The sequence below is a fragment of the Glycine max genome, chromosome 3 (genome assembly GCF_000004515.6).
Source record: "Glycine max cultivar Williams 82 chromosome 3, Glycine_max_v4.0, whole genome shotgun sequence".
Classification (NCBI taxonomy): domain Eukaryota; kingdom Viridiplantae; phylum Streptophyta; class Magnoliopsida; order Fabales; family Fabaceae; genus Glycine; species Glycine max.
The window spans coordinates 8,781,804-8,853,892 of record NC_016090.4 but is presented as its reverse complement, the minus strand read 5'-3'; the positions used below and the strand labels follow the sequence as shown (position 1 = coordinate 8,853,892).

The window sequence follows — 72,089 nt, the reverse complement described above, 5'->3', positions numbered from 1 at the left end:
ATTTGCAGAAATTCTGAGAATCTTTGGGTGATGTGGGTTCATACATATTATCTGAAGGGCAATGATGCTATTACTGCTTTTGTCAGGCCTAATAGTTCTTGGATCCTTAAGAACATTATGAATCAAAGAGATAAACTGGGTCAGATACAACAACATTGGGACCAAGCGCTCAGTAGACAGAAGTTTCCTATGAGTGCTATGTATCATGGGCTGACAGAGGATCACCAAAGAGTGCCGTGGAGGTCTGTGATGTGTGGGAACAAGGCTAGACTGCGAGCTGTCATTTGCTTGTGGCTTGCTTGTCACAAAAAGCTCTCTACTAAAGATAGATTAAGAAGATTTGGAATGATCAAAAGTAGTGATTGCAGTATTTGTAACTGTGCTGATGAGTCTATAAATCATCTTTTCTTCAACTGCAGTGGCACTAGAGAAATTTGGGGGAACATTTTGGATTGGCTGGGTAGAAGACATGATCCGAGGGAGTAGGATATGGAGCTTGCTTGGATTATTGAGAACACCAAAGGTAAAGGTTGGAAAAGTGCTCTGCTGAAAATGGCAACAGCGGAGACAGTTTATAATGTGTGGCACTATAGAAATAGCATGTGCTTTGGCACAGTTGTGGATAAACAAGTTATAGAAAGGAATATCATTGACAACATAGTGTATAGAAGTTGGCAATATCCAACTCTTAGAAGTCATGTTGCAAAGCTAATGATGTAGGCTATTAGGTTTTTGCTTTGGTCCTGTTTGTTTGGTTGGATCGTTTCGATCACCTTGTATCAATCTGTTTTTTGAATTAATATTCTTCCTTTTGATTCAAAAAAATAACATGAATTTTTTAATATAGATAAAATATGTTGTCACTAAATCAGATACATTATTTTAAAAGATAAATATAATATATAAAATAAAAAAACTTATATAAATATACATATTCTAATTTATGTGATAATAGAATTTAATCTTATATGTTATATTTTAAATGATAATATATAAGATTATAAAAATATAATAAATAAAAAAAATCGAATTTCAACTATTTTTGCATAAATTTTTTATTAATATTATATTTTGCACCAAATATTCAAATGAGCACTTAGATGTCGTCATAAAGGAGTGTGTTTCTCATTCTAAACATCATGGTTCTTGTCCTTCCTCAAGCATCTTTAAAAGTTTTTATTTTTTTAAGAAAAATGTTAATCAAATTTTTATTATAATCAATGTTTGAAATTTTACCATCAACGGTTAAAATTAGGAGTGGGTAAGCGGGCCGACTCGCCCCACATAAGCCCACATTGATAGCAGACGGACCAGTCTGTCCTGCACTCTTACACAAACTTAATACATTGATCCGTACTCGCCTCGCGGGCCTAATTTTTAAATAAACACTTAAATTTGAAAATAAAAATAGTTTTTTCTATTAAAAAAATAGGAGGACTAATTAGGTGAAATAGGTAAAATAGGGGGACGTATTTTGCAATTAAGCCTTAAATTAAAGTAAATTTGGGATTTTAGTGAATGCATATGTTACACATTGCATCTTATCGGGCCTTGCTCAATGCACATGTTGTACTAAAGTCAAATTGGATCTTCATCAATGCATAAATTTTACTTATGTCATATTTAAACTTATTGAATAATTGGTATTACACTTATACCTTATATTTTGAATTACTTAATTTTATAAATTTTGATTATCATATATTTTCATAATATAAAGGGTATTTATTTTCATTTTTAAATATTTATTTTATCAAAAACACAAATTAAAACACCAATGATAAGCATGGCTTATTGATCTTAATCAAATAATCTAAATATTATTTTCTTAATTGAAAAATATTACTAATATACTAATTTCAATATTTTTATAGTATAAAATATATTTAAGTATATTATACATTTATTACGATTTATAATAAATAAAATGACATTTCAGTCGCTAATTTGGTCACTAATCTCAAAACAGAAATACGTATAACGACCAAATTATGTTCGGTCACTATAATCTTGACATTGCGACCGAAATCTCTTCGGTTGCTATCTTTAACTACATATCGGTCGCTACTTCGGTGGCTAAAGTACTTTTGTTTTTTTACATGTACATCAACTGAAATAGGTTCTAAAGCCTTGAGCGACCTTCAACTTTGGTCGCTAATTCTGTCGCTGACACAAGTTAGCCATCATTATCAAATTCGGTCGCAAATTCAGTCGCGAATTGCACCATTAACAGTTTGGTCGCTACTTCGGTCGCTGCTAGAGACCAAATTTTCGGTTGCTAAATAGCACTTTTCTAGTAGTAAGGATTGAAACTTTGAACTTATTAAAATATTACTTTTAAGTACATTGTTATTTGTTTTACCTTTTTTATTTATGTTTATGATATTAATGATCACATTATAGGAAATAGTGTGATTCAAATTATTATAGTAAATATCATATTTTTTAATTTATATTAGTCAATTTTAAAATATTATATTGATGATATTAAATGAATCAATTTTATTATTTTAAAATATTTGATAATATTGTTTTAACCATGTTAAATATTTGGATGAATTATGATATAAAATAATAATTTTAAAAAATTAAATTTAAATAAATATGACTTGAATTTCAACTATACGAAATTTCATCATAACACCAATCAGAATTTCAACTATAAGAAATTTCACTACACATATATATATTTTGTTGTATATGCTCATCGTGGGTCTCAATTATCTTACATAATAATTTAATATTCTTTTTTGAAGGAAATGCATAATATAATATATAATGCCCATAGTTTCTAACTTCAAATTAGATAAGAGGCTAATTTTGTCAAATATATAAAAAAAAATAACAAAAAAATGTGTCATGTTCTTAAATTCATTTTAATTTTTTTTATCTAAAAAATTAATAATTTTTGTTGTCATTATTAATTCTTTTTTTAAGCTCCTGTAAAATAAATTATTTTTGCTCCCTCTATCTTGAAATCATTAGGTCGTGCGTTTACTGTCTCTTCTTTTTTCTATTTTAGTTGATTTTTGAATAACTATAAAAAATTCTCATTATTATAACTTTATTTCATATTTTAAAGAAAATAACAAAAGATATTATCACTGTTTCTTAAAATTCTTAATTAAAAGCATGAAATATGTCAAAAAAATATTTTCTAATTATTAATAAATATATTAATCAATTGAAAATAGAAATAGATAAGATAATTATAAACCTCATGCTATCTTTACATCTTTTATATATCCAAGACTATGGGTAGATCGACTTGCATTTCTTTAGAACTAGATGTATCATAATGAGTAGGACGACCATCGAAGTCTGGAGAAGGAGAATGGAGAACACATAAAGTTTTCTTAGGTATACACAGCTAATTTTTTTTCATTCTTTTGTCTGTATGGATATGATTTAGAGGCCGATTAATTTCAAGCATAATTCAATAATTTTAATTTCCAGGGTTTGATAAAGAACGTCGTGGACATGGATTCAAGCATCTCTCCAGCAGGTAAGCATATAATAAAAACTTTCTGATATTAAATTGTGTGAAAGAATGTGTGTTACATAAACTAAATGTGCGTAATTGTTTTGTTCTAAAATCAAGAATTAATCTTTTTTTTTCATAGATCGAGAATCTTTGTAATTAAAACACATTGTTCAATTTCATGATTATCTATTTTTTTTATCAGAATTCCAAGATAAACTATTAATTTTTCTTTCATTGAAACAGAATCACACATAAAAAACAAAAGACTGGCCTCCACAAAAACTCTATTTTCGTTGAATAATACATACCTGAATTTTGGCTTCCCACCATTCATCACTAGCAGCAATGGTTTTCTTCTCCCCATCCCAGCCAAGACCTGTGTCCTTCCCAATAAGCTTAGCCCATAATTATCATTCTTGTTTCAAAGAATCTCACCTATTTTTAAATTGTTTATATTCGTATCTCAAATTTGTTGCCTTATTGAACTTTTCTGCAATATTTGCCTAACCAAGCTTAGTGAAGTGGTTGTGAGGTTTATTTCCAGCATTCACCTCTTCTATGCACACTTTCAACATAATCTCAGTATTTTTATCACACCATTCTGCTTTCTTTCTTTTCACAAGAACTTGATTGAGAGACATCTCACAAGCTTAATGAAACAAACAAAAGCATAACCCTAATCCGTAACAATTCAAAATTTAATGAGAAGAAAAAGAAATTAATGAAGAGATGACAAAGGATGATTGGAAAGAATGACGAAGGATGATCGGAAGCACGAGAGAGAAATTTTGAGGGTTTAGAAAATGAGGTGCCGCTTTGTCATTTTGAAATTTTTGAGGACATAATTGTCCAAGCATTATTTAGGGAACAGATTCCCGAAAAGAAAAATTCACAAACTGGAAATTTGAGCTTCAAAAAAAGATCTGCTGAAAAGCTTTTACTTTTATAAAAGCTAAAAAAAATTAATAACCAAACACTCTTAAAAAAAATAAAAGATCTTTTTCTAGTAGATAAGATGGTAAAGGATCTTTTGGGCTGAATCCAAATGGACCCGTATACCATTTGTAGATGTGCATTCCTCTACATAGGTAAAAAATTGTCTGCACACACAACTACACATTTGATCATTTTTTTATGACCTTAGTAACAAACTACCTTGTATAGTGAATGTCTAATAGTTATCATAGTAATAAATCTGGATAGAGTAAATGGTAAATCATAGAGCTGTATAGTTTAGCTCTAGGGATTCGTTTCTTAGTTTGTTCAGACAACATATTACTAATTTGTTGCATTCTCTCGATTTTCTCTCATAGTGATGACATTTACCGTGAAAATGTCTTTATTTTTTTGTTGCTTGGTGTAAATATTTTCTTCTAATTTTCTATCATTTTTTTTTTACTTTTACTCAAATTTCCTAACAGTTCTCTCTCTAACTATGGTATTCTCAACACAATTAATTATATGGTGGTATGAGAAAAGAAAGATCAAACTTATTGTCCACCCTCCTCTCTTACCCCATCACCTTACGCTTGTAAATGAATGCAATCGCAACTAACCCCAGTTATCATTTGTTTAGTGCAAGAAAAATAGAGTGAAAAAGACAAATGATAGCCAAAAAATAGAAAGATAAATACAATGTATCCAAACTATATTTTTTTACATTTAAATAAATCTATGCAATGAATGAGTTATAATATATCATCTTTGTACTCCACTCCATCTCTATATATTAATATCATTTCATTTTGCTTCTTACAAAAATCTATAATGTATCTTTAATTATATTCAATTGCTTTTTTACATTTAAGAAAATCTATCCATGACAGTTCATAAATAAATCTTGGAGATGATCTCTTATATTTAATTTTTCCATTAAATATCAAGAAGTCATAAGTATCAATGATAATGAATTAAAATTGATTTCCTTAAACTTTTAGTAAGATTTCAAGCTCAAATTTTATAAATAAAAAAGTATGTTTGAAAAAAATGATCCTGACGATTAAAATTTAATCATTAATAAAATTAATAAATATTTTACGCTAGTGTTCTGGTCAAAAAAACCTTTCCCGTTAAATTTACCTTGTATTGTATGATATATAGGCTAAGCACAATGGTTGTTGACATGCTATAGGGGTGTTTATGTAAAATAAAGTTCACTTGAAATATTCATGTACGCTGCTAGAATAGGGATGGACAAAAAAAGTGAATTGAATTGTGTGAGAATTAAGCCGAACTGAAAAACAATTTGTTCAAACCAAACTTAATTGAAAAAAAGTTGTAAAAGTTTGAATCGAAATGCTCTATGAATTGAGCTAAACTATTTCTTTTTTAACTGAATTGTATTCTAAAAAATTAGTTTTTTAGTTTCAAATCAACATTTTTCTTACTTTGTTTTAGATTAAACTGTGCTCCAAACAGTTCATTACACTATTTACACTTGTAATTTGTTACTAACTTGTTACTATTTAACTTCAAATATTGTTGGTGTAGTCAATCTAATAATAAATTATTAAATCCAATCTGTAATCTCCAACTGTACGTCTTGATTTCCTTATGGAATGAAAAAACAGAGGGTTGCACAATAAAGAGATATTAAAGCTTACCCTTCATCTTCTTATGCAATATATGTATAAGTGGTCTAAACGACTTTATCCAATAGATAAAAAACCTATCTTTTAGGTTCGTATGTTCAATTAGCATGAGTACGTGTGCCACCTTACAATGAATGTGAACTCAAAGATACCAATAAACCAATAGTATTTTATTATTCTAATCTCAAAAGTGGTTTCATTTGGATTTCAATCATGCTAACAATTAGATTTGTGGTTCACATTATGCACATTTGAAGGCATAACAAAATTATAGGCTTAACTAACATTTTACTACCAGATAAATATTTCATTTTGATTTTATTACTTAAAATTATCTTTCCTTTTTATTTTTGTATTTTACATTTTTATGTTAGATATATTTTAGTATATATGATAAGTAAAATTTCATTAAATGATGTCGTAATAAATTAATAAAGTATCATATCATCAATTACATATCATTTAATAAGGATAAAGTATCACATCATTAATTATAAATCATTTATGAATCTTTCAATAAAAGTGAGTATTAAAATATAAAAAGTATGGGGTACTAAAATAGAAACAATATTAGTTTAAGTAGTAAAATCAAGACGATGTATTTTACTGACTAAAATTATTTAAGTCAAAATTGTATGTTGAAACAAATTCCTTAGTTTAGTTATAGACCAATTTACTATTATACAAAACACATATTTTTCGTATAATGTTAGCTTCTTAAGTTACATTATGTGAGGGAGAAACAAAGGCACGATGTCTTGTTTTTTTGTTTCCAACTCTGAAGTATTATAACTCATAAGTAATACATATTTTAAAATTGATAACATGTATATTAAAGGAAGATTAATAGAGAGAGTAGCTGGTTTGAACAAACATACTTTAAAAAGGCTGCCATTACATTATTTACCTCAATATATCGTTCTATTGAATGATAATTCGGATAAATGAATTTAATTTTTTTTATAACTAAAATTATTTAATAACTTCCTAAATCATTACACCACTACAACTTTAAAAAAAAATAATAAAGGAAAACAATTAATGTGTTCAGTAATACATTATTCACCAGAGAAATATATGAACATTATTTAATATTGAATGTAATATTTTTTTACATTAAAGTTGTTTTTATTTCAATTTATTCCACATACCAAAATTTAGGTGTGACAATCAAGTGTTTCTTACAATCTTAACAAAAAAAATGTAATCCTTCTATGTCAGTCTTCGAGCACCATGACTGTGGAAATGTCACCTACAAGAATTCCTACTCTCAAATCAATTCAAGTTTGAACTTATAGGCATAGATAAGGAGTAGAGAAATAACATACCCTTTTCTTTGCATGATCAAGTTTATACGGAAGCTCCTTTCTTGTTCCTCGATAAATATTATATATATATATATATATATATATTCCTAACTCTATCCCGTACGTCAAAGTGTCCCCTCACTACCTCTATTAATCACCCTCACACGATATCCAAAAAAACTCAGAAAATGAAGATATATAACTGTGCACAGCTAGAGAGAAAGAAACAAAAAAAAAAACTCACTCACACACGGTCACACACCATGAAGCTCGTTTGGTGTCCAGAATCAACATTGAAAGCCTACATCGACACTGTTAAATCAGTAAGGACCCTTTAATTCAAGAGAAGCATCAATCACATAATAATGTATAACTTTCTTTCTTTAGCTGCTTCATTTTCTTTTCTTGTTCTTTATCCCTTTCTGGCACAGTTACAACTTTGGTTGTATATGATGTATGTAAATTTGGTTATGCATGCAACAAAGTAATTGATATTTTATAAACTTAAAGATTCTGTAGTAATTAAACACATACCAAATGGATGGATATATCTTCCGGTTGAATTTCAATATGATGAATTGATATTCTTGGCCTTTGATTGTTGTTTTTGCAGTGTGAGAAATTAAAGGAATTGGGGGTACCAGAGTTACTATCAGCCATGGCTGCAGGATGGAACACGAAATTCATAGTAGAATCATGGTCCTACGAGGGTAGATTTCGCTAGGGTTATGAGGATGGCCAAAGTGGGTCCAAAAGGAGCAGTTTTGCATGCAAGAATGCATCACCTTAATTAATTGCACCTTAATGTGGGTCTATATGCACACTTACCTTTCACACGTGTTATGAATAGGGCCACCTAGCAGACTTTGAACTCACTATGAATTTCGAGTTCCTTCGCACAGTCATGATGAAACTCAGGTGCTCCAAATTCCTTAAATTTCTCACCCTGCAATTATCACAACACAAACCCAAATTAATCATATAAAAATTCGACCCAGAGATCCATTAGCAATTAGTGCAAATCTTTTTCCAAGAATTTACAAAATTAATTAATCGGTGAAATTGAAAGGGGATTCATAATCTTGGAACGTAATTTAGTTACAAACATTCTTGTTCCATGAAAGAAATTAAGGTTCTTGATTTAGAATAAACGCATAATTAATTAGTGTAACACCCACGTTGGTTATTTTCACACAATTTAATATTAGAAAGGTTTTATAATATATGCATACCTGCTGGAGATCGAGATGCTTGAATCCATGTCCACGACGATCTTTGCCTAATCCTGGAAACAATCTTGCAATCTTCATCTAAATCATATGCAAAGAAGAAAAGAACGAAACAATTAAAATAGAATGAGTTTGTGTACCTGACAAATGTACCTCTCTTCCCCTCTCCTCCCTCGTCCTTACACCGCTTTCTCAGTTTCCAAAAGTCCCCTAAACTGATTACACTTTACAGTTATTCCTATTTATAGGCAGTTGTTGGATTGCTGACATAAGCACACCCTTAATGGGCTTAATCAGTTGCACGCCTGGCCCACTTCTTGACTAACAAAACTAAAACCCAAAAATAGGAATGATACCTGAAATAAGTACGGCCATGAATGGAAACTGCAAATCTTTCTCAATTAACCTATAACAAAAAGATAATTATGACTCAACCAAAAAATAATTTCTTATGGAACACTAAAGGGTGCACAGAAATTGTAGAAGAAAACAACATATAGAAACTAAAGGTGTGTTTGATACTTTGATTGAGTTTTGTTTTTTTGTTTTAAAATCTATTCTATAAATAATTTTCAAAAACTGATTTTCAAAAAGTAGAAGTTAAAGTATAAGAGAACACTTGAGTAATAGAAAACTAAAAATACAAAACAAAAACAACTTAAGAGATATATTTTGATTTTCTGGTTTTAAAAACTAAGATATTAGTTTTGAAAACAGTTTTTTAAATCAACTATTATCAAACAAGTTTTTATTGCTTTTCTGTTTTTAAAAATAGGAAATAACAGACTATACATACACATTTCAACTGTTGATAGCATGCCTCCGCATCCATCTATTAGTAGAAGATTAACATATTCAGTAAAGAACTATAACTTTACCTGGCAACCAGAGCATGAGCTTCCATGTGATGTATGCCAATAATTGGTAAATTAAATCAGCCAGCAATTCTTCAAAAGCAGAAGAACGACAAAGACGGAAGATATACATGATTAACACCAATAATTCCTCAAAAGCAGAAGAATGACAAGAAAAGTAAATGAAGTCATGGATAATTATGACTGTAATATTTATCTTTTATTATTATTCTTGTAAATACAAAATGTAATTATGTATTCTTCTAAATATAACGATCAAAGATGATCAGTGTTCTCACTCAAACAATTTGCAAATTTATTCTTAAAGTTTCTTGACTTCATGCATTATGATAGCATCACAAGTGCCACAATACTGAATCACAAGGAACGTCCACGAAGACAAGTCTCGTGCCCTAAACACCTTGAGGATTACATATAAGCTTGTATCATGCAACGTAATGCATGTAGGGTCACCTGTTAGTTACAACGGCTTAGGACTGTTATTCTGTTCTCCCAGTTAGTTACAGGCCATAACGGTGCAATACCATTGTATAAAAGGAGATCATATTCATGAATAAAGCAGAGAAAACCATTTTCCAATAATAGTTTAGCGTAGGTACTTTTCTCTTTCCTCTCGCTCATATCACTTTGGTCCGACCTGCTATTACGGCAGAGCACGGTACCCGCCGTACCACCACTGATCGACTCGAAGAAGCCATCTCCGCCCTCGCCGAGAAGCACTCCGAGTTGGCCACTAAGGTTGATGCCATGTGTGAACATTTTTCTAACATGGCTCCGCATCAACCTCCATCTCCCTCTCTTCGCATGCACCAGCTGTTGATAAATATTTGTGTTTTAATTTAAAATTTGTAAATATATATTAATTCTATTTTATAAAATAAAATATTTATTTTAGATTTTCTTAAGATTTTGTTTTAATGAGTCAACTAGTTTGTTAGATTTGTTTTGACAATTGTAGGCTAGTTTCCAACGGTCATATTTTGTTTGTTGTTTAAGGTGACCTGTGCCTATATATTCTCTTTCCTCATTTCTAAAAAGATGACAAAATTACAGTCTCATCTTTTTCTCCCAAAATTTTCTATATCTTCTCTTATAAAATAATTTATTTCTTGAGAGTAAGAGCATTGGTGTTCATAAGGTTCGGGGATCCTTTCACTGCACACGATCGGAACCAACGGGTTGTCGTATCTTGGGAGAGGAGCGCAATCAGAATTTCTTACCCGTGCAGTGGGGGCGTTTTCTCTCTAAGGATAACGTTTATGCACTTCAACCCAGGCTATATCTTTCTTCCCCTAATTTTTTTTTCTTGTGTTTATTGTATATTATAATGCATTATTCATGTGTTGTCAATTAAATTTATTTTGCTACTGTTATTTTGTTATTTAATTCAAGATTGTGCATCTTCTTCGTATTTATTTTCTTTCATTTTTATTTTATTTTCTAACAGTCTTAGAGAGAAAAATTTTATTTTTTCACTTTCTTCTTGCATAGTCTTTTTTGCAGTAGCATCCTATTTTATCAAAATGTCCGCCATGGATATGATTAAGTCCCTTTCCAGTAAGCCTGAAAAATTTATGGGTGAAAATTTTTTCTGTTGGCAACAACAAATGAAATTCAGGCTTACTGAATTGGATTTATACTCTGTGATTTCTAAAAGAGAAATAAAAACTTCAACTTCCTCTACTGATATAGTTCAAACTAATGCAACCATTAAGCATGATGTTTCTGATAAAGATATTTTATGTCATGGACGCATTTTAAGTGCTTTGGCTGATAACATATATAAGATTTTTTTCCATACCAAAACTTCTGTTGAGTTATGGGAAGCACTTGAATTGAAATATGGATCTGCTGAAAAAGGTTTTAGTCGTTACTCTTGTGAAAAAATGATTGAGTTTCAAATGGTTGATGGAAAATCTATTTCAGATCAGATTCATGAATTTGAAAACATTGTTTATGACATGAAATTGAAAGGAATCGTTTTGCCTGACATTATGTTCGTGGCTTTCATGATATCAAAATTGCCTCCTTCGTGGACTGATTTTGCTCGAAGCTTGAAACATAAACATGAAAGTTTTACCTTTGATGATTTGCTTGTCTGTCTCCGCATTGAGGATAAACATCGTTCATCTCAAAAACACTTGCAAAAATCTGATTCTCACTCTAAGGCCTATCTTGTTGAGAGCTCTAGCAAACCTTTCTCTAAGTCCTTCAAAAGGCATGGGTTTAACAAAAATAAATTTGGTAGAAAGCCTTCCTTTTCTAAAAATAAGAACAATGCTTTTAATAACAACAATAAGCCTAAGGATAAAAATTCGGGGAATGAAATTTTTTGCTTTGTTTGTGGGCGAGCTAATCATTTGGCTAAGAATTGTTTTCAACATCATCGCCAGGCCACGTCTTTCCCTAAACCGCAGGCTAATGTTGTTACCACCAGTGCTGCCTCTGATTCCCCATCTAACAAGTACCATGTCACTAGCCCTGAGTTAAATTGTGTTTTTAACTCAAATGATTGGTTTATAGACTCCGGGGCTAATGTTCATGTGTGTGCTGATAAAAAATTATTTTATTTATATCAGGAATCAAGCACACGTACTGTGAGCATGGGGAATGGGAGTATGGCACATGTGTTAGGAGAAGGTCAAGTGAAACTAGAGCTATCTTCGGAAAACTTTATTGTTTTAGATGGTGTCTATCATATTTCTGATATTAGAAAAAAATTTAATAAGTACTTCTTTGTTAGTCCAACAAGGGTACAAGGTTGTTTTTGAATCCAATAGAGTTGTTATTACGAGACATGGTAATTTTATTGGTAAAGGCTACATTTGTGATGGTTTGTTTAAGTTAAATCTTATGTCTCATTCTATTAATAAAATATCCAATATTTCTTCTTTTGTTGCAAATGTTGAATGTTCTAATATGTGGCATGCTAGACTTGGACATGTGAATTTGAATTCTATCAAAAGAATGATGTATCTTAATCTTATTCCTAAGGCTTCCATTGATTTAAAACAAAAATCTGAAACATGTATTCAAGCAAAGCAACCTAGAAAGAGTTTTACTACATGTATTGAAAGAGAAACTAACTTGCTTGAATTGGTTAATAGTGATGTATGTGATAGTAATGATGTGTTAACACGTGATGGTAAGAGATATTTTATTACTTTTATTGATTATTTCTCCAAATATTGTTATGTGTATTTAGTTAATCACAAAAGTGAATTGTTTGATAAGTTCAAAGTATATAAAACAGAAGTAGAAAATCAATTAGAAAGAAAAATTAAAATTTTATGTTCCGATAGAGGTGGAGAATACACATTTTTAGACATGAGTAATTTTTGTGAAATGCATGGTATTGTAACATCCCAATTTTTCGTAAATAAATTTAAAAAGCTTTTTAGTAAAAAATAAATAAATAAATAAATATAGAGCAAATAATAGGCTGAGTACCCTAGGTATAAATAGTTATGTTAAGTCAGCTGCCTCCTTTTGACCTCATTTTCGTTTTTCCCCTTCTCCTCTCAAAACCCTTTCTTTTTCCCGCAGCCCACCAAACCAGTCTCAGAAAAACGACGATCTCGAACCCGTTCACCGTTGGATCGTTGTGAAATTTGAGTATCATGTTCGCAACACAATTCCGAGCATTTTCACCGCTGGGAATTTCGATATCATCTGAATTGAGAGAAACACCCTTCGCATTGTAGCCTTTTTCTTTCCCGCAGAAACCCAGAGCTGTCTTGGTAAAACTATGATCCCGGTTTCGTTAACCGTTGGATTATTGTGAAATTTGGATATGTTGTTCGAAATTCAATTCCGCAAGCTTCCACCGTTGTGATTTGCGAGATAATATTCGTGGAGGGAGAAAAAGGAATCGTATGAAGACAGTACAAGTGGAGGTTTCAATCTCTTCTCCGTCTCTCTGACTTTTGGGAATTCTATCGGAGTAGTCGGATGAATAATTGAAAGAATTTCTGGGAACCGCTAGAGATGTTGTTATCGCTGGCTGAAGACACGTGAGCCCGCTTAGAGGTAAGGGATGAGTTTATCGCAATTGGGGATTAGAATGAACATGTGTAGGGATCCTTAGAGAACTAAATTTGGGTTTATTTTGGGATGTTTATTGAATTATAATTTTCTCTTTATGATTATAAATATAATATTATTGTGTTCTATGTACCAATTGATGTCCTGATGAGAATTGATTGATAAACTTGAGTGCTCTTGATGTCTTTGTGTTTAACCCATGAATTTGATTAATTGATTGTGATATAATTGTGAGAAACTATTTCAGGGATTTTACACCCCATGTTGTGATGAAATCTTTTGTATAAATTGTTATGTTGAGGTTATGAAATGATGATTCAAACTGTGAGTATGTGATAAATTGAACATGTGACGGATGATGAAATACATGTGTATTGAGATGAGATGTGTGTATTGAGTTGTGAACTATGAACTGTGCAATCACACAATTATAAGACCCTTTAAGGGCGACGGGTATTGTGATGGGATCCACTGTGGGAACCCGACGAGTTAAGATGATTTTGAAAACCATTGAGTAGATGTGTGTATTGCATAGTTCATAGGTAAAGTGTATATGATTCATGAGGTGTGATAACATGTTAAATTGAGATTATACCATTGTGATTGGGATTAAGTGTATGTGATAAATTGAGTATGTATATGATTGAGATATATATGCGCATTGAGTTGTGAACTATGAATTGTACAATCACACGATCATAAGTCCCTTCAAGGGCGACGAGTTGATGCTAAGTCCCTTTTTGGGCGACGAGTTAATGTTAAGTCCCTTTAAGGGCGACGAGTTAATGATAAGACCCTTAAAGGGCGACGAGTTAAAATTATTTTGAGAACAATTGAGGAGTCGTGTGTTTTGTACAGTTCATAGATAGAGTCTGTGTGCTAAAATGTTTTCTGGGTTGGACCTGAATCAGAAGGGAGAGGCCCTGACGGACTCTTCGGAGTGTAGGCCTTGGGGGTGACACGGTTTGAGTGCTCCTTTAAGCCTATGTTGATCCCATATGGTTGGAGTATTCTCGCAAAACACTGTGACCCTGACTGGTCTCCCTATGATATTACCTAGTGAGAGTGACTTGACTTACTATTGTGCGGTTTGTCTTGTCATGTACTCCTAGGCGCCCGACGAGGTTTTTCACTGACATGGTACCACATTGCATATAGGCTTGAGTTTTAGCATAACTGTTGCATAAGCTTGCTAATTGTTTATTATGAAATTGATGTGTTATTATGTCTTGATCGGAGTGTGTGATTCCTGTGTATTGTGATTGATGATTGAAAAGTGTGATTGATGAATGACAAAGTGATGAAATAGTGTGAGATATGCTAAGTAAATTGTATTTGGCTACTATATGTTGTGTTGTTTCTCTCTAGTAGTTAGAAATGTGATAACTCACTCCCGGTTTGCTGTTTGTGTTTGGATCCTGTGATGATCTTGAACTTTGTGTTCGGGGGAGCAGACGACTAGGTGAATTGCCTTAAGGAACATTATGCTGAAGGACGTCGAGACACAACACTCTGATAGAATGTGACAGTGGGACATAAGTTTTTATATTAGTTGCATGATGTTAGTCTATTTTATTTTATTTCACTGATTTAATAAAATATCTATGTAAATTTTGATGGCCTTATTTTGAGCCAAATATGTTTTAATAAGTTTAATTGATAATAGTGAAGTGAATGTGAACCTTTTACCCGTGTGAATTTGGTTACCAATATTTTTATATATTTTGTTTATTTATATATATGTCGGGGTAGAGGGTGTCACAGGTATTATTCATGAAGTGACACCTCCGTATGCTCCTCAATCTAATGGTATTGCGGAAAGAAAGAATCGTACATTGCTTGATATGGTGAATGCTATGCTTGTAAGTTCTGGTTTACCAAGTAATATGTGGGGTGAAACTTTGTATTCTGCATGTCATATTCTTAATAGAGTGCCTTATAAAAATTTTGAAAAAACCCCTTATGAGCTATGGAGAAAAAGAGAACCAAACCTGAAATATCTTAAAGTGTAGGGGTGTCTAGCAAAGGTAAACATTCCCATTAATAAGAAAAGGAAAATTGGACCAAAAACTGTTGATTGTATTTTTGTTGGATACTCTATGCATAGTACTACTTATAGATTTTTGGTAGTTAATTCAGAAGTGTCTGAAATTTCTAATGGTACTATTATGGAATCTAGAGATGCTACTTTCTTTGAAAATATTTTTCCTTTGAAAAATAAATTGTCTAAATCTGTTTGTGATACTTCTTGTTCTAATTTGTCTACTTGTAGTAATACTAATAAGGACATTGTGTTTGAACCTAGGAGGAGTAAAAGATCTAAAAAAGTTAAGGATTTTGGTTCTGAATTTTGCTCTTTTTTGCTTGAAGATGATCCTAAAACTTATGGTGAGGCCATGAGGTCTATTGATGCACCTTTTTGGAAAGAAGCTATTAATGATGAAATGAGTTCTCTTAAAAATAATAAAACTTGGTTTCTTACTGATCTTCCCCCTGGTTGTAAAAGTATAGGTTGTAAGTGGATTTTTCGAAAGAAATTAAGAACTGATGGATCTATAGAAAAATTTAAGGCAAGACTTGTTGTGATTGGGTGTAAACAAATAGAAGGTGTAGATTTCTTTGATACATATTCTCCTGTTTCTAAAGTTACTACCATTAGGGTTTTAATTGTACTTGCTTGTGTTTTTAATTTAGAAATTCATCAAATGGATGTAAAAACTGCCTTTTTAAATGGTGCATTAGAAGAAGAAATTTATATGAGCCAACCTGAAGGCTCTGTAGAACAGGGGAAGGAAAAGAAAGTTTGCAAACTTGTTAAATCTTTATATGGTTTGAAACAAGCTCCAAAGCAATGGCACGAAAAATTTGATCAAGTTGTTCTTTCGTATGGTTTTCAAATCAATAATACTGATAAATGTGTGTATGTGAAACAATTTGATGATAATGGATGTGTCATTTTATGTTTGTATATGGATGACATATTGATATTTGGTAGTAATATGCAATTCATAAATGATGTGAAGTCTTTCTTGTCTAGAAATTTTGATATGAAGCACCTTGGTCCTGTAGATGTGATTTTGGGTATTAAGCTTATAAAGAAAAATGATGGCATGATTTTAACCCAATCACACTATGTTGAAAAGCTGTTGAAGAAGTTTAATTATTTTGATATGAAACCTGTTTCTACTCCTTATGACTCATCCATCAAGCTAAAGAAAAATTTGGGTAAAGGAATTTCTTCACATAAATATTCTCAAATTATCGGTTCTTTGTTGCATTTGACAAACTTCTCTAGGCCTGACATTGCATATGCAGTTGGTAGATTAGGAAGGTATACTAATAATCCTGATCATTCTCATTGGATTGCATTAGAAAGAGTTTTTAGATACTTAAAAGGAACCATCAATTATGGCATTCATTATACATGTTTTCCTGCAGTAATTGAGGGGTTTAGTGATGCAAATTGGATTTCTGATTCTGATGAAACAAAATCAACAAGTGGTTATGTTTTTACTTTAGCTGGTGGTTCAGTATCATGGAAATCTGCTAAACAAACTATTATTTCACGTTCTACTATGGAAGCAGAAATTATTGCTTTAGATACTGCTACTAGTGAGGCTGAGTTTCTTAAAAATTTGTTATGTGATCTACCATTGTTGAATATGCCTATACCTCCAATTCCAATGCATTGTGATAGTCAAGTTGCTATATCTAAAGTTACTAGCAAAAATTTTAATGAAAAAACAAGACACTTAAGAGTGAGACATAAGTCTATTAGAAATTTGATTTCTCATGGTGTCATTTCTCTTGACTTTGTCAGGTCAGAAAATAATACTGCGGATCCACTTACAAAAGGGTTGACGTGTCAACAAGTACTTGAGTCGTCGAGGGGAATAGGACTAAAGCCCATTATTTAGTTACAACAATGGACACCCGTCTCCGTGTGATTGGTGATCCCATGAATGGAGTTCAACAGGTAAGAACGAAATTGTTTGTTGACTAAAGTACACCAAAATGAAATTTGGCGGAGCTGTTCCGTTTCTCATTCTTATGATGAGGTGTATTATAAATTGTGGCAATATTAAGGTTGAGGAATTTATATATGTGTATTTTTGGTATAAAAAAATACCTCTTAATGAATCTGATGACAATTATTATAGGGGTAGGGGTCACAACCCACTCTTTGAGGATTCACCTAGTGAGTGTGGTGGTGGGGCCGCCACTGTGAGATATGGGCTAATCTCTAAGTGACACTCACGAAACATGATACAAGCGCAAGGCCGTGTAACGCGCTACCACTGATTAGAACCTAATTGAACGCCAATATTGTAGGGGTTGTGTACTAAAGTCCGATTAAAGAATATGTAGTTCAAGACAATCAAGTCACTACATTTTTCTCGGGTGGAAGTTCATAAACACTAGGTATAAGGCTCAAACCCAGAAGGTTCCTTATACCGAAATACAATATCACATGCTCTTTCTCTTATGTTTTTATACAAATTATCTTTTAGAAAATATATTTTAAAATTTTAAATTATGTGGGGGAATGTTGGTAAATATTTGTGTTTTAATTTAAAATTTATAAATATATATTAATTCTATTTTATAAAATAAAATATTTATTTTAGATTTTTTTAAGATTTTGTTTTAATGAGTCAACTAGTTTGATAGATTTGTTTTGACAACTGTAGGTTAGTTTCCAACGGTCATATTTTATTTGTTGCTTAAGGTGACCTGTGCCTATATATTCTCTTTCCCCATTTCTAAAAAGATGACAGAACTACAGTCTCATCTTTTTCTCCCAAAATTTTTTACATCTTCTCTTATAAAATAATTTATTTCTTGAGAGTAAAAGCATTGGTGTTCATAAGGTTCGGGGATCCTTTCGCTGCACACGATCGGAACCAACGGGTTGTCGTATCTTGGGAGAGGAGCGCAATCAGAATTTCTTACCCATGCAGTGGGGGCGTTTTCTCTCTAAGGATAGCGTTTACGCGCTTCAACCCAAGCTATATCTTCCCCTAATTTTTTTTTCTTGTGTTTATTGTATATTATAATGCATTATTCATGTGTTGTCAATTAAATTTATTTTGCTACTGTTATTTTGTTATTTAATTCAAGACTATGCATCTTCTTCGTATTTATTTTCTTTCATTTTTTATTTTATTTTCTAACACCAGCGTCCCCCAATCAAGCTTGACGTACCACGATTTGACGGTCACAATCCACTGGGGTGGATCTTCAAAATCTCTCAGTTCTTTGATTATCAAGGAACACCAGAGGAAAACTGCATCATCGTCGCATCCTTTTATCTTGACGGCGTGGCGCTTAGCTGGTTCCAATGGATGTATCGAAATGGCTTCATCATGTCATGGACGGCATTGCTTCAAGCAATTGAAACTCGCATTGCTCCATCATTCTACGATGATCCCCATGGCACATTGTTCTTTTGTTCATTGCAGATTCTGACGAATCCTCCACTTCTAACACCATATTCATAGAGGCCCCAAGCCAATCTATTGAAGAGACCATATCACCTTTTGACCCCACCCCACTTCACCCTCATATTAGCCTCCATGCCATGGCTGGTGTTCCAGCTACCGATACATTTCGTCTCTATGGTGTTATTAATCATGCTCGTGTCACTATCTTGGTGGATAGCAGCAGTATGCACAACTTCATCCAGCCGCGAGTTGCGAAGTTTCTGGGCTTATCAATGGAGGAGACCATGCCCCTTCAAGTGATGGTAGGAAACGGTTCAGTCCTGGAATGCCGGCAACTGTGCCCCGCCACCACCTTGCTTATACAGGATCACTCGTTCATGGTGACGCTGCGTGTTTTGCCGTTAAGTGGAGCCGACATCATTTTTGGCATTGAGTGGTTACACACTTTGGGCCCCATTATTACCAATTACACCTCCTTTACCATGCAATTCACCCATTTAGGACAGCCCATTAGTCTCCACGCAGATGTTCACACAAACACTGACCCAACCTCAGCCCACCAACATAAACACATCATCCACACTCATTCAGTCTCAGGTCTGTTCCACCTGTCCCTCCTACCCGTCAACTTACCTGAACCAAACACTGACCCGCCCCACCCCATTCCATCCATTAACGAGCTTTTGCTCAAGTTCCAAACTATTTTTCAGCAGCCTACCACCTTACCCTCCCCTCAACAACATGACCACCATATCAACCTCATCCCCTCAGCCCACCCAGTCAACGTTAGGCCCTATAGGTACCCCCATTTTCAGAAGACCGAGATTGAAAAGCAGGTAGCAGCGTTACTCGATTCTGGCCTGATCCAGCCAAGTCGTAGCCCATTCTCCTCACCGGTGTTATTGGTGAAGAAGAAGGATGGCATGTGCACGGCGTATGTGCGTTGACTATCGAGAACTTAACTCTATCAAGGTGCGAGATCGTTTCCCGATTCCAACAATCGAAGAACTTCTTGATGAGCTTGGTCGTGCTTCATGGTTTTCGAAGATTGACTTACGACAAGGCTTTCGTTATATTTTAATGACGGATGACGACATTTCGAAAACCGCATTTCATACCCATCACGGTCACTACGAATATAGGGTCATGCCCTTCGGCTTGTGCAACGCACCCTCGACCTTTCAGGCGGCCATGAACTCCCTGCTCAGTCTTTTCTTGCAGAAATTTGTAGCAGTTTTCTTTGATGACATATTGATCTATAGTGGGTCCCTTCCTGATCATCTTCATCATCTGGAGTGCATTTTTCATGCTTTATCGTAGGCCTGATATTACCTCAAGCGTTTGAAATGCTTAATTGGTCAGCGCCAACTTGATTACTTGGGCCACGTTATGTCCGGCAGTGGGGTGCAACTTGATCCCTCTAAGGTTCAGGCCGTCGTCGACTGGCCTACCCCTCATTCCCCGAAGGACCTTCGAGCTTTCCTTGGCCTCACGGGGTTTTATCAGAAATTTGTTAAGGGGTACGCAAGCATGTCAGCGCCACTAACTAAGCTACTATGCAGGGATGCCTTCCATTGGGTCCCAGAGTCTCAGGCCGCGTTCGACACCTTGAAAAACGCCATGACCGCAACCCCAATCCTTACTCTACCCAATTTCGCACTTCCTTTCGTCCTCGAGATGGACGCATCAGGCATCGCCATGGGAGCGGTCCTACAGCAGAAAGGCCATCCCATAGCATTTTTTAGTAAGCCTTTTTGCCTTCGTCTTCAGCATGCATCTGCATATGTTCGTGAATTGCATGCGATCATTGCCGTAGTCCGAAGGTGGCGGCAATATCTACTTGGCCACAAGTTCACGATATTCACAGACCACCGGAGCCTCCAGGAGCTTATGTCTCAGGTGGTTCAGAACCCGAACAATAGTTCTATTTAGCCAAGCTCTTAGGATTCGATTATGATATCCAGTATAAGGCTGGGTCCTTGAACGTAGTTGCGGATTCCCTTTCCCACATTGATAGCTCAACCTCAGGACAGTGCCTCATCCTTTCTGTTCCTCACCATGATTTTATGCTCCAGTTAAAGGAATCATTGGAAGCTAGCCCAGAGTTCCAACAGGAACGCGCTGCCATACACTCTCATCCTTAGAAATATCGGGATTTTTCAATCTCTGACGACCTCATACTTTTCAAGGGTGCCATTTGGATAGATTCGAGGAACCTTTTTATACCGGCACTGCTATATGAGTACCACGCCGCACCCATTGGAGGTCATTTTGGGGTGAAGAAGACACTGCATCGCCTGCATTCAAACTTTCAGTGGACCTCTATGGCAGAGGATGTTTGGACGTTCATTCGTAAGTGCAGCGTCTGTCAACAGGTCAAGCACATAACACGCAGACCCGCGAGATTGCTACAACCAATTCCAATACCTAATGGCGTGTGGGAAGACCTTTCCATGGATTTCATTACGCACCTTCAGGGTTCGCATGGTTTCACGGTGATCCTTGTGGTGGTTGACCGGTTTTCCAAAGGAGTCCACCTCGGAGCCTTGCCCACTCAGTTCATGGCATTCAAGGTGGCCACTTTGTTCATTGATATAGTGTGTAAGCTCCACGGGTTCCCTCACAGTATTATTTCCGATCGAGACCCAATCTTCATAAGCTCCTTTTGGCGGGAGTTGTTCAGATTGAATGGCACGATGTTGCGTATGAGCACCGCCTACCATCCTCAGTCGGATGGATAGATGGAGGTCATGAATCGCACCATTGAGCAGTACCTCCGCTCATTCGTCCATCACCAGCTGGCGGAGTGGTACAAGTTCCTTGCCCTAGCAGAATGGTCCTATAATACTTTGCAGCACTTCGGCACCGAGATCACCCATTACAAAGTTATTTACGGCAAACCGCCACCCTCCGTCCCTAGTTACCTCCTGGGCTCTTCTCACAATGACGTAGCTGCGATAGTACTACGTACGAGGGCAGAGATTCACGCAGACCTCAAACGCAGGCTGACCAAAGCCCAGGATACCATGAAGTGCTTCGCGGATAAGCAGCGACGAGAAGTCCAGTATGAAGTCAGAAAATTGGTGTATGTTAAGCTTCGGCCCCATCGCCATCTCTCGATACCTACAGACAAGCCCAATAAGCTCACTAAACGTTACTTTGGCCCATTTTGCATTTTAGAGCGTATCGCGAAGGTTGCTTATCGTCTGCAGCTTCCTTCGGGGTCCAGGATACACCCCGTGTTCCATTGTTCAATGCTTCGTCCGCATCACGGACCCTTTGAGTTACCAACTTCATTCCTTCCACCAGAGGCCCTTCACAATCAACCCCTCTTAGAACCTCTAGCCATCCTTGGTTCATGAATGGACTCGTCTACCTCTCCGCCCACTTGTCTGGTGCTTATGCAGTGGGCTGGCTTACCTCCAGAGGACTCTACTTGGGAGAAGTGGGAGGGCGTTCGTGGTGCCCATCACCTTGAGGACAAGGTGAGTTTTCCAGGGGAGGATAACGATAGCATCACAAGTGCCGCAACGCTGAATCACGAGGAACGTCCATGAAGACAAGTTTCACGCCCTAAACACCTTGAGGATTACGTATAAGCTTGTATCATGCATCGTAATGCATGCAGGGTCACTAGTTAGTTACAACGGCTTAGGACTGTTATTCTGTTATCCCAGTTAGTTACAGGCCATAACGGTGCAATACCATTGTATAAAAGGAGATCATATTCATGAATAAAGCAGAGAAAACAACTTTCCAGTAATAGTTTAGCGTAGGTACTTTTCTCTTTCCTCTCGCTCATATCACATTACCACAAAGGCAGAGACTCAAACCAAGACCAATAGTAATAGCAACAGCAATAAGATCCTTCTCGGTCAGATAAGCTTTATCAAGGGCATCTTGCACAACCTATAATGAATAAGAAAAAAGGTTAAGCCCAAACCAATAATACTCTAGAAAGGGATATATATATATATATATATATATATATATATATATATATAGAGAGAGAGAGAGAGAGAGAGAGAGACAAAAAAAGTATAAGAAGCCATATTAGAAATCTATTTGAGAATCTGGTGGCACCCTCCAAACATCATTCCATGGCACCCAATGTAACTCAGAAGTTACTTACATTCCACCAGGGTTATGTTTAAAGGAATATTCCACCAGCAACCTAGACAAGCACTAGGAACTATGAAGATTTATAGCATTGAAGTGAATTATATGCAATGCAATATTTACAAATAAATAGTTGAATGCAGATAAATAAATAAAGTTTACAGAAGGGAACTACAATGGATGTATGCAGTCACTTTGTGGAAAGGTTCCAAAAACTAGTATGTGAACAAAGAATACTCAAGACATACCTTGTGTGCCCTGACCTACCTATACAAAATGTGTTCTAGCTGGGATATACAAAGAAAAGGACAGGAATGATGTACCTAAGCTAAAAAATTTGAGTGAGCTTCTTTTGCCATTTTTGGAGCAACACCTCCATGTTTTGCAAGCAGGTCTGCCTTAATTTGGAGAAGTTACATAGAAAGAAAAAAGAGGTATATTAGGTAGCTGAAAAATGACGAATATAAAATCAAGTGGCTAATAAGAATAAAGCTTATAATTTTTTAGGATAAAGGGAAATAAGCCACCAATGGGTTGTGATCTGTCCATTATTAGTAGCAGAAATCATTACCACTACCTAATTATAGATGCATGAACAAATTAACACTAAAGACATCTAATTATTTTTTTATTTAAATTTCAAAATTTTCATTTTATGGAAAATATAAGGTGATATTCTTTCCTGATGAGCACATGTACAACAGTAAAAGATAACATCAAATGTTTGGAAGATCATTTTTATGCATTACACCCATTGTAAAGATTTTATAAGATTAAATGTTGTAGTTTTCAATTCCAATACAAAAGTGATCAAACATTTAACATTATTGAGTTCATCAAGAAACAAGTGAAAACAACAATATTTCTAAAGGCATCCAATAGAACATAAGCATTTTCACATTCAATGAAATCAGGTGCTTAATAAAAAATACGTGACTCTGATCATTAGTGATTAATCATTACACAGAAAGTGTAATCACAATTCACAACAGATTGACACTCTCTTCCCATACATCTCAAAATGATCAATAAAACTTTTCAAAAGCATCAAAATCATTTTAACTAAACAACAAAGAAAATTACCTCTTCAATTTGCTTACTAGGTTTTTGTTTTTACTCTGTCACATTATTATATCTTATTATGCTTCCCAAGAATGCCCCTTCTATGTTCTTTTTCTGGCCTGGGATATGCATATAGCATTACCACATTCAAAGAAAGTCTCACCCACCCATCTGATATCTAAGCTGATGCACCACCAAAAATGCTCTAGAGCAAAATTTTCAAATACAGGCAGTAAGCATGACCAACCTTTCTAATACCAAAAGTTCAAAGCAATCTAAACCCCCCCCCCCCCCCCAAAAAAAAAAAAAAAAACCTTCTCTATCTATCTATCTATCTCTTACCAACTGCCACTTTGAAATTTCCTTAGGAAAAAAATTCTAATTTTAAAACCCTTTGTTTTGAGGAACCCATTGCAAAAGGCTTCACTATCTATCTTTATATTTTTTCGACATCATCAAAAACAATGCATGATCCACATTCTCCCCCCTTTTTTATGATGACGCTCATTATCGAGCAAATTCTTTTTTACATCATCAAAACCCGCATGATTCATATTCTCTCCTTTTTTTATGATGACAACCACCTGTAGGTTAGGAGCAACAACAACAAAAAAATATTCATTTGTATATTGTTTTACTCCCCCTTGCAATGATTGTTTATATGATATAACTGAAGATTTCATATTTTTCATATATAAAATGTTATCTCATAAAGAATAGATAATTTTTCCTTAGTATTTTATCTTTTATCTTTCTCTCAATATTAATCAAGCAAAAATAAGTACAATAACACATCAATCAAAAACACAATCAATCAAACATACAATCAAAAGCAATCAACAAAACACAATCAAAAACAATTATCAAAGACAATCAAAACTGAATCAAAAACACAATTAATCAAATATAAAATATAATCAATCAATCAAACTAACAAACATTGAATATCAATCAAGCAAGAACAAACACATCAATCAAATTCAATCACAACCATCAAGGACAATCTAAACTCAAGTAGAAAACAAGCATAAAAAGTAATCAATTAAAGACAAGTGACTTGTTGGTATCATTTGATATCACTTTTCTTGGGGAGAAATGTGGTCTTTGTTTGTTGTCTTCATAAATCACATATTCACTTATCTTAGGCAGAAATATGAATAAACTTTGATACATGCCATGTGTTTGGAGAAATTGCTATCAATGTATCGACTTTGCTCTTCTCCATTTTCATAGTCTTTCATAATGATACCCAGACTTATGATTTTATTCTCCGAATCACTTGAAGAATTTATGACATTATCTTCCTAAATGATGTATCCTTTGAAGCGGTCTATTTTGATTCTTCTTTGACATCATCAAAATTCATGTATTCATACATTCACATTCTCCCCCTTTTTAATGATGACAATCAAGTGATTTCTTTTCGACATCATCAAAAACAATGCATGATCCACATTCTCCCCCTTTTTGATAATGACGCTCATTATCGAGCAAATTCTTTTTGACATCATCAAAACTTGCATGATTCACATTTTCTCCTTTTTTTATGATGACAGCCACCTATAGGTTAGGAGCAACAACAACCAAAAAAATATCGATTTGTATATTGTTTTACTGCCCCTTTGTTTTGCAATGATTGCTTATATGAGACAATTGATGATTTCATATTTTTCATATATAAAAAGTTGTCTCATAAAGAATAGATATTTTTTCCTTACTATTTTATCTTTCACCTTTCTCTCCCCCTTTGTCAACATCAAAAATAAATCATGAATAGAGAGGAGAAAAATATTACCACTTGCTGCAATGTATGAGAAAAGTGATACCAAAAGGCATTAAAATAATCATTCAATATTAATCAAGCAAAAACAAGTACAATAACACATCAATCAAAAACACAATCAATCAAACATACAATCAAAAGCAATCAACAAAAAACAATCAAAAACAATTATCAAAGACAATCAAAACTCAATCAAAAACATAATTAATCAAATATAAAATATAATCAATCAATCAAACTAACCAATATTGAATATCAATCAAGCAAGAACAAACACATCAATCAAAAAACACAATCAATCAAATTCAATCACAACCATCAAGGACAATCTAAACTCTAGTAGAAAACAAGCATTAAAAGTAATCAATTAAAGACAAGTGACATGTTGGTATCATTTGATATCACTTTTCTTGGGGAGAAATTTGATCTTTGTTTTTTATCTTCATAAATCACATATCCTAATGTAATCCAAATAATGATGTATGATTGAATGACAGTATAAAACTATATGACACTATCAGTACCTAAACATTATTCTTTTAATTTTATTTAGTCATCTTCTAATATTTAGTTAATTAAATAATCGTTCCTAAATTATATATAGGTTAAATTGAAATTTTGACCCCTGATTTGAAAGATGGACAATTTTGGTCAAGATGTTAAATTACTTCTATTGACCGTCAAGATGTAAACGTTGACCAAAATAATTAGTAACGTGGCAACAAAATTTTTAATTTATTAATTAATTATAATTAATAGAGTTATTAATTTAATTACGAATGTATTAAAAAAATATTACCCTAGGAATGTGATGTTTTGAAAACACTACTTAAAGGGGAGCAATTGCCATTAACTACGAAATGTAATAATATTATATTTTTTCAATAAGAAAAAGATTTTATTAATAATATAATTATTTGAGTTGAGCATTAAGTTGTGCATATTGTAGGCTATTAAAAAAACGATCTCAGAAACATATTTATTCATCCGCCTATGTAGAGATTTTAAGTAGAGGTGTTTAAGGTTAGGGGTGACTCGAGAATTCAAATTAATAAAATCCGATTTGAACAGTATTGATTAAGTCATTTATGCATTTGGTTTGATTTTTTATTGAATAATTTATTTATGTGGGTCAAAATCGAACAAATCGAACAAAATCTTACGGGTTGGGTTATAGGTTTAAATTTAAATCCGATCAAAATCAAATCGATCAAAATTTTTATAATTATTTGATTTGACTTTAAATACCATTAATTTTAGAACTCTAAGGATTGAAACTTTGAACTTATTAAAATATTACTTTTAAGTACATTGTTATTTGTTTTTACCTTTTTTCATATTTATGTTTATAATATTAATGATCACATTATAGGAAATAGTGTGATTCAAATTATTATAGTAAATCTCATATTTTTGAATTTCTATTAGTCAATTTTAAAACATTATGTTGATCATATTAAATGAATCAATTTTATTATTTTTAGATATTTGATAATATTATTCACACACACACAGGCTGTGCGTTTAGTGTCTCTTCTTTTTTCTATTTTAGTTGATTTTTCAATAACTATAAAAAATTCTCATTATCATAACTTTATTTCATATTTTAAAGAAAATAACAAAAGATATTATCATTGTTTCTTAAAATTCTTAATTACAAGCATGAAATATGTCAAAAAAATATTTTCTAATTATTAATAAATATATTAATCAATTGAAAATAGAAATAGATCAGAAAATTATAAACCTCAAGCTATCTTTGTATCTTTTATATATCCAAGACTATGGGGAGATCGACTTGCATTTCTTTAGAACTAGAAGTATCATAATGAGTAGGACGACCATCAAAGCCTGGAGAAGGAGAATGGAGAACACGTAAAGTTTTCTTAGGTACACACACCTAATTTTTTTTCATTCTTTTTTCTGTATGGATATGATTTAGACGATGATTAATTTCAAGCATAATTCAATAATTTTAATTTCTAGGGTTAGAAAAAGAATGTCGTGGACATGGATTCAAGCATCTCTCCAACAGGTAAGCATATGATAAAACCTTTCTGATATTAAATTGTGTGAAAAAATGTGTGTTACATAAACTAAATGTGCGTAATTGTTTTGTTCTAAAATCAAGAATTAATCTTTTTTTCATAGATAAAGAATCTTTGTAATTAGAACACATTGTTCAATTTCATGATTATCAATTTTTTTTTTATCAAAATTCAAAGATAAACTATTAATCCTTCTTTCATTGAAACAGAATCACACATAAAAAACAAAAGAATAAAAGACTGGCCTCCACAAAAACTCTATTTTCGTTGAATAATACATACCTGAATTTTGGCTTCCCACCATTCATCACTAGCAGCAATGGTTTTCTTCTCCCCATCTCAGCCAAGACTTGTATCTTTCCCAATAAGCTTAGCCCATAATTGCCATTCCTTTTTCAAAGAATTCCACCTATTTCTAAATTGTTTATATTCATATCTCAAATTTGTTGCCTTATTGAACTTTTTTGCAATATTTGCCCAACCAAGCTTAGTGAAGTGGTTGTGAGGTTTATTTTCAGCATTCACCTCTTCTATGCACACTTTTACCATAATCTCAATATTTTTATCACACCATTCTGCTTTATTTCTTTTTGTTGGATCGAGTGGCCTCAGAATAATTAAGAAGGGGGGTTGAATTAATTATTCCTAAACCTTTACTAATTAAAAAATTACTCTTTTAAGGATTTTACTAAATTGTTAAGAGAATGAGGAGTAGAAGAGAAACTTAACAGAAAATAAAAGTGAAAATTAAATGCACAACGGAAAGTAAAAGAGTAGGGAAGAAGGAAACAAACACACAAGAGTTTTTATACTGGTTCGGCAACAACCCGTGCCTACCTCCAGTCCCCAAGCGACCTGCGGTCCTTGAGATTTTCTTTCAACCTTGTAAAAAAACCTTTTACAAGCAAAGATCTACAAGGTATGTACCCTTCCTTGTTCTCTTTGAACCTAGTGGATGTATCCTCCACTAGAACTGATCCACAAGAGATGTACCCTCTCTTGTTCTCAGTCAAACCCAAGTAGATGTACCCTCTACTTGTACCACAAAGGATGTACCCTCCAATGTGTTAAGACAAAGATCTCAGGCTGTTAAACCTTTGATACTTTGTGAATGGGGATACAAAAGAATTCTCAGGCGGTTAAACCTTTGAACGCTTTTGTATTAGGGAATGGGAAGAATCAAAAGAATTCTCAGACTGTGTCGTTTTGAATTCTTTGACAAGGGAGAAGGGAGATACAAAAGAATTCAGGCGGTTAGTCCTTTGTTCTTTTGGAAAAGGGAGAAGAGAGACACAAAAAGAATTCAGGCGGTTAGTCCTTGGCGAATTCTTTTTGGCAAAGGGAGAAGAGAATAAAAAGGATGAATAGCACAAGTTTTCAAGGTTTAGAAAACCAGAAAACTTCAGAAAGCTTTTGGTACAAAGAAGAAGAAGAAGTTCAAAGAGATTCAAGGCTTGTAAAGGATTGTATTGGATTGTTAGAAAGATTGATTTAAAACGTAAAACAAAGCCTTGCTTTTATAGACTCTTCATGTCTGGTCAAGAAGGCCATTCAGAAGAGTTATAACTTTTAGAAAAACTTGAAACCCATTTGAAAAAGTCAAAACCTTTTTGAAGAGTTACATCTTTAGATTTTTCAGAAACAAACACTGGTAATCGATTACCAAATATGTGTAATCGATTACACAAAGCTTTTGAGTGAAACAATGTGACTCTTCACTTTTAAATTTGAATTTCAACGTTCAATGACACTGGTAATCGATTACCAAAACATTGTAATCGATTACAGCCTTTTGAAAATATTTGGAACGTTGTAAATTCAGTTTGAAAACATTTTCAAACTCATTTTGCTACTGGTAATCGATTACAACAATATGGTAATCGATTACCAGAGAGTAAAAACTCTTTGGTATAGGTTTTGTCAAAAACTCATGTGCTATTCAAAGTTTTGAAAAAACTTTTTAATACTTATCTTGATTGAGTCTTTTCTTCATTCTTGAATCTTGATCTTTATTCTTGAGATTTATTCTTGAGATCTTGAATCTTGAAACTTGATTCTTGATTGTAGGCTTTCTTCTTGAGTCTTGAATTCTTCTTGATTCTTAAACTCTTGACTTGTTCTTGATTCACTTGAGATGTTCTTTGATTCACTTGAGTTGTTCTTTGATCTTTTGAGCTTTTTTTTCATCACCTTTGTCATCATCTTTTATTGTCATCATTGTTATCATCAAAACACCTTTGAATCATTGTTGATTCATCATGAAGCTTTGCTTCCACACTTTTCACAGGAACTTGATTGAGAGACATCTCACAAGCTTAATGAAACAAACAAAAGCATAACCCTAATCTATAACAATTCAAAATTTAATGAGAAGAAAAAGAAATTAATGAATAATTGATTAACCTGTGATGCTAACAAAAGAAGAAGAGATGACGAAGGATGATCGGAAAGAATGATGAAGGATGATTGGAAGCACGAGAGAGAAATTTTGAGGAAGGCACAACACGTTGTGAGGAACAAGAGAGAGAAATTTTGAGGGTTTAGAAAATGAGGAGGATGCAGCTTTGTCATTTTGAAATTTTTTAAGGACATAATTGTCCAAGCATTATTTAGGGAACAGATTCTCGGAAAGAAAATTTCACAAGCTGGAAATCTAAGCTTCAAAAAAAGATCTGCTGAAAGCTTTTACTTTTATGGAAGCTAAAAAAAATTAATAACCAAACACTCTTAAAAAATAAAAAAGATCCTTTTCTAATAGATAAGATGATAAAAGATTTTTTGGGCTACATCCAAACCGACCTGTATACCCTTTGTATATGTGAATTCCTCTATGTAGGTAAAAACTTGTCTGCACACACAACTATACATTTGATCATTTTTTTATGACCTTAGTAACAAACGACCTTGTATAATGAATGTCTAATAGTGTTATCGTAGTAATAAATTTGGATAGAGTAAATGGTAAATCATAGAGTTGTATAGTTTAGCTCTAGGGATTCGTTTCTTAGTTTGTTCAGACAACATATTGCTAATTTGTTGCGTTTTCTCGATTTTCTCTCATAGTGATGACATTTACCGTGAAAATGTCTTTATTTTTTTGTTGCTAGGTGTAAATATTTTCTTCTAATTTTCTATCACTTTTCTTTACTACCTATTATTAAATGTGTTATTAATGTAATGAGAATTCCACATCTCAATGTAAAATAATCTCCCTAATGCAACATTTGTTTAAACTTTTAAACTCCCTTGCTCAAACGTTTTGTTTTCTTTCCACTGATTAGGCATGTATCTCTATTCTCTAGCGATAAACATCATGGCCTCAAATTTCTGTTTTTGTTTGTGCTTCTTTGTTATGTTCATGTTCTTATGTCAAACACAAACATTTGAAGCTTCCAACAGCGCTGGGTTCAGTGTCCAATTAATCGGTCGCAACTCATCACATGATTTCCCTTTTCGTAAACTCCATAAACATAGATCTCACTCATTCAACCAACTCAATCAATTAACATATGACTATTATTCATATGAATATCTAATGAGGTTCACATTGGGAACACCACCAGTGGAAATATATGGTGTGTATGACACTGGAAGTGGAATAGTGTTTGATCCCTTGAAGTCCCAAACATATAGAGAAATTTATAATTATTCAGAGCCGTAAGGCATTCCCATCTAACTCATGCTCTCCTCAAAATGTTTGTGTTTATAATTATGCCTATTATGATACAGTGACATTAAGGGTGATTGCAAATGAAATAGCTACCTTTAATTTCAACGATATAGAGTTAATTGTTAGGGACTTTTTGTTTGGGTGTGGTCACTATAATAATTTGAAATTTTCGGATGGAAATTTTATGGGAATTATTGGATTTGATCAAGTGCCATTATCACTAATCTCGCAAATTGGTACTCGTTTTGGGGGCAGAAGGTTCTTCCAATGCTTGGTTTCTTTTCATGTGGACCACAACATTGCTGGCAAAATTAATTTTGGTGTAGAGATTGAAGTTCCAGAATATGAAGGCGTAGTGACAAGTGACAACTCCTTTAGTCTCCAGAGAAACTCCCCATTATTATGTCACAGTGAAAGGCATAAGTGTTGGAAATAAATTTTTGCCTTTTAATCCTTCACAACAATTTTCTGAGGGGCATATGATGATTGATTCGGGTTCACCACTGTCCCATATACCACTTGAGGGGTTGCTTTGAGGGGTTGGTCAAGAATCAATTGGGCATGATCCAAGGTTTGAGGGGTTGCTTTGTTTTAGAAGTGGTAAAATTCCTGAAGGACCAATCCTCACTTTTCATTTTGAGGGGGCAAGTGTTCAATTAATGTCTACACAAACCTTTTTCATGATTGAAGAGGGTTTATTTTGCTTTGGAATGGATGGAGTATCTGCAGAGCCATATGCATTTGGCAATTTTGTTCAATCAAACATTTTAATTGGGTTTGATCTTGACAGGAAGACGATCTCCTTTATGCCAACCGATCGCACCAAACGTGTAGGCATTATTTCAATGTAATTCTCGTTCATATTCACAATATAAAAAATAAGATTTATTGTTTTTTAATTTTACATTATTTTATTATAAATGATTTCACACCAATTATAAAATTAGTTAAGTTTATTAAATTGTGTGAATCTCAAATTAAATTTTTTTTAAAATTATCATTCATTAAAATTTAATATCAAATATAAATCTTTTATTAAATAAATTGTATTTTAAAAATAGTTTCATTGAACAAAATAAAAATAGTATTTAAGATCGAAATAATATATATATATATATATATATATATATATATATATATATATATATTGAAAAATAAGAATGTGAGTAGAGCAAATTTTAATTACATAATTCAATGAATAGTTATTACTATTAACTATTCTTGTGAGGTTGTATGACTACTCTTATCTCTCATACTTTCACTAAGGACACGTTGGAATGAGAGGAAAATTAAAGATAAATGGATGAAAAGTTTGAAATTTTTATGAGTATGCATTTTACTATTAACTATAGTAATTCATTATAATAAAATAATAAATGAAACATTAACTGTATGTCATAAATAATTTTTATTTAATAAGATCAAAATTAGAAAGAAAATATTGCTAAAGAATTAAAAATGATTTAACTTCAATTATTATCATTGCATAAAATATTTAATAAAAATTATTAAACTTATTACATATCATAAATTATTTATTCAATATACATTATCTACCCCGGTTTAAACTATATGTTTCTTTAAATGTTCATTAAAGTTGTTTTCATTTTTTATTTTTATTTTTTACGCTTAAATATGTTTTTGATTCCTGATATATATCCAAATTTTGCATTTGATCCCTCATAAATTTTTCCTTTGAGATAGGTCCCTAAAATTTAAAAAAATTTGTACAAGATCCTTGTCATTTGATGTAATCCTTACTAGGAGTGGATCACTTGATACATGTCACAGAGTTTGGATGACGCTACTTTCAAAGAGGGAAGATAAGTCAGGCTAGACACCACAAAAATTATCTTGATAAGTCTAAGATTTGTTCAACAAGGAACCCAGAGAGAAGCTCTCACAAAATATTCGCAAAATGCCAAAAGTCCTTCTATTGAAAACGAAATCAATACATATAGTGTATCTGAACAAAAATATAGAAATAGACATGGGTCTTCAAATCAGTTTGGGCCAAAATGACAACGAAAAAAATAGAAATATAAAAAAGAACATATTTGACGTGGGCCTTCAAATTAGTCTGGGCCTTTAGCAACAATTAATATTCTTAGTAGTGTCTCTGCCTTTAGGCCTTCATCCTTCTCCACTTGGGTCTTGTTAAGTATGCCTGCTACCATTTGTTGAAAGGTATCAACTAATTGTTTGGTCCTACTCCTGGTCATAGGTACCTGTATTTGGGAAGTTTTAGAATTCTCATCATTCCCTCCTTCTTGAAAAGCATTTGCCTTCAAATCTTCAGAATCATCACCTGCCACAAAGGGAGTCAAGTCAGCAACATTAAATGAAGAACTTACTCCATACTCACTAGGAATATCGATCTTATAAGCATTATCATTGATCCTTTCTAGTACTTCGAAAGGTCTGTCTCCTTTAGGTTAAAGTTTGGACTTCCTTTGTTTAGGGAACCTCTCCTTCCTCATGTGTACCCAAACCCAATCACCTAGTTCAAGTACCACTTTCTTCCTGTTCTTGTTGGCTTGCTTGGCATAGCTTTCATTCTTCTTTACAATTTGGGCCTTCACCTGCTCATGCAATCTTTTCGCATACTCAACTTTAGCCTGTGCATCCTTATGTTGAGTCTCTTGGGGATTGCTTTTGTAAGTTGGCATGTTAGGCAATGAAGCTCCTGGAAGGAGGTCAATTTGATGTTTTATGCCTCTTGAAGGTGGCAGTCCATGAGGAATCTCCTTGGGAAAGACATCTTTAAATTCCTGCAATAAGGGTTCAACACTAGGAGAAGCATAAATAGTTAACTCATTAGAATTATCATCAGAAACTCTACTGTCTTTGCAATACAGTAGATAGAGCGGCTCACGAGCAAGTAACACTTTCTCTCATGTGTATCACTCTTTCTCTCATGTGTATCACTTTTTCCCTCACATGTATCACTTTTCTTTTTCTTATTCCTCTTTGGTGTTTCACTATTTTCTTTCTCTTGTTCTCTCATTTTTCTCATTCTAATTTGGTCATCACACACTTCTCTAGGGGATAGAGGTTTAAGAATAATTTTCTGGTCATGATGCTGGAAAGAAATCTTGTTGGCAAAGCCATCATGCACTGCTTTGGTGTCATACTGCCATGGTAGACCTAACAGTATATGAGTCACCTCCATTGGAACCACATCATACAACACCCTATCATTGTATCTTCCAATGGTGAGACACACCTCAACCTGCTGAGTCACTTTTACCTCTTCATCTTTACTAAGCCACTGAAGTCTGTATGGCCTAGGATGGGGCTTAGTATCCAAATTCAATTTGGACACTAACTTGGAACTTGCAACATTGGTACAGCTTCCTCCATCAACAATTAAAGAGCAAAGCTTACATTAATTGTACATCTGGTGTGGAAAATATTTTCTCTTTGGGTGTCGTCCAATGGCTGCATCTGACTTCCCAAGAGCCTTCTCACCATTAGCATATCACCCTGCATAGCTTCCTCCTCAAGCTCTTCTTCCATCTGCCTTCATGATCATGGTCTTCCTGGTTAGACAGTCAGAAGCAATATGTCCTTTTCCTAAGCATTTGAAGCATTTTATGTTTCTAGTATCGGTGTTAGATGATGAGGCAGAATTATGCTTAGTTCCAACACTGGGCACTGCTAACTTTCCATGTGGAGACTGTGTTGATGAGCTGGACAAGTTGCATCCCTCCTTCTTGGATCTGTTGGTCCAATTTTGGTTGAAGGTGTTGGATGAGTTCCTTCTTGCTATGCTTTTCCTCTTCAACTGTTGTTCAACCTAGACTGCCTTATGCAGCAAGTCATCCAATTCCACGTACTCTTGTAATTCAACAACATCTCTAATGTCAGGATTTAGGCCATTCAAAAAATGAACCATTGTGTCCTTAATTTCCTCATCAATGTTTGCCCTCACTAGTGTCATCTCCATCTCTTTGTAGTACTCCTCCACAGTTAGACTTCCCTGGGACAGCCTCTAGAGTTCCTATCACATGGTTCTGTTGTAGCTAGTTGCAACATACCTCTTTCACATAACCCTTCTTATCTCAGCCTATGTATCTATCTCTCTCTCTTCCACTCTCATCATTTCTCTTCTATTTTTATTCCACCAAATAAGGGCATAGTCTGAGAATTCAGTTGCTGCCAACTTCACCTTCTGCTCTTCAGTATAATCATTGCAGGAGAATACATGCTCAATCTTCATCTCCCAGTCAAGGTAGGCGTCTGGGTCACTCATGCCTTTGAAAGAAGGTACATTGAGTTTTGCTCCTTCAATTTTGTTCTACCCCTCCATTCTGTTTTTCCTTGGTCCATCATTGCCCCCTCTGTTCCCACCATAATGTCTTCTAGCATTCTAATTCAGTTGGTTCTCTAGTCCTTCTATTCGCCCATAGAGTTCTTCAATGTTACGGTTCAGCAAACGTTGCATTTGTGTAGTCATCACATCCAGTAACAAGTGCTAAGACCCGTCCAGTTGATGATATTCACCACCACCGTCACCAGCTCCTACCATAATTAAGGATCAAAAAATTCTGCAGTAATTTAAACAAAGGTTACAGAACCTCATCACACTCTACTCACGTGTTTCTGTCTTTGATGATAGTTCACTCGTATTTGATGCTCTCAATATAGGCTTTTGTGTGATGTTTTTTTTTCACTCTTTCCTTTTACCACTCCCTCCCTTAAGTTCATGGATGAATCAAATTGAACGCACAAAGGTAATAGAACATGAAAGACAACTTAATTATGGAATAGTAGATTGGATAACAAACTAATAGATTGGATAACAAACTAATAGATTGGTTAACAAACTAACAAATTGGATAACAAAATAACAGATTGGATAACAAACTTGTATAACAAACTAACAGATTGAATAACAAACTAACAGACTCAATAACAAACTAAAAGACTCAATAGAAGAAACAAAGAAACTACTCAATAACAAAGAAGATGAAAAACAAAAATAGCACAAATGACATGTAAACTTAAAATGGTCATAACTTTTGCTATGGTTGTGCAGTTGAGACCCACTATATATCAAAATGCTCAAAATTCAGAGGAGAATCCCTAGGCAAATGATTTTTTCCAAAAAAAGTACCTAAAACTATCTCAAATTTCCATTCAAAGATCAAATACCCACTTTTGTTTTTTTTCAAACTTTCTGCAACTTTATATATATATATATATATATATATATATATATATATATATATATATATATATATATATATATAATTCTTTCTTTTCTTCAAAATTCGTCTAGGATAATAAATAGTTCTTCAATCAATTAATCTCACTGGTCCAAATTCAAGAGACAATTAGGCAATTCGTTCAATAGGCAAATAGATTCAAAAGCTTACTAAACCATAAACCCCTAAATTATTCCAGTAAGCCAAATTGTCCATAAATAGAATTTGTAACAGAATTCAAACAGAATTTTTGACACAGAATCTGAAAGAAACAAGAACAAGAACGAAAACGAAAACAAGAACGCAACAAGACACAAACAAGAATGTAACAAGATGCAAACAAGAACGTAAATAATAGAAAAAAATATGAACCTGAGACAAATTACAAAGAGAAAAAAAATAAAAATTGGATAGGATAGAACCTGTAACAAGAGTCGAAGCTCTGATACCAGATGATGTGATCCTTACTAGGAGCGGATTGCTTGATACATGTCATAGAGTTTGGATGACACCACTTCCAGAGAGGGAAGATAAGCCAGGGTAGACACCACAAGGATTACCTTGATAAGTCTGAGATTGGTTCAACAAGGAACTCAGAAAGAAGCTCTGAAAAAATATTCGCAAAATGCCAAAAGTCCTTCTATTGAAAATGAAATCAATACATATAGTGTATCTAAACAAAAAAAATAGAAATAGACGTGGGTCTTCAAATTAGTTTGGGCTAAAATGACAATTAAAAAAATAGAAATATAAAAAAGAACATATTTGGCATGGGCCTTCAAATTAGTCTGGGCCTTCAGCAATAATTAATATTCTTAGTAGTGTCTTTGCCTTTGGGCCTTCATCCTTCTCCACTTGGGCCTTGTTAAGTATGTCTGCTACCATTTGTTGGAGGGTATCCACTAACTGTTTGGTCATACTCCTAGTCATAGGTCCATGTATTTGAAAATTTTTAGGATTCTTATCATCATTAGAAGGAATCCGTTAACTTCTAATGTGACCGTTAACTTAACACGTTGGCAAATTATCTGTGATGTCACGTCAGATTAAGTGTGACATGCAAGCTTACCACGTGCCATCTGACATGACACCATATGTTAATTAAATTAAAATTAAATGAAAAAGGTGGGTTAATGAAACAACTCCAATCTCTCTCTCCACTAGAGCTTGGGTTTGGCAGTGGAAAGGTTTGGTCTTTCCAAATCTCTCTCTCAAAGGTCAAAGGTGCTAATGGTTTTTGCGATGTTCTCAAGTTTGTGCGTCGTCTCCTCCATCGTGTCAGAGTTCTCAGCCAGTGGTTAACCACCCCTCTCGCTAACCATATTATCGGCGCACACCACCAGTAGCCACAACGTCCCTTTGTGCAACTCCACAACCACCATCGACCGTAATGCCTACCACCCCTTCTTCTGCCGCAATTGCAACCCTACCACATCGGGGCGGGTTGATGGGTTTCAAAATTAAGGGTTTAAAGGGAACAAGTTGGGTGTCAAAGATGGGATTAGGGTTGAATTGGGGAACTAATATGAGAATTTGAGTGAAATTAAGGAACATGGTGGGAATGATGGTGTTGCAATGTAGGGAATTGGACAACAACCACAAATAGTACTCACTACAAAAAAAAATAGATATTTCTAACGGAATATTTCCCACAGAATTTATTCTGTCAGAAATATTGTATTTTCCCACGGATATTTTTGAAGGATTGTATTCTATCGGAAAGTATAAATTTATGACGGATTTTACCAATGGAATCAAACCAGTCGAAATTAAAAATTATCCCCAAATAAAATGCCCACAACCTTAGCCCTTTGTCGCTCCCCTTTGCGACTTGATAAGGGAACCCGTTGTGCCTCCGTGACCGTCATTCCTCCGTTGCACCTGCATTTTCAGCCCACGTCATCGACAGGTAAGCCATTGTAGCCTATCCCTCTCTCTCGCTGCTTCTCACCTCACCATTGTACAAACGCTCACCATTGGCTTTAATCAGACTCGTGAGGAACAGGAACTTTCTCAGATTGACATACACTATCTTCAAGGAGTTACTCAATGTCGAGGACTTCGAGTTCGAGCTCCTCACCGTGGGGGTTGGAGTGGATGTTGGCTCGAGTTTCTTTCTCATCTTAGTGTGCTCACTACTACTGATAAAACCACCGTGCTCAAGCTTCAGGTCTGCTTAATATAACACTTTTTAGTTTACTATTTCTTAATTTCTTCCTGCTATTAGTGCAAACCATTTTGCTATGTTTTGTGTTTTTTTGTTCGTGTTGTGGTTTTGAGTTTGAAAGTTGAACGGTTGTGCTTAGCTTTTTGAACTTTACGGTATGTTGTTGTTGTTGGATGGCACTATATCACATGAATGCATTTGGTTTGCAACCTGCTGCGTTTGCAAGGGGTTGTGAAGCGAATTTAATAATAAATAAAAAAAATGTTTTCTCTCTGGCTCTCTTTGTATATTTATTGAAAAGCTATACAATATTTATAGAGTATCTTCAATAATACTTAAAAAAATTAAGTATTATAATAAAAAAAATATTTACAATAAGTGACTTAAATGATTTATTTTACTCTATGTTTTGCATTTATCAATTTCACTATTTCTTCAATTATAAGTATGTATTAATTCAAATATTCATGGTAAATGATATAAATGCATAAAATAATTGCTAAATTATTAATGATAAAAAAACAAAAACAATAGAAATAATAAATTATTTATAAAAAAATATTTTGACAGAAATTTGCGACGAAATGGGAAGTGATTTGCATTGGAGGACTAGTGATGCTAAGCTTAGTAAATATGGACCAATGAAGGAGGTGAAGTTTTTCAATGAGAAGGCAAATGGGAAGTCGAATGGCTATTGTCAAGTTGAGTTATTTGACCCTTTTGCTGCTACTACTTGCAAGGAAGGGATGAATGGATTTTTTTTAATTTTAATTTAATTTTTCATTTAAATTTAATTTTAATTTAATTAAAATATGATGTTATATCAGATGACAAGTGGTCAGCATACATGTCACACTTAATCTAACGTGGTATCACAAGTAGTTTGTCGACGTATCAAATAAATAACCACATCAGCAATTAATGGATCCTTTTTAACGACAGAGACCTCATACAAAACTTTTAAATTATAGTGACCCATCTCAAAATGAAAAATTTATGAGGAATCAAATGCAAAATTCAAGTATATATCAGGGATCAAAAATATATTTAAACTTATTTTTTATATGGAGTAATGATATTTGTATATTTAAAAAAAATGTATATCATCCATGCATCCACCTAGTAAATATAGTTAACCAAAAAAAATGCACGGCCAAATTATGTACTCCAATAAAAAAAAAATTGTTAAATAAATATTCTTATTGCTATAACTCTAGCAAAAGTCTTTCCGTAAAAAAGAAAGTCTTATTTGTAGCTTATTTGTTTTTTTTTTAAGATGATTCAGGAATTTTATATTAATTGTCATTTATAGACTTACTTTATTTGTAAAAATAACATAGACTTTCTTTTTTCTAGGGATCTTAATTCTAATAAAAAAATATTAAGATTTGAATCTTTTAATATAAATGTTTAAATTATTATAAAAACTAATAAAACTAAAATGAGTTATTTATCACAAATTTAATCGGATCATCTAAAAAACATAAAACCATCAAAAAGATGCCAAGAAAACAAATTTTAAGCGGATAAAGAAAGTTGTAAAATGGCTATCTAGCTATGAAGTATATGGAGGAGGAGAAATGACAAGGTTTCGGAAAATAAGGATGTCCCAAATGAATTTATGGTTAGAAAAGGAGAGGAGTTTCACCAAAGTTGGAAGTGTGTAAAGAAAAAAGATCATCTAGGAAGAATTAATACTCGAAATTGCATCATTGAAGGCTCGTAAATGTGAGGACATAGATGATTCAAATGCAATATGGATTCTAGCTTCCATATGATTTGTAATACCATTGAAACTGGTTTATGTGTTCATGATGATCAAGGGAGATTGATTTCAGTAATGACATCGTGGAGACAACCATGCACGAATGTTCAAGAAGGTCATATATGGAATTTTAATCATGTAGTGTTTGAATTAGACTATAAAATGGAATGGTAGTTGACAAAATAAATACTACATGTGAGGACTTGAAAAGATTTGAGAAATATTATTGTTGGGTGTAAAAATTGATACGAAATCAGAGTGTGGTAACGGAAGCAAACAACCAATAACGAAGGTACTAGGTACCACCCTTATTAGTCGAATTCCTTTAAGTATTTTTGGTATTTGTGTGTTTGGGTTTTTACGAAAATCAGCAATGATTCATAATGAAATGAGATAAGAACTATTCCGCAAAAAATAAATTGTAAGATATTTGAATTTCTTAAAAAATATCTTATGGAATCAAATATTATAATGAATAAAATTTGAATAATAAAGTACTATAAATGAACATCTCATCAATATTTATTCAACCCTTATTTTATATAACATAAAATATTAAATTATAATTTTGGTCCCTCTAGTTTCAAAAAATCTTAATAGAGTTATTAAGTTAATTATAGAATAATTTTAAAAATCCATAAATTATAAGTTAAAGGTCAAATTTTATTACCAACAACCATTGACATAACTATATCGGCTTTGTTCCTTAATCAAGTAATCCAGGATTCAAATCATGGTCGGCCCTCGAGTATGGAATAAATGTTGAGAGGGAAATACCCACCTTGTGTGCGTTCAAGGTCTCCAATGAAGATATGTCACTCATTTTAACAGAACATCTTCGTACCAATAACATGATTAAAAAAAGTCAAATTTTATCCTCATTTTTTCTATTTTCTTTTTCTTTCCCTTCTTTTACCCCATTTGCTCTCTACCCCTAGTGACCTACCATTCCCAATTCTGCCTCATTGCATCTGGGCACTGGTGCGCAACGCCGTCAATGACACCACCAATGTCATTGACTTCATCACCACTAACAACCTTGTGATACATTGACCTTTTTTCCCTCTCTACAACCCATATCCATATCTAAACAAATTAAATCCTTACCAATCACCAATGACCTTGCGCACAATGCCAACGACACCACCAGCGCCGCTGAGTTTGACAACACCACCAACAACCTCTATGTCAATGACCTTTCTTGCCTCTTACAACCTAGATTTAGATCCTTCACCAAGATATAAACCAAAACCTCACCAATCACAATTGATCTTGCTCTGCCACGCACAACCTCACACGGCCACAACATCATAGCAAGGTCACAACACCACCACAAGGCTACCATGCACGACCACGGGCGAACGGGTTTGTGGTGGGTTTCACAATGGTTTATAATACGGTTTGTGCCATTACGGTGGGATTTGCTACGACTCACGATGGGTAGGCAATGATTTTTGCGACGAAGTTTGTTGTGATCTATGGTGCGATTCACGACGAATAACAACAGGATTCACGGTGTAATCAAAGTAAAACTATTATATAATAGATCAAAACCAACACCTACAGTCATCACTCCCTACTTATGATTATTCTTTCTGATAAAAGTATACAAAATAATTATAATAAGATTCAACTATTTACATGACATATAATTTACTGTCATCAAATTATTATATAACAAAAAGTTTAATAATTCTTTTTAAAATTATATTTAGAATAATTTCTAATTAATCCACTGTATAAAAAATATTATCAAAGTAACTGTTGAGCACTAGCACTTCTTAGTAAAGAAAGACCAAGTTCCTAAAACAAAATTCTTCACATAAAATTTAGGCTTACTTCACACACACAAGATCTTTCACTAGTAGGTCCTCCATTTCTCTTGAATCCAAATAAATTTTCTTCCCAATTGCATGTCCTAGAAGGAAATATTGTTTCTTAATACTTGGCTGATTATTGGTTTGATAATGGAGGTGTTTAACGACGTTAATATGTTAAAGTTTAAAGTACATTTTATTAATTAATGTGGCATAACATGATTGGAGGGATAAGGAAGGGGACAAGTTTTTGGAATAGGTGATTTCAATCCGTACCAAATAATTCATTTAAAATATCTATAATATATAATTACTTACTTATTTTAAATTTATAAATCTTAAATAACACATAGATTTAAAAACTAAATTACTAAAGTGAATACTTAACTTAAATCACATTAAATCTTGTAGTTGAAAAAAATATTATTTATTAATAAGAACCAGTTAAATAATGTTGCTTATTACACAAACTCACTTAAGTTCTATTGGTACGAACCAATCATGTTTTTCAGTAGAAAATATTTTATTATGCAAAATTACTTAAATTTAATCAACTCGTAGAGGCACTCTTGCTGCATATGCTCTCATTGCTATAACCCCAGTAAAAGCCTTATTTCTGGTTTATTTGGGTATTATTTAGATGATTTCAGAAATTTATATTAACTGATATTAATACATTTACTTTATTTGTAAAAAAAATCTTATTTTTTGGAATATTAATTTCAATATATTTTTTATTAATATTTAAAGCTTAATATAAAATTTTAAATAATTATAAAAACTAATAAAACTAAAATGAAATTATCTATCACAAATGAAAAGTTTAATCGGATCAACCACAAAACATAAAATTATAAAAAAAGAAAAATGCCAAAATATCAAAGTTTAAGCGGATAAAGAAACTTTTAATAGATTTGAATTTGAAAATAAAATGGAATCAATTACTATAATGAATAATAAAAGTCTTGTATATCAATTTCCCACCATTATTTACTCACGCCTTATTTGATTCAATGGTATTTTATTTAGTTGGATAAATTTCACCAAATAACTAAATTCGTCTTAAAAGTGTACATCAATGATAAATTGATTCCCTTGAAACATTAAAAATACAAATGTCTGAATGTATAATGAATGTATAAAAAGTTCGATAAATTAATTTTATCAATAAATTTATAAAATTAATTTGTTATTAAGTTGTAATATTTAATTATTAATTTAAAAATAAATTATTTTTTTAGAACTAATTTATTGTACTTTCAGTGCCAATTTGTTGACTTCTCACACACAAGTTTAACTATTTATCCTATATAATAAGCTGCTGACTACGCTAATCAAAATGCAAGAAACTTTGTCAAATTGGCTAGAATCAAACTTTAGTAAATCAGCGCGTATCTAGAACCCAAACTTAACAAATGAATAAATTAAAACCTTCAATGGCCTCAATCCAATTCCCTGCCATTACCTTTCGTAGTGATCTCAATTTTATCAGTATTTTTTTACCCTCGTCATTCCCTCTCGATTCCGTGCATAATAAACATTTACAGGAGAACACTTAACATCAAGCAGAAGCATTTCTGCTTAGCCTCTCCAATTTCACGTTACAAGTTTTTCACAAGTACTACTAATCCAACTAAGTGAAAATGTTCTAATTACAACCAAAAGCCGAAGAAGAAAAGACTTTTACAATATGCTAGTAATAGTGACGAGGCACAAGAAAGACTCTTCTTCTTAAGAGGAGGATGAGAAGGTGTCAATGATGGTTGTGTGGAGTGGGTCACTCAAGTGGGTGGCCCAGTTGTTGAGCGGGCCCTTGCCGGTGGCGGCGGCTTGGACTGCAAAGCCCAAGAAGCCCACCATGGCAAGACGGGCGTGCTTGATCTCCGCCAATTGAAGGGTGGCTTTCTTCTCTGGGTCTGAGGCCAGGCCCAATGGGTCGAAGTAACTGCCACCTGGGTACAACCTCTTCTCTGGGTCGAGCTCTGCATTCCTCTGGAACTCTATGTAGCCAATTACGAGTACCTCGATCCAGATCAGTGTGGTGATTGAGAATGGAAGTGGTTGCCCAAGGTATGATGACCCTTCTACTAGCTCCACCTTAAAATCAAAGACCAAGTTCATAATCAATTAAGATGCCCGTCATAAATACTACTATCAAAAGAAATAACACGCATAATTTCTTTGATTCCATTTATTAGTTAACTTAAACATTTTTATGGCATCAACTATGTGATTGGATTGCAGTAAAAAAAACTGTGATGATAATTGAAGAAATATCAGACATTTATATCGTTCATTCAACCGATTGATCTAGACCACTTGGATATTCTAGAATGGATAATTGCTGCATTCTGGTTGTTTGGGACACAATTTGATTTGCAATTAAATCTATATATTTAAAAAACATGCAATAGGACTTTCACTTCATCGTTCTAAACTGGAATAATAACGTAAAATTAGAAAGAAAGAAAAAGGAATTTAATTAATATTTAGATCATTCTAAACATACAAATTAATTTAAAATTAATAAAATAATATTTTAGGACTTCATAGCATAAAAGAATTAAATTTTAAAATACGGTAGTTTTTCATGATTTCAAACACAAAATTAAAGGAACTGACCACATTACACAACAAACAAAGCCAAGCATCTGTTCCGACAAACACACCAAAACCGTTTAAAAACATTCCAAACTAAAACTAATATAGACTCGTAAATTTGGCACAATTCATGTAAATCTAACCTGTGAATCTTATTTCTTATTTAATGGATCTTGTTCTTAAACTAGAAAGAGTGTGTGATTATCAGATCTCTAATTATCATCATCAAACGATAGAAAGTAGAAATGCCCAATAACTGGAGGGGGAAAAGAAGTCACAGCAGAGAACCGTACCTTTCCGGCGTCTTGCCATGTAACACCAGTGAGCCACTCAACAGTGAGAGCTCCGAGAGTGGCGAGCATGGCCCACCTTCCATGGATGAGTTCGCACTCACGGAACCTCTGGAGCCCAAACACCTCGCTGTAGGGCTGAAACGGCGTGGACTTCACGTCCGCAAGCTCGGTCCTGGTTCCAATGATGTCCCCAGCCACGTTCTTCGCAAGGTTCTGGTCCAGCGAGTCCAGCTCGAACTGCAGGTACTCCGCGGGCTTCCCTAGCCCAAACGGATCGAACCCGTAGTCTCCGACAAGACTCCCATCGAGGTATTCGGGCGCTTTGGCGCCCGGATACCAAAGGGGTCTGTCGGTGTCTCGGCCCGATCCCCTGGAGGCTTTCTTTTGGGCGGGAGCCTTTTTCTTGCCGAAGCCGAATCGGGCGTGCACTCGCCCCGCCCCGGAGTGAGCCTCCAGGAGACGCGTCCCCATAAAGGACGAGGTGGCAGCTGCTGTTGCCGTGGCCATGATAGTTTGTGCTAACGTGCGCCTGGTGTGAGAAAAATAGTGGTTATAGTGAGAGAGAGGGATGGGAGATGTATTTGACGATGGAGGGGAGATTGGATAATCTGTGCAGGGGAGTTTGGGGGCGTTGGATTTGGAAGAGTATCCATCTGACGGTAGAGAAGAGGCTTCGACTTATCGTTATGTTTATCTGGAGGTGGTGACGTGGCGATGTATGTGGGACCCGCTGGGTTCCTGATGGTGCAATATATACGTGGGAAATTTGTGGTGCTGGTTCACTCTTCCACACTGGTTGGGTGGTTAGGATTGCGGATTTGGACAAAAAAATCTAATGAGTTTCTGTGAGATTAATTAATTCTCTTTCTGATAAATCTATTTGGGGTCTGATATTTGGTCGAATGTAATCGAAGTATTGTATTTGTGACGTTGTTGTATTAGCATTATCCCATCATCATTGATATTTTTGTTGGGTAAAGTACAGGATTCGTAAAAAAATTAATGGCAGTTAGATAAATGTGTTACTCCCTCCACCCTAAAATAATAGTTTTCCTTGTTTATTTTATTTACATCAAGAAAATAAGAATAATAATTATATAAAATTAATTTTATATCATCATCAATTTATTTATAAATTTTATTATTTGTCTTTAATATTATAAGAAATATAAATAAAAAATATAATTAATATTATATTAAAAAATTAAAATAATAATTTTTTAATAAATATTTTTCTCTTACACAATAATTATAATGAGACAGATACAATATATGATAGTGCCAAATGGAATAATGAGAGAAATTAGGTTGGGTTGATTTTTGATTTCTTTCTCTAAAAGAAAAATTAATTTTCTTTTTTGTAAATGTGTGTGTGAGAGAGAGATAAATAAAAATATTAAAATAAAAAACAAATAAAGAAGACAGTAAATTTAAAAAATATTTCTGTATATTCATTAAACTATACTCTCTTAAAAAAATTATTTGACCCTTTTCTGAAGAAAAGATGAGAAAAAGGAAAAAAAAGTAAATATGATATATTAAAATATATAATATGATAGAATGAGAAAGATAAAAAAAATGATGAATTTTAGAATTAAAAAGTGTCTATGGATCATTACTTTATATAAGTGATCAATTAAAACTCTAATTTTATACGATTAAAGTAGAATAACTTTTGTTATCTCTTTAAATTTAAGAGAGTATTTTTGAAATATATATATAATAGAAAATATATAATAAAAATTATATATAATACTGAATAGTGTATTAATTATTTGATGTTAAAATAATAAAATTAAGGTTCAAACAGTTTTGTCAAATTGCAAAATGGGCATGTCACTTTAAAAAAATTTAAGAGTTAGTTACAATGCAAAATAGGCCTGAAATTTTTCAAAATAATGAGGAGTAAACTTGGGCCCTGTTATTTGTATATCTGTGTACTAAGTTCACACCTCATTCTTTTATTAATGTATAGAATTACTATTTTATCCTCCTTTTCCCTTACACTAGCCCATTTTAATTCTCACCCCCTTCACCCTCTCCCTCATTGCAGCACACCCCTTTTCTCTTCCTTCACATCACTGGCAACCAAAGGTTACCTTTCACATTTCACACTCGCTCCCTGATCATGTTGCTTTTCATTCTGAATTGCAGTGAGCTTTACAAATCATCAATTTGTTTTATTTTATTATTGTATTGATAGATGTAACAAATTAAAATTTATTTTCATCATGCATACATACACAATGAATGCAAATTTTTGTTGTGTGTATCTAAGTTTTATACATAAGAAAAAACACATTTTCATTATGTTTCTAGGTTTGATACACAATGAAAATGCATTTCCATTGTTTCTTTTATGTATTAAAAAAATAATTTGATTTTTTTAAATCTCATTATTTCAGTAAACTTTTATTATCTATTATTGAACTTTTAGGTACAAAATGCCGGCAAAAATATTATTAGGTGGCCATAGATGGTTCGAGAGTTTTCACCAAGAGTCTCATTAGAGAGACATTGATGTAGGTACATTTAAAATTGTTCAAGAACTTTGCACGACTTTAGTTTATAAGAAAGAGAAAAAGTGGCAAGAGGCAACAATGCTTGTTGACGCAACACAAATGACAGTTGTTACACTTAAGCTTATTGAGCCTTAGGTGCCCATTGTTGAGACATGGCGCTACTGGATGAGTCAGCATTTTGAGGTCCTAACTCCTACGCAAACATATTGCCCCGTGCTTATAGGAAGGATTAACCTGTAAGAAGTTGAAAGTGAACAATTATGGACGTATGATCTTACACTTATCTTAAAAGCAAAAGATGAATCTTTCATTCAGACTTGTTATTGCACAACAAACACAACCATGGTGTATGCTTTTTTTTTTCAATAATGGAACAAGAACTTCATCCACCTTCTAACAGGGTAAATGATCATTAGTCATTGTCATCTCACATATATATATAAAAGCAATTCTTGATCTAGTCTAATATTTTAGTTTTGGTCATTGTGTGAGGTAAAAATAAATAAATTATTATAACTTTTTTAAAGTTTTCATATTCACTTATTATTTATTGGTTTAATTACTCATTTGGTTCATATAGTTTTGTTATTTATACTTTTTAGTTTTTATAGTTTTAAAGTGATTTTTTTAGTTCCTATAATTTATATTTTAATTCTCTTTTAGTCCCTGTAACTTGAAAGTAGTTTTTTTAGTTCTTATAATTTGTATTTTTAATTTTTATTTAATCCCTATAGTTTGAAAGTGATATTTTTAGTTTCTATACTTTATATTTTAAATCATTTTTAGTCCTTGTTATCAAAATATGAGTAATATTATCAATTATAATTAACTACAAAAATATTAACAAGTAATTCATAACTAATTTATCATAAGATAATTTGTAATAAAAAATAGTTGATAATTTATAATTAATTTGTAGTTAATTATTTTATAAAACGTTTTAAAGAGAATAAAATAATATATGTATAGGAAGATTAAAAATTACATATGTAGAGTTTTCTTTATTACATGGACTAAAAAAAGTTTTATAACAATAAAATCAAATGAGTAATTATTTTTTTATCTTCTAAAAATACAGGAAACCATGTAAAAACATTACTAATTTAAAATTTTAGTTTTTCTTATATTTCATATTTTATTTATATTCTATATAAAAAATAAGTTTAGATAAAAGAATATATAAAAGAGGTAAAATATAAATGGTTTATCATTTTTAACTAAACTATTGTTACGAAATATTTATCAACTTTATTGATTATTAAGTTATGCTAAAAAATTTGACTAAACATTTTTAGTGAAATCTCTATCTTCATTCGAAAAGCTCAGATCGAAGAACATCATGTTGATTTTCACTAAAACTAACATCTAACACTTACTATCATATCATAATAGTAATGATATTTGAACATTTCATTATTTTTAACATATCATTAATATCTATCATTTCACTCTTTTCTGTTCCTATCACATCATAATATCTATTTTATTATTCTCTTTTTCTAGGTATCAATTGGTATTTGGGGTATCTATATTTATTTTTCTCTAATTAAAAAAAAGTGAGAACACATAAAATTAAACTAATTTTTCTCTTATCATAATATCATTTTAGATTAGATGAAATTAGATCAATTTTATCTTAAAATTAAACTAATTAAATGTTAAATAAAAAATCATATTTTTTTATTCATAGGAATTCAACCCATAATAAAAAAAGTTACAATATTTATATATCTTTGTTGACTAATTGAGTTAGTCCTAGTTGCTAAATAAAAAATTTATATAAATAGAATAATTATTTCCCCTCGCAATATTATCTAGTGTAATCCACCTACTCTCCCATCCAAATATCGTGGTTATCTGGCCCAAATAAAACACCAACACTTTGGTGCCCTTTTTATAGCAAAATTTCGGTCAATTATGATTATGATATAAAATAATAACGGTCTTACAAAAATTATTTAGCTGGTAATTATTGAAAAGCAATAGCAATCATTAAATATTTAAATTAAGCATAATATCGTGGTCGAGTGGCAACCGGGTGTGGCCGGTGAAAACCAATTCTCGGGTTGAGTCGTGTGGAGGCAAGGCACCAAAGTCTCCAAAAGTTAACCGGTAGATCCGGTTGCTTTGATCCGTTTTGCTCTCTATTGGGCCGTACCCTCTTCTTTAGTTTCCAACAGCCTTTCTCTCTCTGCTTTTGCTAGTGGTACTGTCTTAGCTTTGATTCTCTGTTCTCTGTTTTGTTCTGTTTCGCGTGTAAGTTCCCCTGTTCCTCTTTTCCTCTTTCTAAGGTATTCTTGTTCTTCAATAATATCCCCCTTTTTTAATTTTCCTTTTTCTTTAGGGGGTTATATTTCTTGGCTTCAATTTCTGTTTGGAAGATGAGAAAATTCGAAGTTTGATTTCTTTTTATACTTTTTTTTGTGGTTTATGGTTTTGAGGAGTGTAAAAATAAAAAAAAGGTGAGTTAGGAGGAGGAAATTGCATAGTATCTGCTGTTTTCATGCTTTTCAATTTTGTTCTCTCTCTCTCTCTCTCTATTAATTTGAATTTGTATACTGTGGCCTCAAAGCATGTCAAGGGGAAGGATATATGTGACTTGAGGAGTTTTTATGTGCTTCTTTTTGTTGATTGTTATATCATAATTTTGATAATTTAGACTGTCTCTGATTTCTGAACTTTGATGGAAAAGTCAACTTTAATGTGTGTGACAATTATTCTGGTGCTACAAAATCTCAAACATATGAATTTCTTCAAAGTGGATTCCTAGGTAGATATGTAACATTCGGTCAAGCATCAGTTAACCTTAACCCCGTAATATTTCTGAAACTTTGGTTATCGTATGATCCATGTAGCCGACCTCAGGATTGCTAGGTAGATATGTAACACCATATGGTGCTTTTATTATACCCTAATTTTAGTGGGGTTCATGTTTTGTGTATTTAGCTAATTTTGCTATTTAACTTCTTGAAGTTCTATCTATCTTTTGTCCCCTTTTTTTGGGAATTTTCTGACTCCCGTGTTTTGATTGCTGTAGATTGTCTTCATACAGGAACTTGAACAATGAAGAATGCAAAGGGCAAGGGAGCAGCAAGGGCCTCAAAAGAATCACTGAAGCCCGTTGATGACCGGTTAGTGAGTGTATCATAACAATTAAGTGAAATTAGTTGATTGTTCATATAAATTTGTATCTCCTTGTCCATCAGGGCGTTGGCTTTCTGGCACATTTTTTTTTATATCGAAACATTATATTAATATCTAATCATACATACTTGATGGTGCATCCAGCTGTTACAGGAAATAATGTAGTGATGGAACATATATCTCTGTTGTTTTCAGAAAGGTTGGAAAGCGGAAGGCTTCCGGTAAGCCTGGGAGAAGTAGTGCACCAAAGAAGGAGAAGAAGGCCAAGAAAGACCCCAACAAGCCTAAAAGACCACCCAGTGCTTTCTTTGTGTTCCTGTTTGTATCTTCTTTACTCTTTCCTTCATATCTCTCCCTCAGAAAAATGATATGACTTATTTTCCTTCTCTGTGATAGTGAGGAGTTCAGGAAGACCTTTAAGGCTGAGAATCCTAATGTGAAGGCTGTATCAGTTGTAAGTTACATGTTAATTTGCTTCATCTTCAATGACGACGTGCCCTTTTTGAATATGCATCTGAATTGTTTGCTGCACTCTTTGTTTGAAGGTTGGGAAAGCTGGAGGAGAGAAATGGAAATCCTTGTCCAGTGCTGTAAGCTTTGCAATTGTGATAAATAATGGCTCATTTTGTTATCTTTTAAATTATTTGACTCTTCACTGTTTTTTTAGTTGTTTTCAATATAAATTTATTTTGAAGTAGATATAGTTTCTCATTTGTATGCAAATGTTGCTTCAATTTGAATTCCAGTAATATCAATATATATGTACCAAATGAACTCATTCTATTGAAGAAGGGATTTATTTTTTTATTAATTTTTATTCCTCTCATTGAAATGTGAAGGAGAAAGCTCCATATGAAGCCAAGGCTGCGAAAAGGAAAGCTGAGTATGAAAAACTTATCAAAGCTTATGATAAAAAGCAGGTCAGTAACCTGTGCCAGTTTTTCTGTTGTGTGTGGCACTTTGATTGTCTTGTGTTTATATACTTTATTTTCTATAATGTTGCCAGGCAAGCTCCGCAGATGATGAAGAATCAGACAAGTCCAAATCTGAAGTGAATGATGAAGATGATGCCAGTGGAGAGGTAGTCTTCTTTCCTCTTTCTCTGTTAATTATGTTACTTAGAATATATTCTCTGTACTTCCTTGAATATTGAGTATGATAGAGAGCTTGTACTGAATGAATATTATGTATAATTGCTCTGAGTGGAGTTGCTTTGGTTTCAAGATTTTAGTTCTAGAGGGTAAATATGAGATAAAGAAGTTATTTTCAAGAAGTAAATGTAATGAATTCAATTACTATGGCAGTTATTAACCCTTTTGACTCATACCTTCGCATAGCAAGGAGTCTTTCGGCAATGGGGTATGTTAGCTTTAGTAGTTATTAACTTGTTACTAACTCTTTGGACTCATCAAGAGAAGTTTGTAGAATAGAGATTTTCAAACATGGATTGAACCTTTTTGTTTTTATACTAAGGCCTCTACGATGGTTTAGCTTCCCAATAAGTTGAAAAGCTGGGTTCCTTAGTTTAAAGAGGCATAAATGCTAGTGCTGCTTATTTTTTAGTTTTTCAGCAAAACATGTATTCTTTTGATGATAAAAGCTCGAAGCCATTCCTCTTTTTTTTTCCCTTTCTTTTTGAGCTCATTTTTTCCTTTTTGTACAGGAGGAGGAAGAGGATGATGAGGAGGAAGAGGACGATGAAGATGATGACTGAGATTGATGTCCAAAACCTTGGTTATGATGTTTTGTTTGTGAAGGAGGCTATTATATATTCTGATTGTGCATACTAGGCTACTTTTTTATATTTGTGCTGGTAGAAAAGAATTTCTTCTTTTGTTGGCATGATATACTCTACCAACTACTTGAGCTTCCCTCACTTAGCTATCGTACCTGAATCACTCTTTGTGCATTGTAGCCTTACATGGGTTGCTTTAAGTAATATAATTTCTTTCTGATCAATGCATTGTTATAATTATAGTTATTAGTATAAATGGAATTATCATTTTCTGATCAACCTTTCATTGCATACACGAGAAACTTACTATCATCTTCATCTCATTGTGGTTGTCCAGCAGTACTAGGAGAAAATGTTTTCAGAATTAGTATGACTTGTCGATTTGTTGTCACTTGTATAATTGATTGATTCATGGTCATTTATATTTGTTTTAGAATTGTTTTTTACAATAAGTCTCCGTGCATTTATTTCAACCCTTTCACTATTAAGCCGGCCTAATGGGGTATAGCAAATTGTTAATAATACATGAGTGAGTGGAATCATGAGATAACTCTTTCATAAAGTTGAAAAAAAAAACATTGTTTCAATCAAACATGACATTCCCTTCCTCGCCTTTTAGTCAAATGGCCTAGCATAGCGGTTGCTTCAATCTCTATGTTATCGCAGAAGAGTCTTTATTTTTACAGACGTTATTACAGAAGAGAAAGGAGTGCTAATTTTTCTTTATAAACTAAAAGAACTATCAAGTTTATAAAATTATAAATAAGAACTAAGAAGTGATTCAAATGTGACTATCTGGTTATGGGAAATAACATCAGGTTTTGAGATTAATTTTAAACATCTAAAACTAGTTATTTTTATTTAAAGGGGTCTTTTAATGTACATCCACTTATTTTTTTTAGGAGTACGATTACAAATTATAAATTCAATTAATCTTAAAATATATTTGGTGTAGGTTACAATAGTATTCCTTTTAAAAATCAAATACTCATCTCATCTTAAAATAAGTGTCACTTTTGAGAAAAAAAATTATCCCAAAATTATATTTAGTTTTTTCATGTAACATTAATTGTTGTTTTCCATCAATACCCTAATAAATATCACTTTAATTTTAGAATTTAATATTAATACTATTCTCTTTTATCTATTAAATAAGGTTAGTTTTGTAAAATTATTATATTTCATCTACTCCTTTCGTACTTAATTATAAAATCATTTTCAGAAATTTGTTTTTCCCATTTATAAGACTCTTTTTTTAATTTCTAGATGTATTAATTATTTTTTCTTAGATATTCTTACTTAATTATTGTCTCTCCAAACATTAATGAAAAACAATTAAGTAGAAAAAGATATAAGAAAAGGATAATTTTAAAATGATAGTACATATAATTGAAAATTTTAATGTAATTATCTAAACTAATTATTTTTTTAAGGGACCTGAATTAGTTAAAAGAGATATAATTAGGAAAAGAGGAAGTATTTAATAGTTTTTCTTGAGTTGTCTAAAATAACCTAAGATAAGACTGATTTTGGAATGGAGGGAGTAATGTACAATGAACATTAGCAAATATTTGTAGGATTGATTAACATACACTTACTTATTTCTTAGAATGAGTATGTTAGGAAACTATAACTACAATTATTCTTATTATAGACTTGGGATTTAAAATACAAAGGTATAATAAATGTTTTCTAATAAAATTTTATTAGTTTTAAATATTTAAAACTAATCCTAACATTTTGTATGGATGGATGATGAGGTAACTAAAGAAAAAATAAATAAAGAAAAATATGGTAAAAAAAGTTGTATCATTTGGATATATAGAAATAAAATGGATAGAAATAAAAAAGAATCCTATGAAATAAAAAAGAATCATATGTATTTATTTGGATGAGTAGGAAAAAAAAGAAATAGAAATTATATATATATATATATATATATATATATATATATATATATATATATATACCCTAACAAAAAATTTATTTTGTATTTAATTGAGGCTAAAATAGTAATTAATTTCTTCCATTACTCGTGTTTTTTATGGAAATTCTTGGCTATTATAGATAGAAGTTTTTTATGGCAGGAGCCAGACATTTTTTTTGTTGTTGGTATTCAAACAAATGAAGTATTTTAAATATTATTCACCTCAAATCTTACCAATTAAAATATCAACTCTACTAAACAAAAACAATTTAAATTTTCCTCGTTTACTAAAACTCCTGTCCATTCGCTGCCGACCCTGCTAATGTCCAAATAACGCTTCATTTAGACTAATGGATGCTATAGCAATAGATGTTGATTGAATTGGTTGTTATAATTTAATGAGGTTTTTGTGCTAGTGTTTTGATGGTTTTCATTAAATTATTTTCCAATTTCCGTAATGTTGAACATGACAGTACTTATCAAGAAAGGTAGAAACAAAAATTTCTAATAAACTACAGATGGTGCCATTAAAGGACGTTTTTCAGTGTCAGACGTTTTTCTCACTTTGATAGTAGGTAAAACTGGAAAGTTTTTCTTAAAGATGCGTTTGCCGTTTGGGAATGAGATTTTGAAAAGAAAGAAAGAAAATCTTATTTTTTAATTAAGCTAATTATTAAATTACAATGAGGTGTTCAAAGGAGAGTAAATATTGAATTTAAAATGATCTATCATTTTATTTTAAAAATGAATTTATTAAATTAAAATATTTATTAAAAGAACTACTCTCACTTCCCTTCAAAAATCCAACAGCCAGTCACAGCCTTGGATGTTTCACAAATAGGTAAGGCAGATTTTAAGGGCCATCATATTGCCAGGTCTTGGATCTAGATTTTTCTATGCCATGTCAACATCATTCGGTCCAAGGAATATTGGGACTACGAGTCCCTTAACGTCCAATGGGGGTAACAAATTCTCCTTCCTCTTTTTTCTTTCAACACAATTTTGAGGTGGCGAGGAAGGTGGGTAGGAGAAATACAATGAGGTGTTCAAAGGCGTTCAGTGCACAGATGGTGGGAAATGGGTGATGAGATTGACCCTTGGTTGAGCTTGATTTGGAGATGCTTGTTGAAAACTCAAATTTTGGAATGTGAAAATTTGAAGCACAATTGTTTGAGATCGAGTGGGAATGTTGAGGAAATGTGTTAGAGTAGGAATGTTGGGAAGTTTGGTTTTTTTTTTTCTTTCTAGGGAAGCCATTTTGCTTGTTTTTTAACGCCAGAAAATATAATAAAATAAAATAATAATTAAACAAGCACCGTGTTATCACTTAACATTCAAAATAGACAAAAATGACTAAAACAATGGGAAAAAAAAGTTTGACGACGTTGATGATTAAAAAGTAGTTTAGAAACGAAAAACATACTTTACCCATGCGTTAGAATGCATGAAGGTGACAAAATGTGTCTCCACTGAATCCATTTCCACTTAATAAGGACCATAAACTAGTAAATACCCTAAAAGCTTAACACTTTTTCCTAGATAATGTTACATGGCCCAAAGAAAAAGAAAATAGCATGACATCACAAAAAGGTAGCTAATAGCTACTTTTGATCGACCATCAGAAAAAGCTGGAATGAATATTTGGCAGATAGATGACTACTTAACAGAAAACATCAAAGTCTAAATACAATACTGTTTGTCCAAATAGAAAAAAGAATAATAAACAGCTAGCTATATCTTCTAAGATCCAACAATTATATGATAAAATGTTCGAGAAAAATATAGAAAGAAAAAAAAATCATCCACAATTGTTCAAGAAAGGCTTGGGGAGTATTCTGGTCCTATCGATAGATAGGAAGGTCATTCCGGGGCTGTTGATATTGACTTGTACTACTGACTTGTGCAGGAACAAGGCTACTCGAAGAGGCCTCTTCTCTAATTTCATTTGACATTTTTACGAAATAACTATGCCTGAAAAATTAAATGAATATAAGTTTATAACTCGATATCATATAAAACTGTAAAATTCAAAGGCCAAAAACAACTTATATCTACCATCGAGTATCGGCTGTCAATTCAGGATGGAAAGCAGTGGCTAATATGTTCCCTTGTCTCACAGCAACTATAACTTTACTTTCTTTCTCAGCATTCTCCTGTCATATCCAAAACTAACATGAAATCTGCTTGATAAGAAGTGAAATACTAGAAATACACTTTCTCACACACTCTTTTCAACACACTTTTATTAGTTGAAATTTATTGAAAATGACAATTTGTTGGTCTCAAATCATATTTAATGATTTGTTCTCCTGTAGTTTTCAATAAATTTTAACCAATTAGATAAAGTGTATATGAAGGAGAATGTTCTTAGCACTCCTTGGAAAGACAAAGTTAGAGCTGTTGGGTTATAGCAGGAAACATTATTTGTTAAGTAATAAGAAGTGTCAATCTTGTCAAGCTAACTAGTAGACCATTACATTAGACCATTTGTTTAAATGTCCAATTAAATCATATTCAGACCATTTGTTTATCAAATGCTGAATGGTTTTGAAATCATTACATTACAAGATTGCTTCCTAAATCACCTGCAACAAACATAAAGGCCTCTTAAGCAAATAAGTTAAACGGAAGTATGGTAACCATCAAGTAATTGTGTATGGTCTAACTAAAATAGCATAAACAGTGAGATTAAGGAGCATCTCTAAATCCACTGCCGTAAGATTAAGAAATAAAACTACCATACATATAACACATAGGGAAATACAGAGTATGCTAATTCTTCATTGAGGGAACTAATCATCCGAGGAACATTTCCTAGAAAGCAACATAACCAGAGCAAATACTTCCAGCAGCATGCTATATATACAACACCATATGGCCAAGACAGTTTTCTTTTCTATATATAGCCACCTTGTGCTGCTAGTATGAGCATGTGACTCAGCTACCATTTAATGATGGCATTATTTTTTTTTAATAGTGCAAATATGGATTAGCCTTAACATACAATGCTAAAAGGCTATGGCCGATCGGCAATCAATGTTAATATACAGCACTAAACCTATTAATACGGTATATCAGTAATTCATTGGGTATATGAAGATGAAGCAACATATTGGATTGGAAACTAAATATCCTATAAGGTAATATTATTATGTACAGTTTTCACAAAAGTAGGAAACTTTTCCAAAGAGGATAAGCATATAAACAAGGAAATTTCCAAAGAGTGGAGGATCATTGAATAACAATGTCCCTAACTAATAAGAGTTGAATATTAATATACTTAATGTTGTCCATTCTTGCATGTTTTCATTACTCATTCATCATACATGAATCTTTTAGATTCTAATGGCTCTGGAATAAATAACCACTAGCAACCTAAAACTAGAATTGACAAATGATCACACTCTAAAATTTGAGTCAGTCACGTATTTCCAATTTAGTCAAAAGTTAGAAACTCACAAACATAGCACTTTTATTTTTTTTTATCTTATATTCATAACAAGGAAAGCTGAAAGCTTCCTAAAGACAGCTATGTTATTAACTAACCGTTTGGTCTTCAATAGAGGAATCAGAACTCAACAATCTGCTAGAAGGTACAGGATAATCAGCCAGCACTTGAACTTCTGGCCCTGCTTCAAGAATTGCAGGGGCACGAATAAAAATTCCACAAAATGTTTCAGGACCTCCTTCCTTGGAGACAAGCTCCGGCACTGAAAGCTCTGCCTCAAAGCTTTGAATCTAAATAAGTATGTATTTTAGTTAAATGTTATCCAAATTATCAAAGTGCACAAAATAATTTGTTCCTCAAACCAAGCATATTATTCTCTTGTAGTTTTGTGCATCACATACTATATTTACATTCATAGAAATCCATGAATCTTATTAATTATAATGACACAAATGGTAAATGTTTTAAAGCAAGAGAAATTTGTTTTGGCAAAATAAACTTGTAATAAATGTTATCAATGGCGGATGGCGGAAGGCCAAAATTCCACCATATAAACACACCATTGCACCTTATGGCACCTCCATGACGGGCCTCCCTTCACAAATTGCCTATGGAGGTTGGGTTGTTGTGGTTGTCAACAGTTTGTTACTATAGCTTAAAATGCATAGCACATGCATTTACCTGGCTGCCAAAGAAATTTCTATGCACTGTACAATCAAGTCCACCAACCAAATATTGACCACCAGTCTTCTGTCCTGAAATGATATTAGTCATTTTAATTTTTTAAACTATTATCTATTTAAGTGAGAAAAAAAATTAAGAATAAGATACCTGATGTTGTCTAAAATTCAACACAAGGTCAGAAAGGAGAAGACAGAAATAACCCACCTATAGCTTTATTTGCCAAGAATATAAGCCCTGCACAGGTTCCCCAAACAGGCTTTCCCATTTGTACAAACTCTCGCAAAGCAGGAAACTGAAAAATCATAACATCCAACATAAATCACCAACACCAAAATCATCACTTGGTTCCATGAGCATAAAGTTATAACGTTAAGAGTGTGTAAAGTTCAAAGCATTACTCAAAATTCACTCGCTCAAAGCCACAACCAAACACGAAAAATCAGTTCCCTTTCCATCATTCTCCTCTCTCTCTCACCTTTACTCATGCCATAGTTACAAAATTCTCTCAATAACCCTATGTACTATGCTGAATGCACCATACCACATATAAGATACTAGATTCTCTTTAAAGTAAGTCTTATAATAATAATGTAAAAAGTCATGAACCAAATACCTACACAAACCGCGTACACATACCCATACACCTGGTAACTATGACACATACCAACTATAGAAAACAAAATTTTAATAAAAAAAAAAATGCCAAAACAACACACCATGAGGAATCCTAAAGCCAGAGAGACTCAAGAGACCTCAGCAAGCTCTAATAATATGCGTGACCTAGGCATAACAGAGGAGGTACGAATCACAACTATTTATGTTATGTGTCCTCTAACGGCTCTCATAACCGTTTCCTGCCATATATCAAGGGTGTACATATCATGCTGCTTCCACGTGCATACGTAGAGTGGTGCATATTACGCCCTACTCAAGTCATAGAAGGCTCTAGAACCCTAGTATTGGGACCAAGTCCTTCAAAATTTTCAGCTTTGTCACCCCACTTAAATGGTCCATGGCATAAAGTTTTTTACCATCTTGTCCAACCTTAGGAACTCAACTTTTACTTCGGTCAGCCTAATCTGGCTGTACAGTCCACATCCCCTCAAGTGCTAAGTCTAAAAGACATGAGTGCTTGTTATGGCCAAATAGTCAAATTTCTATCTTATTCTTCTTACTTAAAAACACAACCAAACCAACTCTAATCCACACACTCAAACCAAAATAAACCCTTTAAATATTCCTTTCCGATAAAAGGCAAATATTTTTCAGTCTACGCAAATATGAATAGATATAAAAATAAAAACAAAAGAGGTAAAGAAAGCGACCAGGTTGTGATACTCGGCGAGCTTAGCCATGGTGGTGCTTTCTCCACCAGGGATAATGAGGGAACTAATTGTGTTAAGCTGCTCTGGCTTTCGAATCTCCACGCCTTGCACCCCTAACCTTCTAAGAGCTGCCATAAAAAACAAAAGGGTTGTTGAAAAGGTGAATGAGGAGTGAGACCGAAAAATTTAAATGAAAAAAACATAAGAGAAAGAAGGGAAAGATGAACGTGCCAGCTATGTGTTCGTTGAAAGATCCTTGCAGCGCGAGGACGCCAACGACGGCCATGTTGGGGAGAGTGGAGAAAGAGATAGCAGCGTTTTGAGGTGGTTGAAAAAGGTTTTGAACTTTGATGTTTTGTTTTAATGAGGTTTGGATGTTTTTATCTGTGTGCAACGGAATGTCTTTGGTTTTGGTCCTCTCGTTTGGGGTGTCGCGGTTTAGTGTTCTGTGTTTAGTTCCTCGCAACTCCACTGGTTCAACTTGGGTTGGCCCAAACTTACGTTTAGCTCAGGACCGCGAAATTAAGCATGGTTGGTGCCTATTTATGCCGAGTGTGTACGTGTTCACCCTATATGCTCCTTAGGAGTCGGCTCCTCTAACAAATAGATTATCTTTAATTGAACTAATATTTAAATATATTTTAATATCTGATCAGATGCATTATTTATAAAGTATAATTATCTTTATCTTTAATTCAAATGTTTATCTTTAAAATTATCTTTAAACGCTCAACTATTATCTATAAGTGGGAGATTATTTATGAGACTAACAATAGTTTCTACAAACATTCATATACTACTTGCTCACACACTTAACACACCATAACAAATTTATCTCCCTTTCTTTTTCTTTCGTTCATATGAACTATTTATAATTTGTTTTATTTTCCTTACACACATTTTTATTTGAGTTCGTAGTTCTTTATTATTTTACAGGTTCGTTCCTCTCAAAGGCACCCTTCACGTGTAAAGTTTGAAATCCCACTCAATCACATCAACCCTGACATGCCAAGATTCCGAATTTTGATAAAAACAGTATGGAATTTCTAAAATTTTGAATTGATAATAAGACAGAAGAAAAGAAAATTATGAATTTTAGATTGGTTTTTTTTTTAATTTTTGTATAAATATAGTGAATTTTGTTTCTTAAAAATAATTGCTGATTTTTCTTCTTATTAAATTTAAGATTCTTGAAAATAATTCTTATTATTATTTAGGAATTACATAATATGTATCAAGATATGTCATGGATTTTAAAACGATTTCGAATGGTTGTTATGTCATAGTAATATGTGATTTTAAAATGGCTTTATTATAACTTATTGAAATATATATATTTTATGGCTCGTGGGAACAGAAGACCCATTGGTGATAAAAAAAAAATTAAAAAATGACAAGGAGTAAAATAAAAAATATAAAATGGCAGATAATATTAGATAAAAAATAATTTTTTATTGATAAGAGACTTTTTATTTTCTTAATAAATTTTTATTACAATTTTATAATTTAATTAAAAAATCATGTGAAAATAAAGAGAGTAAGAGAAAATTAGTATATTCTCTAATGATAGTGAATGAAAGTCACACTTAAATGAAATAATAGAGTCCGATAATATAAATAGTGAATTAATAGAGATGGTGGGAAAAAAATCTCATTCTCTAAATTGTATATTCTAATTTACAGAGATGACTGATATGTGAACAAAGTTTTTCTTTTAACTTTGATTGTATTTATATTTTTCAGTTTAAGGAAAAGTTAGAAAATACTAAAAATATTAAATTTATAAATAAATATCAATAATTAATTTTAAAAAAGTAGTTCATATTTAAAATGAAAATTTTAAATTTAAAAAATAATGTTAATTTAAATTTTAAATATAAAAATAAGCATTCAATAATAATTAAATTACTTATTGTAGGATAAATAAAAGATATAACAAAACATATTTTTATATTAAATACTTATACAAACGTACTATTTAATGCGCAATGATTCGTTATAAAAAAAGTTACGTGTGAAGAATTAATAATTTACATATAATTATTTAAATATACGAATGTACGATGATAAAATATGATTTTTTTTTAATAATAGTATCATATATATATATATATATATATATATTACAATTTATTGAAATATATATATTTTATGGCTCGTGGGAAGAGAAGATTCGTTGGGTCTGTGTACTCCACACCCGCCAAATCACCTGGGCTATTGGCGACACCCAATCACCTACCATTTTTCTTTCGTGCGAAAATCATTTGTAAATTAAAAAATGAATGAGAAAAATAGTGGGACCATACTTGTTATGTGCCTATTAAGCAATTTGATTAGTTTATCTTTTTTTTATAACATAAATAATAGACTATTTTGTTAGATGATTTTAGATTTAAATATATTTTTTGTTTTTATAAGTTTATATTTTTTTAATTTTGATTCTTGTAAAAAAATTATTTATTTTTAGTTTATGTAAGTTTGTATTTTTGAATTTTGTTTTCTGTAATATATTTTACTCATTTTTGTCTTTGACGTTTTTCTAATTTTGATCCTTATAAATATGAATTTATGAAAACTATGAATGAAAAAATTGAAATCTTATTAAAGGGACTAAATTAAAATTGAAGAAAAAAAATAACTTACAAGGACTAAAAATAAACACAAAAACTTACAAAAACCAAAATTGAAAAAGATCAACTTACAAGAATTAAAATTAAAAAAAAATAAACTTACAGAAACCAAAAATAAAAAAGTACAAATTACATAAATTAAAAACATATATAACTGATGTTTTTATTACTAGTGAATATCTTCTTTGTTATTGGATCATCAAACTGACCTTGAGGTCGACAAAGTAATATCAATCCTACTGCAAAACACTTAAGAAGTTGTGCCTATTTGTCTCAATTGCAAAAACACTATTTGACCCTATACAACAAACATGTCCGTTACTTGTAGACAAGAGGAAATTGTCTCCCTCATGACAAAATGACCAAGAACCTAATTTTCCAACCAACAACCCACACCCAAGAGTTCCTAGCTAGGGTAGGAAGATATCTTGATGACAACGATCTAATCAACATTGCGTTATTAGTTTACATGGTCACTAAAACCATTAGGAAGTGGCGACATGTCAAGCGACACCACAATATCTCTTGGCATGTTAGAGTGGTGTAACGATGTCTTCGTATGCCTTTGTACCAATAATGAAGTGACAAATGACTATTTGTGTCGCAGGATACTTCATATAAATAAAGGTGTCATGCATAATTCACCTCAGGTTCATGATTGGATAGAGCTGGGGGAGGGTTCATGAGGAGTCTTTAAGCTTTTGGGTGCTTCATTCTCGATGTCCTCCAACTTGAACAATATATACATTTTTAAATAAGGTTAATGATACCACAATTGCTTTGATTCCAAAGGTTGATCATCCACAAGCAGGGACGGATGGGGGTTGAGCATTGTGGGGGCAATTGCCCCACTAATTTTTCAGTTTTTATTTATGTAATAGGTATGTATAATTATTATTTATTATAATTTAAAATATAATAAAATAAGTCTATTCATAATACAAATATTATCCCCCACAAATTTATTTTTAGTTTCAATCTTTTTATTCTTTCGATTAAACATTTATAATATTATTCATTTTCCTTTTTTTATGAAAAATTTCTCTCATTTATTAATAAAAAATTTCTCTCATTCATTTTAAATTATCTTTCTTTCATCTTTACACATATATAATAGTTGAGTTTTTTTAACTGTCTATCATTTAAAATCTACCTTTTTTATCTCCATCTTTCAATAAAATTTCAATAATTTTTTTTCAAAATAAATTATCAATAGTTAAAAATAATCTTAAATCATAATTATTTTTTAATTGTAAATTCAAAATATAAATTATATATTTATTATATTTTTATTATGAACTTTGATTATAACATCATTTATATGTTAAAAATTGTTATTTATTATTTAAATTTTAGTTATCTAAATTAAACATTTTTGAAAAAAAAATAAACATTTATTTATGATTCATAAACTAAAATATTGATTGTGTATATAAATATTGCCCCTACAATTAAATTTTTTTTGGATCCGTTACTATCCACCAGGTATGAAAGATTATAGACCTATCTCCTTATGTAATGTGACCTACAAAATTTTGTCTAAGGTGTAGGCTAATAAACTAAAGGTGGTCCCAAAAAATTATGTATTTGAAGAACAATTTGTTTTTGTTCCTACTATATCTATTATTAATAATGCTTTGGTTGCTTATGAAAATTTGCATTTTATGGAGTGCAAAAGAAGGGGAAAGAAAGGAGATGTAGCATTAAAAATTGACATTAGCAAAACACATGATACAATTGACCGGGGATATTTGCAAGAGATGCTCACTAAACATGGCTTTCATACAAACTTTGTTAAATGGACAATTCTTAGTGTTTCTGGAGTGAATTTCTATGTTAATGTAAATGATGAAATAAATGATTGGGCCTATTAGGGGTGCATCAAGAGGATCCTCTATCCTCCTACCTTTTTTATATTGTGTGCTAATAAAAGATGAAGAAAAGAAGGGTGATGTGCGTGTGCTTAAAATTTGTATGAATGCTTCTGTTGTTTTTCACTTATTGTTTGCAGATGATAGCTTTCTCTTTTCTAAAGCTAATGAGAGAGAAGTTGTGGTGGTTAGAAATTTTTACGATGACTATGCAAAGGCATTTGGGCAATATATCAATCTATAGAAATCTAAAGTCACTTTTAGTAGGAATGTGGATCAAAGTTTAAAGAATGATGTGATATCAGTTTTGGAGATGACTAAAGGAAATGATGGAGGGAAATATCTGGGTTTCCCTTTTTTTGTGGGAAGGATCAAGAAGGCTATTTTTAACTTCATCAAGGATAAGGTGAGGAAAAAAATAAATTCTTGGAGTGGGAGGACCCTATCAATGGCAAAAAGAGAGGTAATGGTGAAATTTTCTCTTCAAGCTATTCCTAATTATTGCATGAACATTTTCCTTGTACCTACAACTCTTGGTGATGAGATCCAAAGGATGATGAACTCATATTGGTGGGGTCGAGTAGTAAGGAATCAAGAAAATGAATTGGCTAGCTTGGGGAAAATTATGTGTCTCAAAGGAGCTTGGGGGCTTAGGCTTTCCAAATATCTATGCTTTCAACTTGGCCATGTTAGAAAAACAAGGGTGGAGATTTAGATCAAAGCCCAATGCTTTGTCAACTAGAGTATTCAAAGCCAAATACTTCCCTATAGGGGATTTTATGGGTGCTGACATAGGTAATAACCCATCATATTCTTGACAAAACATGTTGTTTTCCAAAACGGTGTTGAAGGAATGTGTGAGGTGAAAGCTAGAAAATGGGGAGAAGGTTAATGTTTAGGGAGAATCGTGGTTAAGGCACAAAGGTCATGCAGTGATTCGAACATCACTTATAAATGGCTCGGAGGATTTGAAAGTGAGCATTTTGATGAATAAAGAGGCTTTGTGTTGGAACTGCATGCTTCTTAAGCAAATTTTTGAAGCGGAGGATGTTGAGGTCATCTTGAGAACACCATTGTTGAATGTTGATCAACAAGATGCCAAGATATGAGGCTATACACCGAACGAAGTCTACTCGATAAAGAGTGCGTACAAAGTGATAATGAATAAGCTAGAGGATAATGAACACCTAGCAATACTTGGTGATTGGAGGTTGATTTGGAAAGTGAATGTTCCACCACGTGATGTGGAAGATATGTAGAGGTTGCATTCCAACTAGAGCAACTTTGAATTCTAGAGGGGTGCAGTGTCCCATTGTTTGTCAGACAAATATTCACACATTTTTTACATGCACAAAAAAATGAAGATTGTTGGTCGAAGCACAACATAAGTCATTGCCTAGAGGAGGTTTTGTTATAGATCAAATCAAGTAAGAAATTCCTCTTCACCTTGTTTTTGAAGCTGCAAAACAAAGGAAAGATCAAATGGCTATCTTGCTATGAAGCATATGGAGGAGGAGGAATGACAAGGTATGATAAAACAAGGATGTCCCAAGTGAGTTTGTGGTTAGGATGAGGAGGAGTGACAAGGTCATTGCCTAGAGGAGGTTTTGTTATAGATCGAATCAAGTAAGAAATTTCTCTTCACCGTGTTTATGAAGCTGCAAAAGAAAGGAAAGATCAAATGGCTATCTTGCTATGAAGCATATGGAGGAGGAGGAATGACAAGGTATGAGAAAACAAGGATGTCTCAAGTGAGTTTGTGGTTAGGAGGAGGAGGAGTGACAAGGTCATTTCCTAGAGGAGGTTTTGTTATAGATCGAATCAAGTAAGAAATTTCTCTTCACCTTGTTTTTGAAGCTGCAAAAGAAAGGAAATATCAAATGACTATCTTGCTATGAAGCATATGGAGGAGGAATGACAAGGTTTGAGAAAACAAGGATGTCCCAAATGAGTTTGTGGTTAGAAGAGAGGAGGAGTTTCACCTAAGTTGGAAGTGTGCAAAGACAAAAGATCAGCTTGGGAGAATTTATACTCGATACCGCGTCAATGAAGACCCAGAACATGCATGAATCAAATGCAACATGGATTCTAACTTTCATATGATTCGTAATACCACTAGAATGAGTTTGTGTGTTTGTGATGATCAATAAAGATTGGTTTTAACAGTAACATCATAAAGACAACCATGCATGAAAGTTCAAGAAGGCATAGCATGTGATCTATTAACAACTCTGTTTTGTAGCTGCAATGAATTTTAATCATGTGGGATTTGAATTAGACTATAAAATGGTAGTTGACAAAATAAATATTGCATGTGAGGACCTGACAAAATTGAAAAATATTGTTGCTTGCTCATGATTGAGCAAGGGTGGCTCCGTTGTTACCTAGCCTCTATTCTATTAATCATTTGATTACTTGTATTGAGCATTTGATTCATAATGAAATGAGATAAGTGTTATTCAGTCAAAAAAAATATTGACAAAATTCGATAAATCTGAAGTACATGCGCATTGCCTTATAAAATCCGAAAAATGTGCCTAAGACCAACATTTTAAGGGTGTAGAAAAACTATGACTGCTAGCACGATGAGCTAACTCAGATGAACAAACAAGACTTTTAGACTAGAGAACTCTTTAATTTCTATGGAGTAAAAGTATATTATTTCACTATGAAGGCAACATGTATTTACATTTTGAATCATCCCAGCACAAACTGACGATCAAACACCAAATGGAATTTGAAGTAGAAATTATCTGTCACTAAAGGGAAATCAGAAGTGCTGAGAATAAAACATGAACACAGGATCTGGCACCATGAGAGGCAATTTGTCAATGTACATAAGTGGCCTAATTAAATTCTACAGCTGTTCATGCAGACCCAAATTGATTAGGGAAAAATCGAAAGCGCTGAGGATAGGACATGAATATAGGATCTGGCACAATTAGAGGTAACTTGTCAATGTACATAAATAGTCCTTTTAGATTCTCCTTGTTGATTGAAGCTAAGTCATCTATCTCATTGCTGTTCATGTAGATCCAAAGGTCACCAGAGTTTACTCTTTGAAGAGTGTCCCGACAGAAAGGGCAAGATTGAGATCGTGCATGCCTAAACAAACAACAAAAAACTTAAATCATTAGGAGTGGTGACAATGTCAGCAGAATAGCATTGCCAAAGTGTTAATCACATTTGAAAAAATCTTAGAAATAACTCAGAAGCCTAATATTTCTGCTCAGTTAAATTACCTCATTAGGACAAATCTTTTCACATACCAACAGAAAAGTTAAACTTTTTTTGTATATTCTAACAAATGGTAGCTCATTTCTTTCATATTCTTTTATATTATGCCTAAAATAAAAACAACCAACCTTCTTCTGTTGTACTTGTACCCTACAACTACATGGTCTTGGGCATCAATCAATATCTATTAAATTACAATTTCAAATGCTTAAGATTTAAAATTGTCTTAACTCTTAACTTCATTAATCATTACTATTTTATCATTAGAATTTAGAAGCATTTTCTCCATTATTGACTCAAGTTTGCAAAAGGTTTGGGGAGACAATATGAGATCCATACCATAATGTAACATTTAAATCACAATTTGCTCACCAGTTTCTGTAGCATTTCATACATAACGAGTGGTTGCAATTGGGCAGCACAACCTTGTTGTTCATCTCCATGCAAATACCACATTCTTCTTCTCTCTCTATATCAATTTCAGATGATTTTCCTCTTCTTATTATATCTCTTGGCTTGTACTTTGTAGCACATAAATCTTTCTGTTTTCTTTCTTCTACATCACTGATTCCTCTGTGGAGTTGTAGTAAAGAGGGAAAGATCACACCTGTTGTTAAAAGAGTGTAAAAGCAATCATATCTGGAATTTAAGCCACTTTTCTAGAGAGCCAAAACCACGAAAGTGTTTCATACAATGATATGGCATGGTTTCAAAATTGACTTTTCCTTTTGGGTTAAAAAGAAGTTCTTTTTTTCCTAGTGTGGAGAAGTGGATGGTGAATAAAGCACAGGCTAAATATCCAATCTTGGATTCAATCCCAAGGACAAACAATACTTCAGGGGATTTAGTGCCATTTATGCTAAAGCTCTTGGACCAAAATTGACTGTTTTATTTCAACCTAACTATTCACTTACCATAGAATTCCTTCAAACTGGCTTTCTTTTCATAAATGGACATGGTTGTCTTCCCATCTTCATATACCTATTGACAATCCCAACACTTTATTACAAGCCTGACAATAAAATGGAAGCACCGGTCTAAACTATCATATTTGATTGTGAATTACAAGTTTTATAGAGATCCTTTCAAAAGTCAATATTATGCGTGCGCGTGCATGTGTATAGAGTAGAGGGGCAGCAAATTCACCTTATATATGAGAATTCTCAGCAATCCCAAAACTCCAGCAAGGTGACAATCAGTCCACTGAACCAGAAAAAGGAAAAATTGAGCAGCTGGGCTGTAAGACAATCTCATTTGTATGGAGGCGCCATCAGATTCTCTTGGACAATCAGAAGCCCTATACAGAAAACAAGGTTTGCACAAAGAATAGGTTTAAAATTATATAATGAAAATTTTCAATGTTGAAAGCTGAAATGTAGAGAAAAAGAACATTAACATCTAACAGATTCAATTCATGCCAGAATCCCACAGGCATAAGCACTCAAATTCATATAAAGCTTCTATATAGCCTTCATAAGGATGCATCCTGAATTCCCATGTAAATTTATCTCATTTTGATGTGCCACTAACACAAGTCTTACACATAGTGTCCAAACAAAAAGTAATGTCTACAACAGTAAAATAAAACTAAAATTGAAAGCTAGAAATGACAACAGAAACTTACATTGCCTAAACAAAACCATGCGTAACAGTGAGTTTATTTGTACAGAAAAAGTGAAAGGCAATGTACCATTGAATTTTGCATAAAAAGCACCTACCAATAACAACAGGAAAAAGAAAATGATAAAGATAAAGATACACTTCAATTATCTTAATTGGGTCTTGTATCCTTGAATTTTGACAAAAAGCACCTACCATTAACAACATGAAAGAAAAAAAAAATGACACAACAGTTACAACCTGCAAGCGCGTGCGACCAGTGTTGAATCTAGAAAATGCCAAAAGCAAAACATGCTTGAAAAACGGGTTGAAATAAAGACACATTTAAAGCCAACCAAAGGAGCCTGCTTAGTGCTTTTTACGTCATAAACATTTTTCAACCAAATCTATTAATCTAAGCTCTCCTTTGCTTCACCCATGATATGAAATCTTTGTACCCTTCAGGCTCCATTCACTGAACCTTCCAACAACCGTTTAACATTTGGTGAAAAATTAAATAATAATAAAAAAAAAACTTAAATGACACGCACCCTTGCAGTTTAGTCAAACACAACAATATAGAGTCCAGAACAACACACCCACTAATTGTTTCATGAAAATATTAAAATAAAAAAAACTACTCCAAAGGTCTCGCATATTATTAGTCACAGGTTCATACTCACTCAGTCACTCGTCTCTTTGAATGAACTAAATGTAAATATCTCTGGAATCTTTCATTAAAAACGGAGGCTTTCTCTCTGCTTTGGATTGGAACACTGTCAATTATTGTTTTTTTTAACAAACAAAAACTCCATTCCTAAAAAATAAAATATAGAATTACCATTTCCACCCAAATATATCCCAGAATTTCTGAAACTAATCAAAATCAAAATAATTCAACATTAAAAGCCATTGTAAAATTAAAAATTCAAAAATAAAAAATATTGGTAGATATTGCAGAGTGTAAAGAGTAATGAGAATTTTACAGAGTATTCGCGAACTGAATGTCAGCTTCAAGAGCTTTGAGGGAATCCTTGAAGGACTTTCGCATCTCTTCTATGTTATCACTCTTCCTTCTTCTTCTTTTTTTGAGGTAATTAACTCATTCAATAAATAGTGTGATGACGAAACTCGCCTCAGAAAACTTGAACCGGTTCCTGGATTCCTTGCAAAACACAAGGTGCAAAAAGCAATCAACGAAAGAGTATTTAAGAGAAAGAGGGGGAAGAGAGAGTAGAAAAAAGGTTCGTGGGAAGAAGGAGAGAGAGGGGTTGTGGGTTTTGGCTTGAAGCACACGTAACCCCTTTATGCATATCTCATCTTCTCCATTAGTATTTATTTATTTATTTATTACCAAATTAAAAATATTGAATTTAAAGGGGATATAATTAGAACTTAAATGAAAAAATAAAAATTCTCATCAAACTGTCATCTGACTACAGGACTAGGTTTGTTTTTTTTTTTTTTTTTTACAATGGACTAGGTTTATTATCTATAGAAAGTTTATTAATTTTTAATTTTGTATTGAAAAGATTATTTTTAGCTAACTAGTGGTGTAGAATTTTTATTATATTAATAATGGATAGAGGTTAATCTTAAATTGTATAAAAATTAAAGAATGATTTGAAAGTGTGAAGGTTTTTTACATTATCATTTATTCAATAAAAAATATATAACTAAAAGAATTTAATTTTTATATATTAGTGGTGTAAAATAATTTTACATTATCATTATCACCATTCAATCATAAATTATCGTTTGAATTATTTTATCATAATTTTTTATATTGTTAGTGCATGATCCTCTCTAATTAAAAATGAGCTTAATTATCATTATCACCATTCAATCATAAATTATCGTTTGAATTATTTTATCATAATTTTTTATATTGTTAGTGCATGATCCTCTCTAATTAAAAATGAGCTTAATTTTGATGCACTATTATATATGTTTTTGCACTTTTAATTAATTAGAAATTATCTATGATACAACTTTTAAAATAAGAAGAAGAAGTTTGTTTATAACTGATATATAAATAGTTTTTATATTATCATATAATCATAATTGTAATGTACGGTAACTTTGTTGATTTCAATAATAATTATTTTAAAACATACTAATAATACTTTTTATTAATTAACAGCATAAAATTTAAACTTCTAAAATAATTATTATAAATATTAACCATGATAAATTCAATAAATGAGTGAATGACAATATAAAGAATGTTTAGTTGTTTACATTGACAATGTATTCCAATTAAATTTATTAAAAATTATTATTTTTTACATTAATTAACTTATAAATTATTTAAAGTAATTTTAATTTTTTTATAACATAAAATATATTACATTGATATTGTATCAAATTAAAGTCAAAATTAAAATTTGTTCAAAATTTATTATAATTGAAAATAATAACTAATATGTATTTTTGAATATAAGGTATCTTTATTTAG

At 32.6% G+C, this 72,089-nt stretch overlaps 4 protein-coding genes, 1 long non-coding RNA gene and 1 other non-coding gene across 15 annotated transcripts; 1 reads left to right on the top strand and 5 right to left on the bottom strand.

Annotated features, from left to right (window-relative positions):
- Positions 1-7,157: 7,157 nt before the first annotated feature.
- On the bottom strand, positions 7,158-8,809 carry LOC102660773 (uncharacterized). Of its 2 annotated transcripts, XR_005890920.1 has the most exons (4): positions 8,752-8,809; positions 8,615-8,667; positions 7,627-7,683; positions 7,158-7,327 (listed from the first exon to the last, which is right to left on the bottom strand). It is a non-coding gene; the product is annotated as an uncharacterized lncRNA (long non-coding RNA). The 2 variants fall into 2 exon arrangements; XR_001387674.3 differs by having other exon boundaries at positions 7,158-7,683.
- MIR10198 (microRNA MIR10198) lies at positions 8,025-8,302 on the bottom strand. The gene has a single exon (NR_161656.1). It is a non-coding gene; the product is annotated as a microRNA MIR10198 (primary transcript).
- A 35,243-nt stretch (positions 8,810-44,052) lies between the features above and the next one.
- On the bottom strand, positions 44,053-46,053 carry LOC100785415 (chlorophyll a-b binding protein CP29.2, chloroplastic-like). The gene is given in 2 exon segments (NM_001317414.1): positions 44,053-44,712; positions 45,510-46,053. Coding segments are annotated over 2 exon segments (873 nt in total). The 5' UTR covers positions 46,017-46,053; the 3' UTR covers positions 44,053-44,346.
- A 4,081-nt stretch (positions 46,054-50,134) lies between these two features.
- Positions 50,135-53,187, top strand: LOC100499704 (putative high mobility group protein B1 protein). 4 transcript variants are annotated; one of them, XM_026127678.2, is made up of 8 exons: positions 50,135-50,287; positions 51,069-51,162; positions 51,371-51,493; positions 51,572-51,629; positions 51,721-51,765; positions 52,015-52,095; positions 52,182-52,256; positions 52,480-52,529. In XM_026127678.2, exons 2-8 carry the CDS (start codon positions 51,095-51,097, stop codon positions 52,510-52,512), a joined length of 483 nt encoding a protein of 160 aa, XP_025983463.1. In that variant the 5' UTR covers positions 50,135-50,287; positions 51,069-51,094; the 3' UTR covers positions 52,513-52,529. The 4 variants fall into 4 exon arrangements, with proteins under 4 accessions (XP_025983463.1, NP_001238631.2, NP_001348426.1 ...); NM_001251702.2 differs by lacking the exon at positions 52,480-52,529 and adding an exon at positions 52,839-53,187 and having other exon boundaries at positions 50,225-50,287; NM_001361497.1 differs by lacking the exon at positions 52,480-52,529 and adding an exon at positions 52,839-53,187 and having other exon boundaries at positions 50,225-50,322.
- A 3,290-nt stretch (positions 53,188-56,477) lies between these two features.
- Positions 56,478-60,774, bottom strand: LOC100776337 (pyridoxal biosynthesis protein PDX2-like). The gene is made up of 7 exons (NM_001254091.2): positions 60,526-60,774; positions 60,295-60,422; positions 59,174-59,261; positions 58,967-59,040; positions 58,384-58,575; positions 56,893-56,990; positions 56,478-56,808 (listed from the first exon to the last, which is right to left on the bottom strand). The coding sequence occupies exons 1-7, from the start codon at positions 60,578-60,580 to the stop codon at positions 56,679-56,681; spliced, it is 765 nt and encodes a 254-aa protein (NP_001241020.1). The 5' UTR covers positions 60,581-60,774; the 3' UTR covers positions 56,478-56,678.
- Positions 60,775-67,425: 6,651 nt separating this feature from the next.
- Positions 67,426-70,944, bottom strand: LOC100819267 (RING finger and U-box domain-containing protein). Of its 6 annotated transcripts, none has more exons than XM_006576201.4 (5): positions 70,618-70,944; positions 69,179-69,329; positions 68,947-69,013; positions 68,405-68,639; positions 67,426-67,900 (listed from the first exon to the last, which is right to left on the bottom strand). In XM_006576201.4, exons 1-5 carry the CDS (start codon positions 70,680-70,682, stop codon positions 67,663-67,665), a joined length of 756 nt encoding a protein of 251 aa, XP_006576264.1. In that variant the 5' UTR covers positions 70,683-70,944; the 3' UTR covers positions 67,426-67,662.
- Between the last annotated feature and the right edge of the window lie 1,145 nt (positions 70,945-72,089).

Excerpts from the sequence above, each read along its gene's own strand:
- LOC100499704 (NM_001251702.2), top strand. The coding sequence starts at position 51,095 with ATGAAGAATGCAAAGGGCAAGGGAGCAGCAAGGGCCTCAAAAGAATCA. Across the intron at positions 51,494-51,571 it reads AGTGCTTTCTTTGTGTTCCT|TGAGGAGTTCAGGAAGACCT; the intron begins GTTTGTATCTTC and ends TCTCTGTGATAG. Across the intron at positions 51,766-52,014 it reads GGAAATCCTTGTCCAGTGCT|GAGAAAGCTCCATATGAAGC; the intron begins GTAAGCTTTGCA and ends TGAAATGTGAAG.
- LOC100819267 (XM_006576201.4), bottom strand. The coding sequence starts at position 70,682 with ATGCGAAAGTCCTTCAAGGATTCCCTCAAAGCTCTTGAAGCTGACATT. Across the intron at positions 69,014-69,178 it reads TGAGAATTCTCATATATAAG|GTATATGAAGATGGGAAGAC; the intron begins GTGAATTTGCTG and ends GATTGTCAATAG. Across the intron at positions 67,901-68,404 it reads ATGAAATGCTACAGAAACTG|GCATGCACGATCTCAATCTT; the intron begins GTGAGCAAATTG and ends TTGTTTGTTTAG.
- LOC100776337 (NM_001254091.2), bottom strand. The coding sequence starts at position 60,580 with ATGGCCGTCGTTGGCGTCCTCGCGCTGCAAGGATCTTTCAACGAACAC. Across the intron at positions 60,423-60,525 it reads TTTCAACGAACACATAGCTG|CTCTTAGAAGGTTAGGGGTG; the intron begins GCACGTTCATCT and ends TTTTTATGGCAG. Across the intron at positions 56,991-58,383 it reads CCTCTATTGAAGACCAAACG|GAGAATGCTGAGAAAGAAAG; the intron begins GTTAGTTAATAA and ends TGGATATGACAG.